The sequence below is a fragment of the Oncorhynchus gorbuscha genome, linkage group LG16, assembly GCF_021184085.1.
Source record: "Oncorhynchus gorbuscha isolate QuinsamMale2020 ecotype Even-year linkage group LG16, OgorEven_v1.0, whole genome shotgun sequence".
NCBI classification, from domain to species: domain Eukaryota; kingdom Metazoa; phylum Chordata; class Actinopteri; order Salmoniformes; family Salmonidae; genus Oncorhynchus; species Oncorhynchus gorbuscha.
Window position 1 is genome coordinate 38,085,871 of NC_060188.1, and position 72,089 is coordinate 38,157,959.

Below are 72,089 nucleotides of genomic sequence, written 5' to 3' on the forward strand. Positions count from 1 at the left end.
ATTGTTACATGTCTATGATTGCAAGGAGCCAGGGAGAGTAGTAGAAACTCATTAATGTTGCAAAATGCAGGAATGATTGAACGCAGCTAATATTTCTGCTCTTACCATTATCATGTAAATCCTCTCCCCACTATGACAGACGATGCAGCTATTATTCTCAGACGATAAACTTGCAGTATGGAAAAGTGGGCAATGCTTTGTAACTTACTTGCACGCTAGGTGTACAAGCCTCTGTGACAACAAACTGCACAAAACATGCACACTTTGTGAGCTGTGGAGAGGGAAAATAAACAAGCTGATGTATATTCCAACGACACCATGAGCAGAGAGAGCGAGAAGGGCCCAGGGGAGAGTACTCATAAAGTGCAGTGGGTCTGGAGGACAGCTTGACTGCCAGAGGTGACAGAAGAGAGGTCACTGTTACTGATGACTGGAGTATACAGGCCAAGGGTGGAGTAATGCTTTTAGAATAAACCCTATCTGCTTATATATCCTACGACCCCCCCCCCCCCCCCCCCACTGCCACCCTCACCCCTTCATATCTCCAAACATGGTTTCTGTTCTGGTCAGGCGGAGGCTCCTCTTTGGAGGGGATAGCAGAGGGGCAATGTGCGATGTGGCGTGTCCTGTTCGTTAGGCGTTTCGGCTGCAGCACTTGACTGATGTGAGGAGACAGAGGAGTGGCGAGCGGGGCTCCAGTATGACAGCGGCCACCAGAGGTCCTTTGTGCTAGCCGTTCCTCGTCTCTTCCTCTCTGGAACCATTCAGATACCCTAATTCGATTACGACCCAGACCTAGGCTACAGAATAGAGGTCCTGTGATCTGAGCTCTGCTGTGTCTAACACAAGGTCAGAGGGTCACTGCTGGCAGAAAGCTGGGAGCAGCAAGGCCATGGAAGAATCCTGCAACCGTACACATATTAAGGCCTCAGGAGTCTAAGGTCCCCATTGCACATTTGAATCCATCTAATTATGTCTGAAAGTGTTATCTGGTCCTGTGGCGTGTTCAGCCGCCTCTGAACCAATGCACGGTCACCTCATACAAAGCGCAAGTCACGCTCATGTGTACTGTCACTGGAGGGAATAATAATAGTACTAATATTATTATAATCCACTTTGTGTCCGTCAGTGATAGCTGGCGGACACCAAGTGGATTATAATGATATTAGTACTATGAACGGGAAGGAACGGGAGGGTGTGCTTGTAAGTGTTTGTGTGACTCAGGGACGATGACAGCCGTTGTGAAAAGAAGGAAACAAGACAGACCAGTTGGAAGGGTTAAGGTGGAACCAATAGGATGGAAGGATCAGATGAATCATGACAGCCCCGCTGATGACTCATCCCCCATCTCCACAAACACACACTGTGTTTAAAGATTCCCTGCTTCTTTCGGGTGATCACATTTGAACGGTGAGAGCAGCTGTGTTATTGTCTAATTATTATTGTCTAATGTGTCGTTCACGCTAATGTTACCTCGAACAGATCTATATTTGGTTTCCAATAGGAATACCTTGAAACTGAGCATATTGCAATGCGTCTGTGAGGCTGTCCTGACCTATTTGCTTGGGTTCTTGACTGTTGTTGTGTCATGTGGCCGTGGTCTCATGTGACAGGTACAGTATACCTATTAATATCATCATCTCTTCTTAACATTAATTATTGTTTCTAAGGAGTCTCCATTACCTTCATTTTTGTGACTAGTGAACGTACATTGAAGGGTAGGTCCAAAATGTGTCCATAATCCACAGAGTCTCTTCTCAGAAACTACAACAGCCTTTGGGATTACGTGTAACTATTCCTCCAAGTAACCAAGAGCAGTATATATTATGGCACCAGATATACTCTCACAATGCACACAATGTCTTATGCTTAAAAGGAGACCATTAAAATAGTGAAAATGAATAAAAAGGGAATTGATCACGCAGAGAAGATATTTAGAAAATTTAACGATTAATTAAATTGGTAATGCTGCTAAAGTGCCCAGAGCCTGTGGAGAAAGGCATTTTAGCTCCCTCTAAATGTGATATGGTGTTACATGATCCTTTGACTATAACGTAATATAATGTCTTATTTGTTCCACAACTGCTGGTTCCTCATTTTATGAGTAAAGCATAGGAATCCATCCATCACTCACTTTCTTGATAGTGGAACACAGGTAACTGAAAGTTGTACCATAACAGCATGATTGCAGCGCAATTTTGGGCCTGAATAAGCCTGAAGAAAAACCTAGTTTCAAATTTCTAAGATTTATTCGCCACGTGCACAGGACATGACAGGTGTAAAACAGTACAGGGAAATTCTTACCTTGAGAGCTCTTTCCAACAATGCAGTGATAAGAATAATAATAATATAGATAATAATAGAACATAGAATACAAAATCAAAGTAAGACTAAAATACACAATCACTATGATGAGAACCTAATGTTACTGCTAATAATAGCAGATTTCAAAAGCATCAATTATCACAAATTCCCCATAGATAACTGCTGCAATTACAGGTTTTCATGGCTCAGTAGGGGGAGATCAGAATTGAGAGCAAGGGAAAAGGCAAAACAGAACAGAACAGTGTTATGTTATATGTTCAGTCAAATAATCATTTTATATGCGCCCAATCCTGAAATATCAGTCATTTTAATTGTATGTTTAAATAATCACTGTATGTCTAATAAATCACTGTGTGGGTTTATTTAATGAAAATGACTCCAAAATATATTTTTTATTATTTGTTTCCCAGAGCATTCTTTTGCCATTGAAATGCTCAGTCTGATTGTGTGGGCTTGTTGATACAAATGTAAATATATTTACACACAGTGCCCTGATTGGCGGATAGGATTATCTCGACCAGGGTTTGAGTATATATATATATATATATATATATATATATATATATATATATATATATATATATATATATATATATATATATATATATATATATATATATACATACATAAGAATAATAGCATACAGTGCATTCGGAAAGTATTCAGACCCCTTGACTTTTTCCACATTTTGTTATGTTACAACTTTATTCTAAAATTGATTAAATTGTTTTTTCCTCTTCAATCTACACACAATACCCCATAATAACATAGCAAAAATTGTTTGTTTTTTTAAAGCTGCATACATGTTTAGATACCCTTCCCCAGATCTGTGCCTCGACACAATCCTGTCTCACAGCTCTACATAAAAATTCCTTCGACCTCATGGCTTGCTTTTTGCTCTGACACGCACTGTCAACTATGGGACCTTATATAGACAGGTGTGTGCCTTTCCAAATAATGTCCAATCAATTGAATTTACCACAATTGGACTCCAACCAAGTTGTAGAAACATCTCAAGGATGATCAATGGAAACCGGATGCACCTGAGCTCAATTTAGAGTCTGAATACTTCTGTTTGAATTTTGTATAAATTAGCAATAATGTCTAAAAACCTGTTTTTGCTTTGTCATTATGGGGCATTGTGTGTTGATTAACGAGGGTAAAAAAATGATTTCATCCTTTTAAAGAATAAGGCTGTAACGTAACAAAATGTGGGGAAAAAGAAGGGGTCTGAATACTTTCTGAATGCACTGTATATACATTACTGTTCAAAAGTTTGGGGTCACTTAGAAATGTCCTTGTTTTTGAAAGAAAAGCTATTTATTTGTCCATTAAAATAACATCAAATTGATCAGAAGTACAGTGTAGACATCATTAATGTTGTAAATGACTATTGTAGCTGGAAACGGCATATTTTTTAAATGGAATGTCTACATAGGCGTACAGAGGCCCATGATCAGCAATCATCACTCCTGTGTTCCAATGGCACGCTGTGTTAGCTAATCCAAGTGTATCATTTAAAAATACAAATAAATCATTAGAAAAAACTTTTGCAATTATGTTTGCACAGCTGAAAACTGTTGTCTGATTAAAGAAGCAATAAAACTGGCCTTCTTTAGACTAGTTGAGTATCTGGAGCATCAGCATTTGTGGGTTTGATTACAGGCTCAACATGGCCAGAAACAAAGACCTTTCTTCTGAAACGCTTAAGTCTATTCTTGTTCTGAGAAAGGAAGGCTATTCCAGGCGAGAAATTGCCAAGAAACTGAAGATCTCGTACAACACTACTCCCTTCACAGAACAGCACAAACTGGCCCTAACCAGATTAGAAAGAGGAGTGGGAGGCCCCGGTGCACAACGGAGCAAGAGGATAAGTACATTAAAATGTCTAGTTTGAGAAACAGACGCCCCGCCCCACAAGTCCTCAACTGGCAGCTTCATTAAATATTACCCGCAAAACACCAGTCTCAACGTCAACAGTGAAGAGGCGACTCTGGGATGCTGGATCTCGTTGAAGACTGAATGAGGCCCCCAGGGCAAAATTAGTTTGACACCCATTTTCAAAGTAGGAGGACACATTTAAGTGATAATACCAGAGAAGCCGGTGTTTAGAGGATATGTTGACATGGGTGTTGTTAATTGTCGGGGGCCTAACGACAGTAGCTGCATTTGCATATGTTTAAGCTGTTTCTAGTGACATTTATTTGGATACATCCATAACAATGAGCTAATGAGGCACGATTTTTGCTTTGCATATAAAATGTGCTTTCTCGTTAGGACACTATTGTTCAGAGGAGCTCGCCAACAACACAGATAACACAATAACTTCAAACTGAAGCTGGGAAGACTGCAAACTAGCTGCATTTTGTTTCGTTTGACCTTTTTATTCAATTGACATTTCTTTGTTTATATCCATAAAAATTATGCTGATTCATGATTTCGACTGGCTGAGAAAGGCTGCCTCATTGTCTGTCTCATCCCGACTCCCAACATGTTCATTACTATGCGACAACTGGAGATCGAATTTAAATATTGAAACAATTTTGCAAATGTCAGAGAGACAGACAGCAAGGTTAATACAAATCTCTGCAGTTGAAAACTAAATCTTAATCTGAAAGAAGTGTTAGATAATCTCTAGATGCTTTTTATAGTGGATATCAAGTTTATAAATTGCCTGGTTGGGCTGATGAGACAGTGGATTTGCACAGTCAGATGGAACAGAGTAAATAGGCATTTTTACATCATAGATTTAACATGTGGTAACTTGTGGAATAGACACCGTCTGGAATGCGGTTTTAACCAATCAGCATTCAGGATTAGACCCCACCCATTGTATAAATGCAAATAAAAGATGGCTGGTTATTGTTCAGAATCATCAGATCTGATTATGATGTCATGCCGTGGGCCAAAAACTCCAGGCATTTTTTTCTAAAAGCTCTATCATAATTTATCATGATTTTCATCATTTCAAGTGTTATTTTGACATAGTGTGGGAGAATTCTTTTTTTTACAGGAAATGAAGTTTTTGACTGCACAGCCCCTTTAAAATAATACACCAAAGTAAAGATCTCCAACTATACCTTAGAATCAATTGGTTTTAAAAGAATCAGGAGATGAAGAGTGACTGCAGGTGATTCAGACGTGATAATGGTCTGTGTCTCTACCATTAAAACATCCACTGAAGTAATGTTCCCGCTAAACATAAGGGCCAAATGTCCTAAACCCTTTATTTTACGCACAGCAGCATAGCCTTGTGTTGCAAATCGTATCTGTCTATTAGACAATGTAAAATGACTTGATAAAATGTACATGTTCTATCAGCATCACTTCTAAAGTTGTAATAGTCTGTGGCGAGTGCTTGTTACGTGACATTATAAACGTAGGCAATCATTCCCAATGAATTGATGTTTCAGGATGAGACACGGCAACCATGTGTCAGTCTATAAATTGACGCAATGAAGTATTAAAAAAACGTCAGCCTGTTAACCTTTAAAGGCAGTCCTGGGCTTCAGCATGGCTATTAGCTGCTCAATACATTTGATGCAGAATCTGAATTAAACTGACCCCCAAAGTTGTAGCTTTAATATAGCTCAGTTTACTGTAGTCATGTTTGGTGATTGTCTAAAAATGACAGGGCATGACAGGGCCTGCAGGGCCAATTATCATCACAACAATCTACAGTGAATGGGAACGCCATACCCGGTTGGGCTCTCACAACATGGATCTGAAAGGTCAGGGTGGGGGACTGATGGATAAAAGGTGGAGGAATCGGGTGGGATAGGATAAACTGATCAGCAGCACTACCATCTATTTCTGAGCGTTACAGCGGCAAACAAAATGTAAAACTCCTTGGCCCTCTTTACCCATTTGTGTAGTAACCATTTGCAGCTCTAATATGTAGCCTATCAACTGCAACGAATGATCCTATTCTGCTCTATGGGCGACTGAGATGAACCCCAACTCAGTAACAGAGAGATTCATTCAGAGTGCAATACATCATTGGGAAAGGGAAAGTAACTGAACGGAATGACTACCGACCTGTAATACTCATTTCCATTTTCGTCATCATGAAGTGCTTCGAGTGGCTATAAAGTACTTAAGTAAAAATACTTGAAAGTACTACTTAATTAAGTCATTTTTGGGGGTATCTGTACTTTACTATTTACATTCTTGACTACTTTAACTTTTACTTCATTACATTCCCAAAGAAAATAATGAACTATTTACTCATACATTTGTCTTGACACCCAAACGTTGCCTAATTCACACACTTATCAAGAGAACATCCCTGGTCATCCCTACTGCCTCTGATCTGGCAGACTCACTGTCACGTTCTGACCATAGTTATTTTGTATTTTCTTTGTTTTAGTGTGGTCAGGGCGTGAGTTGGGTGGGCAGTCTGTTTTCTGTTTCTATGTGGGGTTTCTTGTTTGGCCTGATATGGTTCTCAATCAGAGGCAGGTGTTAGTCATTGTCTCTGATTGGGAACCATATTTAGGTAGCCTGTTTTCTGTTGGGGTGGTTTGTGGGTGGTTGTTTCTGTGTCTGTCACCACACGGTACTGTTTTGGGTTTCGTTCATGGTCGCATTTATTGTTTTGTCTTTCTTAGTGTTCAGTTTTACTTAGTATTCAGTTTATGTTTTATAATAAACGAGATTGACACTTACCACGCTGCGCATTGGTTCTCCGATCCTTCCAACTACTCCTCAGACAAAGAGGAGGAAAACCCTTACACTCACTAAACACATACTTAATTTGTAAATTATTTCTGAGTGTTGGAGCATGCCCCTGGCTATCCGTAAAACCATTTAAATACAAGAAAATGATGCCGTCTGGTTTGTTTTATATAAGGAAATATAAATTATTTGTACTTTTACTTTTGATACTTAAGTATATTTCAAATCAAATACTTTTAGACTTTTCCTCAAATAGTATTTTACTCAGTGACTCACTTTTCCTTGAGTCACCTTAATAGAAAATATCTTTACTTTTACTCAAGTATGGCAATTGGGTACTTTTTCCACCACTGCTCTCACCCACCTGGACAAAAATAATGCATATGTGAGGATGCTGTTCATTCTGTAGCTCAGTTGGTAGAGCATGGTGCTTGTAACGCCAGGGTAGTGGGTTCGATCCCCGGGACCACCCATACGTAGAATGTATGCACACATGACTGTAAGTCGCTTTGGATAAAAGCGTCTGCTAAATGGCATATATTATTATTATTATTACACCTTCAATAGCACAGTACCCTCCAAGCTTACGGCCTTAGGACTGAACTCCTCCCTATGCAACTGTGTCCTGGACTTCCTGATGGGCCGTCTCCAGGTGGTGAAGGTAGGCAACATTACCTCCTCCACACTGATCATGGTCCTTCTGTAGCTCAGTTGGTAGAGCATGGCGCTTGTAACGACAGGGTAGTGGGTTCGATCCCCGGGACCACCCATACATAGAATGTATGCACACATGACTGTAAGTCGTTTTGGATAAAAGCGTCTGCTAAATGGCATATATTATCATCAACACGGGGCCTCACAAGGGTGAGTCCTCAGTTCCCTTCTGTACTCCCTGTATACCCACAACTGTGTGGCCTCACACAGATCCAACTCCATCATCAAGTTTGCTGACGACATGACAGTAGTAGGCCTGATTACCAACAACAACGAGACAGCCTACAGAGAGGAGCTGAAATGGTCCAACCACACAGACATCATGGTGAAGAAGGCACAACAGGAGGGTGAAGAAATTCTTCCACCCAGCAAGCATCTTTCTTTGAAATCAAATCTTTTACCAGTCATGATCATTATGAAATATGAAGACTTTGGGACCTAGCCTCAGTAATGTTAAGAAAACATCAATTTAAGAAGATATCCAGTTGATATTTATGTTTGTGGACTGTCCAGTTGTGATTAAGTACAATATACTTGACGATACCTAACACTGATAAACAAATTATAACTGTACAGAAGGAATATGCACGTATTTCATTACAAATGTCCATACTTAATCCAGAAATAAAAAATTCCTGCTGAAATACCTTAATAATAATTCACTCAAATGTTATGTTAAATGGTATGGGGTTATTGACAAGAAATGTTACTATTAAAACTCATGACAAAGTAGATAATCTAGGTGCTGGGTACAACATTATAAGTCTAAAAGAAGAATATTGAAATTACTGTCTACAAACAAAAAGGCGTTCTGTGTGTTAGTGTGTTCTGTCCTTGTATCACCCAAGTAACTTTTATGATTCAATTGAGCCCTCTGCTGTTCAAGAAGAGAACTACAAATGCTCCCATCACCAAATCTTTTCTAAGGGCTGAGTGTTTGCAACTGTAATTTCAAGAAGCAAATAAAGGGTAAAAATTAAAAACACTTAATTCATTTTTTATTAATTAACTTCAATCAATATATACTTAAGCAAACAAGATAAACAAAAAGTATACTTCATTCACATTGGGCTATGCATTTAAAACGGTTGGGATACATTTATTTTGTCAATTATTTCTACGCATGTAGATTTTTTACTTAACTTATATGAAGTACCAGTCCAAAGTTTAGACACACATGATGCCTTGATGACAGCTTTGTCTCTTGGCATTGTCTCAACAAGCTTCATGAGGTAGTCACCTGGAATGCATTTCAATTAACAGTTAATTTGGGAAATGTATTTCCTTCTTAATGCATTTTAGCCAATCAGTTGTGTTGTGACAAGGTAGGTTTGGTAAACAGAAGATAGCCATACTTGGTCAAATACCAAGTCCATATTGTGGCAAGAACAGCTCAAATAAGCAAAGAGAAACTACAGTCCATCATGACTTTAAGACATGAAGGCCAGTCCATTCGGAAAATGTTAAGGACTTTGAAAGTTTCTTCAAGTGCAATCGCAAAAACCATCAAGCGCTATGATGAAACTGTCTCTCATGAGGACCGCCACAGGAAAGGAAGACCCAGAGTTACCTCTGCTGCAGAGGATAAGTTCATTAGTTACCATCCTCAGAAATTGCAGTCCAAATAAATGCTTCGCAGAGGTCAAGTAACAGACACATCTCAACATCAACTGTTCAGAGGAGACTGCGTGAATCAGGCCTTCATGGTTGAATTGCTGCAAAGAAACCACTACTAAAGGACACCAATAATAAGAAGAGACTTGCTTGGTATCATGGAGACCATGTGTTTGATGAGTTCGACACCATTCCTTTCATTCCATTGCAGCCATTACTATGAGCCCGCTCTCCACAACTAAGGTGCCACCAACCTCCTGTGATCGCTAAATCTCATAATGATTTTATGGGAATTTTAGACATAGCCACATTGTTTTTAAACAATTTCTTATGTATTTTGGTGACCACCTTATTGACATTTAGTGAAAATGTATTTTTTTCTACTGTTTTATTGTAGAATCTCACATTCAACCAAGATGGCGTAGCAGTGCAGACGTGATTTGTCGTTCTCGTGTACTTTTTGTATTCTTTGTATTTTTTTGTATATATTTCAATTTATTTTCAATCTCTTTTCCATTTGTAAATTAAATATACCTTCCAGGAACCCGCCACACCCAATGTGATACGGATCTACAATTTTTTTTAGATCTTATAGCCAGAACCTCCATCAGAAGCTAGCCATCAGAAGCTAACCAGCGAATTAGCTACTAGCTATTTAGTCATTGTTAGCCACTGCTAGCAGCCTTTACCTTCTGCAAAGACACCAGACGTTTTTAGCCTAGATAATACTTGCCAGCCTGCCAGTATCGGACTGTTTTCCACTACAACGCCGGATTCCTACCATAAGCCCTGGACCATTACTCCTGATCATCACAGCCAACTAGCTGCCACCGAGTGATCCAGCCCCGAAGCTAGCTCTGAGCCAGGCCCACCTCCTGGCCTAATAGTGTTCACTCGGCTACACAGCTGATGCCTCCCGGACTCTACCCCAACACGGCTAGAATCCATTACTCCACCGGAACCTTGCCGTAAGCTCTGGACCTTTGCATCGGATCATTGCTGCTAGCTAGCTGCTACCGAGTGTCTATAGTGGCTAACGCCCCTGCCCCAAAGCTAGCACCATTTAGCCGCGAGCCAGGCACATCTCCCGGCTAGCAAACAAAATTACTACAACTACAATACCTCTTCGCCATCTGGCTTGGCTTGGCTTGTCAACACTGCGTCCCACCCGACCGCCACGACTGGTCTGCTGATGGAACTCCATCCTCTGTGCCCTCAACCGGCCGTTGCCGGACATCGGAGTAGACGCTTCTACTTATCCCGGCCTGCTAACTTTAAATGCCATGTCGCCCGCGTGCTAGCGTAGTAACGACTACCCCACGGCTTCCCTGTTCCATCTATTGCTGTTCACTGGACCGTATGATCACTTGGCTACGTAGCTGATGCCTAATGGACTGTTCATTAATCACGGTACTCCATTATGTTTATTTTTTTGTTTATCTGTCAGGCCCAGCCTCAAACTCAGGCCCTGTGTGTAGTTAACCGACCCTCTCTGCCCATTCATTGTCATTTAACTTGTTGTTGTTATCTTAGCTGATTAGCTGTTGTTGTCTTAAACAGTCTTAGCTAGCTCTCCCCATCAACCCCTGTGATTGCTTATGTCTCACTTTTTGCCTCTCTTGAATATCAATTGCCTTGTATACTGTTGTTTAGGATGGTTACCATTGTTTTAGTTTACTGTGGAGCCCCTAGTTCCACTCAACATGCCTGAGATACCTCCCACACAGGCACTCTCATTTGTTGACTTCCGTAACCAAAAAAAGCCTTGATTTCATGCATGTTAACAGCAGAAGCCTCCATCCTAAGTTTGTTTTACTCACTGATTTAGCACACACTGGGGTGGCAGGTTAGCCTAGTGGTTAGAGCGTTGGACTAGTAACTGAAAGGTTGCAAGTTCATATCCCTGAGCTGACAAGGTACAAATCTGTCATTCTGCCCCTGAACAGGCAGTTCCTGTTCCTAGGCCTTCATTGAAAATAAGAATTTGTTGTTAACTGACTAGCCTAGTTAAATGAAAAATAAAACTCTGCCAACCCTGACACTGTCTGAATCCTGGCTTAGGAGGCCACCAAATATTCTGAGATTCCATACCCAACTACAACATTTTCCATCAAGATAGAACTGGAGGGAAGAGTTGCAATCTACTCCAGAGATACCCTGCAAAGATCTGTCATACTTTCCAGGTCTAGGCCCAAACAGTTAGAGCTTCTAATTTTAAAAATGAATCTCTCCAGAAATAAGTCTCTCACTGTTGCTGCCTGCTATTGACCCCCTCAACTTCCAGCTGTGCCCTGGACACCATTTGTGACTTGTTGCCCCCATCTATCTTCAGAGTTCGTTCTGTTAGGTGACCTAAACTGGGATATGCTTAACACCCCGGTAGTCCTACAATCTAAGCTAGATGCCCTCAATCTCACACAATTTATCAAGGAACCCACCAGGTACAACCCTAAATCCGTAAACATGGAAACCCTCATAGATATTATCCTGACCAACTGGCCATCCAAATACACCTCTGCTGTTTTTAATCAGGATCTCAGCAATCACTGCCTCATTGCCTGCATCCGCTATAGGTCCGCGGTCAAACGACCACCCCTCATCACTGTCAAGCACTCCCTGAAACACTTCAGCGAGCAGGCCTTTCTAATCGTCCTGGCCCGAGTATCCTGGAAGGATATTGACCTCATCCTGTCAGTCGAGGATGCCTGGTCGTTCTTTAAAAGTAATTTCCTCACCATATTAAATAAGTATGCCCCTTTCAAAAAATGTAGAACTAAGAACAGATATAGCCCTTGGTCACTCCAGACCTGACTGCCCTCGACCAGCACAAAAACATCTTGTGGCGGACTGCACTAGCATCGAATAGTCCCAGCGATATGCAACGTTTCAGAGAAGTCAGAAACCAATACACGCAGTCAGTCAAGAAAGCAAAGACTAGCTTTTTCAATCAGTAATTTGCATCCTGTAGCTCTAAATCCCCAAAATTATGGGACACTAAAGTCCATGGAGAATAAGAGCACCTCCTCCCAGCTGCCCACTGCTCTGAGGCGAGGAAACACTGTCACCACCGATAAATCTACAATAATCGAGAATTTCAATAAGCATTTCTCTATGGCTGGCCATCCTTTCCTCCTGGCTACCCCAACTCTGGCCAACCGCTCCGCACCCCCCACAGCTACTTGCCCAAGCCTCCCCAGCTTCTCCTTCACCCAAATCCAGATAGCAGATGTTCTGAAAGAGCTGCAAAACCTGGACCCCTACAAATCAGCTGGGCTAAACAATCTGTGCCCTCTTTTCCTAAAATTATTAACGTATCGTCCGAGATCCCTAAAGATTGGAATTCTGCCACGGTCATCCCCCTCTTCAAAGGGGGTGACAGTCTAGACCCAAACTGTTATAGGTCTATGTCCATCCTGCCCTGCCTTTCTAAAGTTTTCGAAAGCCAAGTTAATAAACAGATCACTGACCATTTCGAATCCCACCGTACCTTCTCCGCTGTGCAATCTGGTTTCCGAGCTGGTCACGGGTGCACCTCAGCCGCGCTCAAGGTACTAAATGATATCATAACCGCCATCGATAAAATACAGTACTGTGCAGCCGTCTTAATCGACCTGGCCAAGGCTTTCGACTTGTCAATCACCACATTCTTATCGGCAGACTCAACAGCCTTGGTTTCTCAAATGACTGTCTCACCTGGTTCACCAACTACTTCTCAGATAGAGTTCAGTGTGTCAAATTGGAGGGCCTGTTGTCCGGACCTCTGGCAGTCTCTAAGGGGGTACCACAGGGTTCAATTCTCGGGCCGACTTTTCTCTGAAAAATCAACGAAGTCGCTCTTGCTGCGGGTGATTCCCTGATCCATCTCTACGCAGACGACACCATTCTGTATACATCTGGCCCCTCTTTGGACACTTAACTAACCTCCAAACGAGCTTCAATGCCATACAACACTCCTTCCGTGGCCTCCAACTGCTCTTAAATGCTAGTAAACTAAATGCATGCTTTTCAACCGTTCGCTGCCTGCACGACTAGCATTACTACTCTGGCTCTGGACGGTTCTGACTTAGAATATGTGGACAACTACAAGTACCTAGGTATCTGGCGAGACTGTAAACTCTCCTTCCAGACTCATATTAAACATCTCCAATCCAAAATTAAATCTAGAATATCGGCTTCCTATTTCACAACAAAGCCTTCTTCACTCACGCTGCCAAACATACCCTCGTGAAACTAACTATCCTACCGATCCTCGACTCATCTCACACGTTTTTACATAAAGTTTTCAAAATGTACAATTTCAATAGCTCCTTGGTCATGTGACTTACTGACCTCAGACTTACTGACTTCAGAATGTCCACTGACTACCCTTCTATATTGCACACCATTTAGTTTGTCCATTTTCATCTCATGATTTTACGTGAATTTTAGGGGGTTCAATTAGGGGGTTTAGTCCAGTGTTGTGTTTACCCCGTTTCTTTAATATTTATCTATAATAATTGGTAGTTCTATGTACTTAGTTTCTCTTTTTATTTTTCCACAGTATTTAACAGCGGTACACAATAGGAGAGAGACCGATAATTTCTCTTTCCGTCGTTAAAATCAACCATAAAGGAAAAGGGCAAAGTACGAGAGTCATGCTATTAATTGTCCAAAGCAGAAATGGCGAGTAAGCCAGTGAGGTAGACTGCAGTGGGTTTGCTGGTCTATACATATACTGAACATGTAACCACAGTAATGGTGGCCAGTAAATCAATGAATAAAATATGAATACATATATTGACAAGTTAAACAGAAATTGTAAACCTTTAATCTTTTAACTTCAAATAAGTATGAAACATTTCAGTGTTAACTTTCTCTTTATCCCTGGTTGATGTACATTTCAGAGCCTCTTCAGTGTGGATGGGGTATAGCATACATTTTCAACAACAAATACTGCACTTCCAGTTTGTGTTCTTTACTCTGTTGAACTCTGTTGTCTTCATTCCTAGGCACAGCACACGGAACCATCATTGGCATGCAAAACATTCAATCTGAAACAAAACACGTTATAAATAATATCAAATATCAATGCAGTATGACGAATGACGAATCAGCCATCCATTTTGTTATGTCATAAATTGTCTGCCATCACTGTTGTGAAAAGATTATAAACATGTTAAATAAAGTTACTAACCCAGTCAGTCTTTGGGCCACATCCATGTTCTTTATCAGTGGCACACATGAAGCAGTTGTTGAACTCTGAAATCATAGGCATGAACTGAACATATGGCTGTCCCACACATAAAGAATTTACATTTACTTTGAATTAAATGTCATTACACACCATAGATTTTTAGTATATCCTCAGTCATTTCTTTTCGAAATTGCTAAATGTGTTTTTGAAGTTTCCGTATCAATTTAGGAGGGGATGTTGGGGAAGTTCTGTGCAACTTCCTTGGCCATCTTCACCAAAAAATAAAATAGAGTTTTTGACCTAATTGTCACATAACAGCTAACCATTCATTATTGAAAATATAACTATCAAACCTGCATTACAAAGACCCCACAGCTGAAGGTGTCCTGCTGCATGGTGGGAGTTATTTCCCCTCCTTTCCACTTTATGTCCTCCCAGTCGTCTTTTCCATGGCAGGATCTTCTCATTTTGAAGTATTCTCTTTTTTAAATAAACATAATGGAATTCTGATGAGTTATAGGCAAATGAATACACAAGGCAAATTTGTATGCGGTTATCCTTATCACTATAATATAGCAGTACTTCAGTAGTAGAGGGAATTTCATGTATGCCCCATTCTACACACAACCTAAATTATAGGCACTGAACCATTTACAGGACAATAATAAAAGTAACATATAGGATCCAACTCGATCACAGAGTGAATGAATGTAGAGCATTGACTTTAAGAAAAAAATATTAAGTGCCAGTTTCATCATACGTGCTTAAAAGAAAGTCATATTACAATGATCAAAGATGACAGTGCCCACCAAATCTATGACAAAAGACAATGAATTGTAAGCACCAGTGTGTTTGTCAAAATAATTTCTGAAAATGTCAGTTGTTGAACATAATTATATTTGCAATAGCAATTTATGATATATGCAGTTCAGGAATATTCCATGTACCAACACTACATGTAGGACAGACATATGACATTCCCACATACAGTATGTTTTTATTTCACCTTTATTCAACCAGGTAAGCCAGTTGAGAACAAGTTCTCATTTACAACTGCGACCTGGCCAAGATAAAGCAAAGCAGTGTGACACAAACAACAACACAGAGTTACATATGGAATAAACAAACGTACAGTCAATAACACAATAGAAAAGTCTATATACAGTGTGTGCAAATGAAGTAAGATTAGGGAGGTAAGGCATTAAATAGGCCGTAGTGGCAAAATAATTACAATTTCGCAAATAAACACTGGAGTGATAGACGAGCAGAAGATGAATGTGTAAGTAGAGATACTGGGGTGCAAAGGAGCAAAAAAAAAAGAAAAAAAAAAGAACAAAATGGGGATGAGGTTGTCGAATGGGCTATTTGCAGATAGGCTATGCTACGATGAGTCTGGAAGGAGAGTTTACAGTCTAGCCAGACACCTAGGTATTTGTAGATGTCCACTTATTCTAAGTCAGAACCGTCCAGAATAGTGATGCTAGGCAGGCAGGCAGGTTCGGGCAGCGATCAGTTGAAGAGCATGCATTTAGCTTTACTAGCATTTAAGAGCAGTTGGAGGCCACAGAAGTAGAGTTGTATGGCATTGAAGCTCGTTTGGAGGTTAGTTAACACAGTGTCCAAAGAGGGGCCAGATATGTACAGAATGGTGTCGTCTTTGTAAAGGTGGATCAGAGAATCACTAGCCGCAAGAGCGACATCACTGATATATACAGAGAAAATAGTCGGCCCGAGAATTAAACCCTGTGGCACCCTCATAGAGACTGCCAGTGGTCCGGACAACAGGACCTCCGATTTGACACACTGAACTCTATCAGAGAAGTATTTGGTGAACCAGAGGAGGCAGTCATTTGAGAAACCAAGGTTGTTGAGTCTGCCGATAAGAATGCAGTGATTTACTGAGTCAAAAGCCTTGGCCAGGTCGATGAAGACTGCTGCACAGTATTGTCTTTTGTCAATGGCGTTTATGATATTGTTTTGGACCTTGAGCGTGGCTGAGGTGCACCCATGACCAGCTCGGAAACCAGATTGCATAGCGGAGAAGGTACGGTGGGATTCGAAATGGTCAGTAATCTGTTAACTTGGCTTTCGAAGACTTTAGAAAGGCAGGGTATGATAGATATAGGTCTAATGTAACAGAACAACTTTACGTCCGTCCCCCTCGCCCATACCCGGGCGCGAACCAGGGACCCTCTGCACACATCGACAACAGTCACACACGAAGCATCGTTACCCATCGCTCCACAAAAGCCGCGGCCCTTGCAGAGCAAGGGGAACTACTACTTCAAGGTCTCAGAGCAAGTGACGTCACCGATTGAAACGCTATTTAGCGCACACCGCTAACTAAGCTAGCCGTTTCACATCCGTTACACTAACAGTTTGGGTCTAGAGTTTCGCCCCCTTTGAAGAGGGGGATGACCTCGGCAGCTTTCCAATCTTTGGGGATCTCAGACAATACGAAAGAGAGGTTGAACAGGCTAGTAATAGGAGTTGCAACAATTGCAGCGGATAATTTTAGAAAGAGAGGGTCCAGATTGTCTAGGCCAGCTGATTTGTAATGGTCCATTCTGGGCTATTCGATGCTAATGCAGTACTCCACAGGATGTTTTTGTGCTGGTCAAGGGCAGTCAGGTCTGGAGTGAACCAAGGGCTATATCTGTTCCTGGTTCTACATTTTTTGAATGGGGCATGCTTATTTAATATGGTGAGGAAAGCACTTTTAAAAAGAGCAACTAGGCATCCTTTACTGACAGAATAGGGTCAATATCTTTCCAGGATACCCGGGCCAGGTCGATTAGAAAGGCCTGCTCGCAGAAGTGTTTTAGGGAGTGTTTGATTGTGATGAGGGGTGGTCGTTCAACCACGGACCCATTACGGTCGCAGGCAATGAGGCAGTGATCCCTGAGATCCTGGTTGAAGAGAGCAGAGTTGTATTTAGAGGGCAGGTTGGTCAGGATGATATCTATGAGGGTCCCGAGTTTATGGATTTGGGGTTGTACCTGGTAGGTTCCATGATAATTTAGGTGAGATTGAGTGCATCTAGTTTAGATTGTAGGACGGCTCGGGTGTTAAGCATATCCTAGTTTAGGTCACCTAACAGTACAAACTATGAAGATAAATGGGGGGAAATTAATTCACATATGGTGTCCAGGGCACAGCTGGGGGCTGAGAAGGGTCTGTAACAAGCGGCAACAGTGAGAGATTTATTTCTGGAAAGGTGGATTCTTAAAAGTAGAAGCTCAAACTGTTTGGGCACAGACCTGGATATCATGACAGAACTCTGCAGGCAAACTCCATCCCCTTTGGTAGTTCTGTCTTGGTGGAAAATGTATACACATACATAGAGGCATTTTTCAGCTATGATTTTACCACTCAGAATCCAGAATTGATATGACAATGGGGCCAGCATAGGATGTAATACACCCTTACAACAATCTATTTTTTGATCTTCTTGACTTCTTATCTGGTAAACTGCTACTGTGTATCAAGAAAATAGCCCCAATTAGGGGTTAAGTGTACTCCTGTAAAAAAGTGCTGGTTTAGATTAAAACCTATTGCCCTGTGTCCCCTGTTCGCCATTAACATTATTGCATGTCTAATCAAACGGTTAAATTAAATCATTCACTAACTGTATTTTTTTACATAACCTGTGTGTTTACTTCTCTGCCTTCTACACTGCTCCTGTTCTCCAGGATCTAGGGGTTCTACCCAGATGTGGATCCCCATGATGTCCTCCATTACCAACCACCCTCAACTTTTCATTACATCATCTACAGCTACTGTTGTTGTCATGTTGTCAAGATCTGCTAAGAAATGTTCTTGCTCTATCATACTGGGCACATAATGTGAGATACACAGATTAACTAAAAATACTAGCATGGCAAACACTCAAAACAAACAAGAGCAGCAGTGCCTGGACTTCGATGTCTAACTCTTTTTGAGTCCCCCTCCTGAGACTGATTGCCTGTTGAGAACAAGTGACCGGCAGAACCTCCCACTCACACAGCACCCACCCCCTCTCTATTCCACTCACCAGAACTCAGTATTTCAGGCTCTGAATGCCATGTGAGTGAAAATCTGTGAAAGTAAATTGACACTAAGCAAGACCTTGATATGCTAGAAAAAACTATGCATTGTGGAGTTAATCGTTGTTATAGCCTAGATCACTTTATATATTCTGGACCGTTGTTTTTTTCAAAGGCTATGCAAACAACGGGTAGCATATGCTTTTTATCTGTCTCTATAACAAGGCTTAGGCCTTAATATCCTCACAAACAGTCTCAATTCGAGCCCTGCTTTTAACCATAAAAGACATCTCCCCAGAAATGTTTTGCCTACGGATTGCATGGTGACAAGGATTGTGTCTGTTAAACCAGTAAACTGGGAAGTCTGGTGAAAAAAACAGGGTCAAATCATGACATCTGTGATTTTCAGGTCAGAGAAAGATGCCAGTTTCTGAATTGGAATCCCAAGTTGAATGACCGTTCAACACTATTTTTCCCAGTCTGAGCTTGTTTTTCCCGGAGTTCCCAGTTGTCATGAATACAGTACTAAATTTGAAAGTCAAGAGAATGCCGAGTTCCCAGTTGCTTTGAATGCTAGCTAGTTAGCACACGGTCTCCCCAGCCTCCCGGCCTGCAGGAGCGACAGGTAGTGTCCTTCGCCACCGCCTGTCGGGCAGTTCTGTTTTCCTGCAGATGGAGGGATGCCCACATCCAATTTAGCCCTAAATTGCGGGTTGCAATCACACACTATTTGAGCGCGCAAGTTTGGCTTTTTGAAATCCGCAGGTACACTGTGCAGGATGGCTCTGTCTGACAGGTTTACTGGAAATTATAAATGTGACAGGAGCTTTTCAAATGCTAAAATGCACACACACCACTTTTAATTATTGCATGGGAAGCAAAAAGAATACAATCTAACTGACAAAAATGCCTTACTACAACTGAAACATTTCAGAGGAACATGACTTTGTATTAAAATACTTTATTGTAGAAGCTTACATCACAATGATTGTTCCTATTTAAAAAGTTCAGAATAAATCCTAATTACAAATGTACTGGGTTGTTCTCATTTTGCAGTCTGATTGAGAAATCTAAACATGAAATAGAATAGCCCAATGCACATTACATTTCTGTATGTTGTAATGTAAATTATCCAGGCATCAATCACAGATTTGAACCACATGGATTCCATTTCTAAAGATTTGATCTCTCTCCCATACATCACACCCCCCTCAGCTAATTTCAATCTGCTCTGTTTTCCAGATAAATGATCAGTTTACGTAAAACAGGATCAGATGCTTGAACGAACCCAGAGAGACACGAACGCTCTAATCATGCTGTTTTACTAGGGCTGTCAAGATGAAGTCTTCAGAATACAGATCTAAGCTATATTTAACTTAACTCTAATAAAAAAGGAAAAAAAACACGGGAGGGGAGGTCCAAGATAAGGCATTCATCACAGCTGTGTAGCTCAACTACCTCTGCATATAAAAATATTAAAAAACAAAGATATGGGTGTCAGCAAGAAGTCCACTTTAGCAACAATGCTTGATTCCCCTTGTCTGTTCATATTCTCTGTTGCAATGTCAATAAAACAAGTCATCTCAATAATGATAACTTGATTGATGAAATAGGCAAGGACTATTCAGTCTGTTGTAGTTCCATTGTTACTTGCTTTAATCTAATTTCTTTAAAAAAAAAAATTTGGGGGGTTCTAATGACAATTTCATTAATACCCATAAAGAGAAACATACAAGACAACTTCAAAACTACAAGCATGGAGGTCAAGACTCATCCGGGAGGATTTCTTTTCTTTGAGTTCAGAGAAATCTGCTGAAACGGAGTAAATCATGCTTCTTACTAACAGATGGGCCAACAGTGATTTCACATATTTTAAATTGGTGATAGATCTCAGCAGTATCTGTTAAGAGGAATAACAGAGCGTTAAGCTACATTCAATATCTGTTAATGAGGTATAACAGGCATTTCCCTATACTTGGCCAGTGTGTAATTACGAGTAGGGGTTGACATGAAATTCTATAGATCATGATGGCCAAAGACGCAGAATTCCGTTCCACTGCTTTCCCATTTGTAAATTACCCCTGATTACAAGTAGGCATTATGGGAGGCTGTCCATCTTTGGTTGAAGGTCCCCTTCTCCAGTAACACACTTACACAAATCTGAAGCTGTGCCAGTGTGATACCATGTATAAACTCCCTTGATTTTCTATGACTGTTGACCTGCGAGGGTAGCCTAGGTATGACAAAAAGTAGTCTGGGTACCAGTCTGATTAGCTATAATTCCACTTCATGACATATGCCAAAGATTATTCAGTTTAGCATAACAAGGAGTGGAATGATAGCTAAACAGACTGGTACCCAGACTACTTTTGTGTGTGTGTGTGTGTGTGTGTGTGTGTGTGTGTGGGGGGGTGTTATGGCTTTGCCACTAGCATATCAGAATTGCTGATAAGTATAAGGGACTTCATTACCCACGTCGGACTGCAATGCTAAGTACACACCCAAACTTATACGCTCAATTTTCCACTTCATCTGTTCTTATACTGGCCTTGATAGTCAGTAAACAGATTGGATATCCCTGCCACAGATTCCCTGGTCTATGTCCACAGGTACACAATGCCTGCTCAACCCAGAAGCCAGCCAAAGTACCAAGCATTAATTCAGATTAAGACGATTATGAAATTAAGCAATCTAATCACTTCTCGAATTCATGTAGTAGTAATGAACCGCTGTCCCCCGATCGTCAAATGTTCTGAATATGGTTGTGAACAACCCTGTGACCAAGCCACAGATGCATGCCTGGCGCACACACAAACACAGCAGTGAGCCCTAGGTACACCCAGAGCAGAAAACAAACAGAAGTGTTCCTGATGTGGTCAGGACATTGAACTGAACCAATATCAACTGGGCTCCTGCCCCCTTACAAACACTACTAATGTCTTGAAGCCTCATTACACCATTCCATTTGAGATTGACAGCCACTATGGAATCCATACAGGTAAAATAAGTTTCAATGCCTGCAGTACACAAGATGAACACCCCAAATTATAGCATCAATGACAGCAGACACTGAGGGGCAATGTTGATATTGGAGTGCTGTGAAGGAGGATAGATCATTTGAGTACTTGGCAAATATATAGTTTTCATGTTGTATTCATATCCAAAGGTAACATATAAAGGAAATAGAAAGGTAAGAAGAACACCGTCCCTATAGTCTTGGCAACCACAAGGATGTGCAGAAGATCTATACATTTAATCATGAAAATATTCCAAGACCAACAGAGAAAATAAGTGTAGGTGGTGGTCTTGACAAACATCGTATGCTGTGTGTATTTTCCTTATCAGCAGAGGCATATCTTTCGATATTATTCAATTCACATCAAAAAGCTCACAAAAAGTCAGAGCCACACTTTTATCGTGATAACTAGAAACGTATTGAGCCCAATAATATAAAATCCTTTGTAAGGTTTGTGAACAAATAGTAGTGGAAAAAATGTTATTCATCTTCTATACCATTGCAGACTCATGCTTCACTTTATATGTCAAACAGCAATTGATATAAAAAACAAACAAAAAATACAGGAAAAACAGGTTTCTCTCCGTAAAGGAGTCATTTACAAAAACACTGAGCCACAGGAAAGTCAGAGGGGTTTAAAAGCCAACTGGAAAAAATCCTTGAGTAATCCACTTATTGCTTTCTGGATGAGAGAAAATAGGACGAGTGTAGGGAGTCTATGCAGACTGGTCTCTCGTGAAGGATTCTGTTCTGTTGGATGGGACCAAAGCTGGGTCAGAATGGACCTCAATACTAGTGTATCTGCTTGCATGAACATGAAGAGTGATGACGGAATGTTGTGGACCAGAGGGGAAATGGTAGCTGGCTACTGGTCCGTTGGCATGTCTCTGTCTGTTTCTGCTTTAGAGGGTTGCCCCGGCGACGGTGTGTGGGGAGGTCGGGACACAGGGGCAATCCCATGTGCCATAGCCAGGTTCCCTGCAACAATTCCCTCCACTGTAGCGCCTGCCCCCGTCAGGCCTCCTGCTGCCACTCCCACTAGACCAGTAGAGAACCTGTTGACAAATTAAGAGTTGAGACAGAAGAATTAAAATAGCATTATATGGAATTATCTTTCTAGGGTCATATAACACAAGCCAGATGTCATCAATACCTGGAGTTGTCTTTACTGTCACTCGTTTATTACCTACGGGTGCTTCCTGTCCCTCTTAACAGTCTCCGCAAAGCATGGTCGTACCTGTAATCAGTAACACCATTGTGTTCGGAGTGCACAGCCCCAGGGTCCATGCCAGGCCACTGGGGCGTTGCCATCAGATACTCCTTATTCACACAGTTCTTCAGACTGTCAGGGATGCGGCCTGTTGGGAGAAAAAACACCACAAAAGTCAAACGGATCAAAGTCTACTTAGTGACAACTCTCGGTAAGGTTTTTTTGGGATGGATTACAAAACAACTTGTGGGCTGTAATACATAAACTATATCACTGTGCCAAGTCTCATGTGGACCGACTGTTGTTCACTCTGCACAGAAATGCAATTGTATCATTGTACCCTAGTGTATGTGCCTAATGCCTATAAATATGCTGTTATACACTGAGGCTTGCATAACTGAATACCTGTGATGGCCCGGCGCACTTCCCTAGCTGCCTCCTCCCGCGCCTCGAGTGACGCCTGCTCACTGTACCAGGATGCGTGGGGAGTGCAAACCAGATTGGGGGCATCCTTCAATGGGCCCTGAGAGAAGCTGGAGGAGTATAGATGAACAGACTGGTGAGACATATTAAAGAGTGTGTGCAAAGGGGTGATCATAAAAAAGAAATGTTAAAATGGTGAATCACAACGGTGAATCACAACTGGGCTATAAGCAGGATGAGGAGGCTATAAGTGCCTGTGGGCTGGGAGGAAGCTGACCTGAAGGGCTCTGTCTCGTGTACGTCCAAGGCAGCACCCCGTATCCTGCCCTCTTTCAGTGCCTGGGCCAGGGCCCTCTCATCCACCAGGCCCCCGCGAGCCGTGTTAACCAAAAATGCTCCCTGACGCATCTGCACACACGACAGATCAGTCAGCAAGCCATGCAGACAAAAATAACACATTGGTAATGAGGGTGTTGTGGGTGGCAGAAAGGGTGTACACATGTGTTGGGGTTGTCATAATACCAGAATTTTTACTTTGATTTCAATACCAGGTTTAGTATCACAATACTTGATACCACGGTAGACAGCCAATTATGCATAAATCAATTAGACTTTGTTTCTACAAATACATAATGGTAATAATTTATTTGAATGGTGAATCTCTATTGATAAACTGGGTAAATCAAGATGTAGCCTAGGCCTAGCCACAATACAGGTAAATGCATTCTCAATAGGTGCGCGCATGCATTGATTAGAGTTTGTTTTGCCTGACTTCATGGGGCTACAGATGACAATCTGTTTCCCTTCCATTTGAGACTTTTTTTTATTGTACTGATCAACATTTGCATAGAAGTAGCTCATTTTCAAAAAATGTGTGCCGTCTCTTTAACCAGTTCTGACGTCATTCACGAGGGAGTCTGTTCGCTGATCATCTTTGGGAGAAACGAGAGACCGCATGAGGGGGAGATAACATGATGCAGCCCAGACTCCCAGTGCAGGCTAGCAATGACTAACGCCTCAATCACACCGACAGCGTCATTGCATTTTGGTACACCAGAAGTACATTCATTTCCAACGGAAATCTGCGTTTGCTTCGCAGCATTGCAGAGACAGTTGCAGTGCGTTCTGTGTGGTGCATATGTTGGATTTATCGAACGTATGCGTCAAACTGTATGCGTAGGCGGCTTGACAGAAATGGTAGCAGAAGGTGAATGTTGAACTTTTGTTGCACACATATCCAGATGATCACACCGATAGCGTCGATCACACCGATAGGCGAAAGTGGAGCAGGCACGGTGCGCGCTATAATAAGGGGTCGACTGGACTGATACATCAGCAATTGACAGATCTAGCGAAAGTAACAAAACCTACTACTGGGCCATTTTTCCATGTTAAGAGTATCAAAAAAGTACAGAAGCGTCAGTATACCTTGCAACAGTAGTGGGCGTGTGTCTTATACCTGTTTAATGGTGAAGTCGTTGATGAGGTGATGGTTGTGCTCGTTGAGGCTGCAGTGCAGTGACACACAGTCAGAGTGGATGAGCAGGTCCTGCAGGGTGGCCATTCTCTGCAGGCCCAGAGAGCGCTCCACTCCGTCTGGCAGGTAGGGGTCGTAGAACATCACACTGAAGCCAAAGGCCTTGGCCCGCAGCGCTACAGCTTGGCCCACTCGCCCTGCGCCACAAGATACACTCAGACTGGAGGATGGCGTAGCGGTCAGAGTAACCTCTCACTACTTCTCAGAAAACTAAAAATGATTTACTTTAAATATACATTAAAATGATCTGAGAAGACACCAACAATAATAATAATGATTTAAAAAAATATTTTAAAAAATACACTGCAACTTCGAAACAGATCACATCAGAAAACTTGAATCAACATGTGTGTCCTATGATGACTGCACTTGCAGAGAGCCCTTGCTAAGACGAGATCAATTTCCCTCCTCACCCAGGCCGATGATGCCCAGCGTCTCTCCCCGGATGCGGGCAGCTCCGCTGGCCACCTCCCTGATCTGCTCCACGCTGGAAGCCCTGGTGCCCTCTCTCATAGCCTGGTGCATCCAGGTGACACGGCGGTACAGGTTCAGGATCAGACACATGGACGTGTCCGCCGTCTCTTCCACTGATGTCGCAGGCACATTACACACAGCTATACCTGAGGGAGACAGAGCACAAAGGAGACAGCGATTAGTTATGATACATATTGAGGTGGATGGATGGATGGGTGTAGTAGGTAGGAGAAAAACAGATGGGAGGTGAAGCAAAGTATTGATCCAGTAGCCAACCTAGTTCAGCCGCAGCCTTGATGTCCACGTTGTCAAAGCCACTGCCAATTCGCACAATTATCCGCAGGCCCTTGAACTTGTCCAGGTCGTCCCGCGAAAGGCTGATGGTGTGGTACATCAGGGCGCCCACTGCCTCATTCAGCACCTAAAGCACCAGGGAGAGAATGTACGAGTTCTACTATTGCACTAAAAGAGCAAATACATTCCCTAGCTCCATTGAGTTGGAAATAGCCCCCACCACAAAAACAACAGACAGGTTCATGAAGCATCCATTTCCCAACTTTAAACTAAATGCAGATAGATACGTAGAGGTGTATAGGAGAGTAGTGGTGCTGGGAGAGATAGGTGGTTACCTTCTCGTGGATCTCCTGGGTGGACTGGGCATCACAGAAGGCCACTGTGGCCACGTCCTTCAGGACAGGCATCTCCACGGTGCAGTCACGCCCATCCAACAAAGCCACCAGGGGCCGCGGGTGCATCGGTCCATTCAGAATCGGGGGGCGAATGCCTAGATAAATACAACAAATCAATTTCAGCAATGTCAAATGGGACCACCCCCCCCCAAGTCTCCTTTCTATAGCGTCAATCATGGTGTGGGGTGGCATTTCTTTGGGGGGCCGCACAGCTCATGTGCTCGCCAGAGGTAGCCTGACTGCCATTAGGTACCGAGATGAGATCCTCAGAGCCCTTTCCACCATATGCTGGTGTGGTTGGCCCTGGGTTCCTCCTACTGCAAGACAATGCTAGACCTCATGTGGCTGTCAGCAGTTCCTGCAAGAGGAAGGCATTGATGCTATGGACTGGCCCGCCCGTTCCCCAGACCTGAATCCAATTGAGCACATCTGGGACATCATGTCTCACTCCATCCACCAACGCTACATTGCACCACAGACTGTCCAGGAGATGGCGGATGCTTTAGTCCAGGTCTGGGAGGAGATCCCTCAGGAGACCATCCGCCACCTCATCAGGAGCATGCCCAGGCATTGTAGGGAGGTCATACAGGCACGTGGAGGCCACACACACTACTGAGCCTCATTTTGACTTGTTTTAAGGACATTACATCAAAATTAGATCAGCCTGTAGTGTGGTTTTCCACTTTGATTTTGAGTGTGACTCCAAATCCAGACCTCCATGGGTTGATAAATTTGATTTCCATTGATAATTTGTGTGTGATTTTGTTGTCAGCGCATTCAACTATGTAAAGAAAAACATAGTTAAGAATATTTTATTCATTCAGATCTAGGATGTGTTATTTTAGTGTTCCCTTTACTTTTTTGAGCAGTGTGTATATATATATATTTTTTTTATGTTTCAATTTGTTTTACATTTAAAATCACTTAGCGTTAAGGAGAGAGTCGCTGCTCAGCTATTTTCAGGTCTCACTCTGACAAAGAGTTTCAGAGTTCCTTTGTGGAGACTGGAGAAACTTCCAGAAAGACAACCATCTCTGCAGCACTCCACCAATCAGACCTTTATGGTAGAGTGGCCAGACAGAAGCCACTCTTCAGTAAAAGGCACATGACAGCCCGCTTAGAGTTTGCCAAAAGGCACCTAAAGGACTCCCAGACCTTGAGAAACAAGATTATCTTTTCAGGCCAAGATAGAACTCTTTGGCCTGAATGCCAATCATCACATCTGGAGGAAACCTGGCACCATCTCTATGGTGAAGCATGGTGGTGGCAGCACCATGCTGTGGGGAAATTTTTCAGCGTCAGGGACTGGGAGACTAGTCAGGGTCGAGGGAAAGATTAAGAGAGCAAAGTACAGAGAGATCCCTGATGAAAACCTGCTCCAGAGTGCTCAGGACCTCAGACTGGGGCGTTGGTTCACCTTCCAACAGGACAACGAGTCAACGCAGGTGTGGCTTAGGGACAAGTCTCAATGTCCTGGAGCTGCCCAGTCAGAGCCCGGATTTGAACCCGATCGAACATATGTTGAGACCTGAAAATAGCTGTGCAGCGACACTCCCCCTCCAACCTGACAGAGCTTGAGGGGATCTGTAGAGGAGAATGGGAGAAACTCCCCAAATACAGATGTGCCAAGCTTGTTGCATCATACCCAAGAAGACTCAAGGCTGTAATCACAGACAAATGTGCTTCAATCAAAGTACTGAGTAAAGGGTCTGAATACTTATGTAAATGTGATATTCCAGTTTATTTTATTTCTAAAAACCTGTTTGTGCTTTTTCATTATGGGGTATTGTGTGTGTGTGTGTGTGTGTGTGTGTGGGGGCAGGGGGCAAATATAATCAATTTTAGAACAAGGCCGCAACGTAAAATGTGGAAAAAGTCAAGGGGTCTGAATTCTTTCCGGATGCACTATATATAAAATTGCCATTTCAGAGTACACAGTACACAAAGTTGTCTGCTTCATTCTCAAATACAGACAAGGCAGTCCTCCAACCCCCACCAGACCCCTCCTGGCAGGGGAGACTCCTCCAGCAGATTAGCAGAAGGGTGCGGTTGGGGGCACAGGCTTGTTGAGTTATCATGACCTAAATGTCTATGTCTGGAGGCAGAAACCCCTGCCCTTCTGCAACAATACACAGCCTGCCTGCGAGCCCTATCGCCACAAACATCTCATTACATTACATTTACATTTAAGTCATTTAGCAGACGCTCTTATCCAGAGCGACTTACAAATTGGTGCATTCACCTCATAAATAAATGTACAAACTATGTACACCTAAATTAGCAAAGATAAATAGGGATGGGCATTTGAAATGATTTCACCATTTCGAATAATAATCAGATTTATTAAAACCCTTTTTACATTAGCAGATGTCATGATATTTAAGATATCTGGATAGTCAAAACATGTAATAAAGCATGTATTTTTTTTGTACTTCAATGGAGACTTGCTAGCCTGACTAGAGTAGGAGGGGCCGGTGAGTGTGTATGGCAGAGAGTGTGTAAGCGAGTAGCCAAACTGACTTGCGCTAGTCAAACTTGTTGTTGCCATAGGTTATTTATACCATCATCTGGTAGTGCTCGTCTTAACTTCACCAAATATTTGTAAAGACGCTAGCTAGCTACATTAGAGGCTGTTGCTGTGCTGCCTGTACTCGACTCCAACAACTCCATTCATATGAAACAACAGGCTGTTTGTTAAATCAGTCATTTAGCCATAAAATAATTCTGTAATTGTATTTCCATTTAGAAATACCCAATTTCACTTTCTTATATGGCACCTTTCACTGCAGCACTGCTTTGATTGACCGACAACAACAAGCTACACGTGTGAAATGTGTGGAGGCTACCTGTGCGTCTTTTGTATGGGGCGCACTCAAACTGTTGTACATTTTTTTTATGTCATCCTTGTAGGCTATATAGTAACATCACAGATAATTGTATTTAATTTTAAACTAAGCATTTATTGTTAAAATAGGCCTTATTTATATTAATTGTCTTCAAAAATGACTAGTCTCCCGAGTAAGCAAATACTAATTTCAGTTTAGATATTCGAATAACCATGCCCATCCCTAAGAGATAGCAGGAAGATAATTCATTAACAGTTGAGAAATCCCCTAAAGTGATGCAGCAATTTAACTCTGCTAATCCTTGAAGGGCAGTAGAATGCCAACCCACTCCAATAGCGCAATTCTAAAACATTAAGGCCAGAGTGCCAAGTAGAGACAGCAGAAAACTCTGAATGACAAGCAAAAACAAAAAGCAATTACAAGTGTCTTTCTAAATCATGACACTAAACACAAGTGATAATGGAATTCACAGGCACACAAGGGGCCTTTCGTGGAGCTACAATGTTTTGCAGAGCTAAGGAAAATCAAAGAGTAGCCTAGACATTGACGCTTTAGAGACGAGAATGCAATACTCAAAGCAACAGCACTGCCTGCACACAGACCACAGCACTTGTGACTGTCAATTGCTTCCTTTGCTTAATATGAAGGCTCCAAGTACAGATTACTGTTCTGTTTGCCAACAAATTCCATCATTCCTCCTCAAGGACAACGCATGGAAAAATAAATTGCTTTTTTGGCTCATTCTAATCTGATCCAGAAAATGAAACATAGCAGTAATAAGGCGCTAGTCTGACAAATCTTCACAGGCGATTGGAGCAGAATATAAACACACAACAAAAGCAGAGCGCTCACCAAACATACAAAAATAACCCATTTCTATCTAGACAAAAAAAGGCATTGATTACAAATTAACCTAAAGACGACAACAAAAAGGTGCACAACAGAAAGAGAGCGGAGCTGGCAACACACATGCACCATATGGTCTTGGAGACAGACGCCTGGCAGTGTGTGTGCATGACCATGTGTGCGTGTGTGGAGAGCCTGGTCTGACCGGCAGCAGGGCCATGCACACAATGCCATTCATTCAACGTTCATTCCTTCTCCCCCTCCGCCTGCCACTGTGGGTGTAAGTGAGCTCGCAGGGAGGGGTGGCTGATAATGCTGCAGGACCCCACCCAGCCCCCTGCCACACAAGCTCCAAAGCTCGCTCTCTCTCTCACACACACACACAATACCAGGAGAGACCCCAAGGACAAAAATGCTAAACCAAATAGCAGATTTGTACTCTGTCCTATCCATCTACCCCTCTCTCGTCCCAGAAAAACAAGACATTCATCCTCCTAACCTTGCATGCTGCAGTTGACCAGCCTTTCTTCCTCTCCTTCTCCACTTACAGCTACTGTCAGAATGCTTTCGCTTGGCACAATCCCAGGCAAACACCCTCCTCCTTCTGCCTGCCCCCTGCTCCAATCAGAGGGAGGAACAATTCAGCCTTAACCAACCAAAACAAAGCTTATTAGCATTGAGGCGCTAGGTTAGGTAGTCCTGCATGTGCTCCATTTGTGGACAAAAAAGGAATAACTTGTGGACTTATTTTGACACTGAGGTAAGCAGAGGGGAAGTGGGTCTACAACAGATCCACGTTTGGAAAGTCTGTTTAATAATACAATCCTTTAGATATTTTGTCTCAAATTCCCATAATGACCAGCCTTCCTGCCCACTGGCACAGTAAGTTGCAATGGAATTGGCTTCCCGCAGATTGTTTTTGTGCAACCCAATACAATGGAAAGCAACGCTAGTGTATGTAAATAAACCCATGTTGCTAAGAGCAGCTAGGCTGCTACTTGATATGCAGTAAACTAGATTAATAATAAAGTGCATAATATGCCAAAAGCTATTGAAGAAAAAATTACAATGAAACATAGCCTAACCACATGTAAACCCTTGAGTAAGGCACAGTGCTTTCAAAACTGAATTTTCTGTAGTAGATAGTGTGGATATAGGTAAATAGATCTATGAGGTTGGAATAATACTGTAGAATTGTGAAAATTATGATAATCCCCTTTAAGTGTAAGAGCAGTTTGAAAAGACCACCTGAAATTTCAGCCTGGGGATGGAGTTTTAGTTAACAGACCAATAAGAAAGAGTTCCAAACCTCTGTAAATAACAGCAAACCCAGCAGCTGATTGATGGAGCCCACTGTGCACTTGGGGACCTTCAATGCTGCAGAAATGTTTTAGTACTCTTCCCCAAATCTGTGCCTCGACACAATCCTGTCTCGGAGCTCTTACGGACAATTACTTCAACCTCATGGCTTGTTTTTTTTTTATCTGACAAGCATCCTCAACTGTGGGACCATATAAAAGACAGGTGTGCCTTTCCAAATCATGTCAATTGGATATACCACAGGTGGACTTCAAGGATGATCAATGGAAACAGGACCCCTGAGTTAATTTCCAGTCTCATAGCAAAGGGTCTGAATAATTATGTAAGTAAGGTGTTTAAAAAAATAATACATTTGCTAAAATTTCAAACAAAATGTTTTTTATTTTGTCATTATGGGGTATTGTGTGTGTGTGTAGATTGTTTTTTCTCAAACTATTTATTTAAAACTTTTTAGAATAACAGCCTTATTCTATAATGTAACAAAATGTGGAAGAAGAGAAGGGGTCTGAATACTTTCCAAATGCACTCCTGTTTTATCAATGTATGTAACCTAAACAGCCAGTGATGACTTGACAAAGGCAACATGAAGGACCACAGGCAGCCACCCTCACTCTTTTGCTGATTATGGAATTAGAGCTGTTATTCAATCAATCATTGGAGAACCCTTCACACATTGAACAGCTTATAAGACTGGTCCCATTCCCCTGCTCAGATGCTGCATGCATTAACCAATGGTTGCGTGCCACTTCATCAACTGTTTCATCAACTGACAGATTGCTATAACATATGTGGTTTGCTGATACGTAAAATAGCTATCCAGGCGTTGTAAGATCTGGCATGTCAGTAACGCCTGGGCAGAGGAAAGCTCCCATTGTCTGCCATAATGAAGTCAAGCGCAACTTCATGCTGTCCACCTATCATCTATGGTCCATCATCAGGCCATTCTACATTGGATTTTTAAAAATAACATTTAGCTATGTTAGTTAGCTACAGAAGCGTGTACACGTGGATTGTCAGTCCCTAACATAATATGGGGATAATATGGGGCAAAAGTATGTACTGACCTTCACAAATGCGGTCCAGCCTCTGGCGCTTGACTTTGTGCTTATCCATGAGAGCCATCAGCGTTTTTCCCCCCAGCCAAAGCACAAACAGACCAAAGGCTTAGCTGTGAAGCACACAAGACAAATAGTCAAAACACTTCCCGGGGAACAATGTGTACCGATGAAAACCTGTAAGCTAAATAAAATGAACAGCGTTTCAATATTTAGATATAAATTAGTTACGTGACAGGGTTCGCTACTAATTCCTAAAGTTGCTAGCCACACTAGTCGTAGCTATGGCTAATAAAGTTGTTTACTTATCTCTGCTTAGATTTTTTTTGCTAACTAATTATTTTAGTTAACCTCTCTAGCTAACATGACTGCTGACAAGAGCCAACACAGACAATTAGGGGCTAACTTCCCAACCATTTCCATATTAAAACTTTCACACTATTCTGGCTTCTTAGCTAACGTTAGCTAGCTAGCTAAGCAGTAAGCAATAAAACGAACTTTAACATCAACTATGTACTGTAATTGGCAAAAATGTTGTTAGTTAATGTTAGCAGCCTAACTAGCCATCGTCAGCAAACTAAAAAGTAGTTAGCTAGACTAACAATTCAAAGTCAGCCAAGAAAGTCGTGTGGCTCACATGGCTAAATAGCGTACCGAACACCAGGCAAACGTGAGTGTTCGCGAAAACAGGCCTGTTTTACAAAGCTATCAGCTAGCTAGTAAGCTAATGATAACTAGCTAGCGCTGATAAATTACAGGCATACATCAACACACAAGTTCAAGCGGCGAAAAACATTTAGTTTCAAGAGAATAATACTACGACTAACGTTACGGAGCAGTAACATTATTGTAGCTGTTGGATCAGACCACTAATTGGTAGCTAGCAAAGGTTCGTTCATTCATTACCAAATAGTGCAGATTATATTCTTAGTGCTGTGGGGTCAAAATTAGTTGTCTTCCCACTGATCTCTCGTCATGAATCCAAACAGTTTGTTTAGAGGAGTCAGGTGACGGACGAGTCACAGAATGAAGAAAATCCTATATAAACCACTATTAGTTGAGTGTGGCGCCTTCACGTAACACATGAGGTATTGCATCTGGCAGGCCGCACACTGACCATCCGCCCGATTGCTCAGGGACCACATTTGAGGTCGATTCATTTTTTTCAAGATGGCAAAGATCATAATGTATTCTCAACCACAGGCAGGCTGCTACTTCCCTTTTCAATGTATTGCCCAATGCAATTGCTACAGTTCCAGTGAATATAGTGGAGGGCAGTCACAGACAGGATAAGAGTGGACTCTTACTGTGCTACTTGAGGATATTGATATCATGTCATGGCATGATGTGCCATCACTCACTGCCACTAATTGTGGTCAGTGATGGTTGGGGGCTACCCATTCTTGGTGGATATGGACAGATACCTGACATGCATGCTTGAGATCAAGCATGTATGCACTACACACACATTATTTTTAAAAAGCTCACTGGACACTTGCCTTTCCTTGTAAAATAATTTCCAATAAACTTTATTTATTCACAAACTGAGTTTGAAATTGCCATCTTTTTTTTAAACACATACAATAAAAAAAAACATGTCTAAAAGACAGCCATGGCCTGCCCCAGGTCTCCCAGCTACCATCTTTACACAACTTGTTTTCAACAAATGATCGCTGTATAATACAATATTACAATGTGCCCTCAGAATACAGTGGTTGCTTCCATTTTTAGGTTAACTTGTCAAACAGTGCATTCATTATCAATACATCTCTATTTTCAGAAGATGAGTCATAGATATAAAAGAAACAATGAAAGGACTAATAGCAACAGCTACACAATTCATTACCTTTTCATAGTTGTATTTTTTTGTTTCCAGAAAAAAAGGTGTCTTAAGGCTTATGCTGAATCATATGGATTGTTTAACAGAAAATAACAGGACTGCAGAAAGAAAACTGCAATGACATACTGCTCTTTTGCATCAAACTGAACAAAACACAGATATTCAATTCACCACCATCATTCAAGTCTATTCTTACTACTGCACCAACAAAAATACAATTAAAAGAAAAGTAATGTAACAGAAAGCAAGTGACCAGAAGCTTGTTAGTCTTCCAAAATTCCATCAGTCTGAGGGTGCATTATATGAAGACATCCAACAGACACTATGGGAATAGCTGGCATCTCCAGCATTCAAATTATTCACAATGTTTCAGCAACTGGTTCTGGAATGTACTCTGATGGAAGGACAGCATCCATGGCTACCTGAATTGTTATTATTGGTAGTAGTCAAATCATGACCATTGTCAATGAGATTATATATACCCCAGCGCTTCCCATGAGAGAGAAGTCATGTTCCTGAGAGCCCTGCCGATGAAGTACAGCAGGGCTGGGAGTGGAGTGTTGAATGCTGGCGGTAAAGGGGAAAACAGTCTCCAATTAACAACATTTTAATTTTCTTCAATTAGGCTCAAATCTAATTCTGTACAATCCCTCTCAAAGATACTTGGCTGACACTCTTCTCGATCAGGATCTTCCTCCCCCTCTTCCCCCTCCTCGTCACTCTCGCTTAGAGGACCAATGCTTGTCCTTCCCAGCCCCTCTGGTGAACACGACCCTCTGAAGTCCCCCAAAAAAGGTTCAAAGCCCATGCAAACGTCCTCTCCACAAGCCAGCCTCCCACGCGCCATACCACTCAAGGGGTCTGTACTGCGAGTCTGAAAAGACACAAATAGGAGAAACATTTGAGAGCGAACAAGGCCTTGTTTACACATGTATCATCCCTCTCTAGAAAAAGACAAGAGCGGTCTACATTCAAACCACATGTTCTCTATTCATGATACAGAAATAGGTAAAGTGTTGTTCCATATGATTTCAAATCATTCTGACTGCACCCCTTTCTGATTAGAATGAAACCTTCCATACATGTTTGCCCATGGTAGAAGTGGTCAGAAAGTGACTTTTTGGACCTGAACACCAAAACATTCAGGAGATAGAGGTGCCAAAAGTTGACCCATTTTGCATACCTCACCCTACCATGACACATCCATGTCTTCATGACTGAAAGACAAATGTTTGAGTTTGTTATCATTTGAAAGCATACAAACAGGGTTGTCAAACTATTTGATAATTTCTTTACATAAATTACCTAAAAACCCATCTCACTCAATGAGAAAAAAACTTGAAATATACAAGATGGCGGCATACACATTGTTGGATTTTTCTTCATGGAGCAAAAAATATATTTTAAGTTTGCTAAATTCAATTTTCTACGGACACCCTGCAACTAGACAAGGACATTTTATGAAACTCATGTTTCCACAAATGGAGGATGAAGACACTATTGCCAAGGTTGGTCCATTATACACCAAAGAGTATAATGGATACCCATTTTGGGGGGTTCAAACACAATATCTGGTGTTACAATCTGTAGCTAATGTTTTGGCTGATAAATAAAATAAAACATGAATAAAATTGTAATTACAACTTTCAAACGGTACCACAAAGATGGTTGAAGGTCCACACATCAGATAACGTTGACTTGAGTGGGAATATTCATTGACAATTTCATTTAAAACAATCTTCCATAGGAAACCTATTGAAATCATAGAAATATAATAGAATATAGATTTAAATTCATGTTGACATTCAACAGTGGGTGGACTGGTGGCCATCTTTCTGGTAGTAATTGAAACTTTGAATAAAAAACATGAGCTGGCGCACACCCAGAGAAAATTATTTTATGTAGAAGTGCTGACTAAAACAGCAAATAAACTATAAGCTATAAACAGAAAGAGAGTTGCACACTATATATAAACTCCCAGTAATTTATTGGGTAAATCACCAACATTTCGGCATCGCTGTGCCTTCAGGGTAATGTGATAAATGCTTGAACCAGGTTATGTAGAAAAACAGTGCAACCAATGACAATTGTGTCATAATTATTAAGTTCATTAGAATGAACTGAGGGAAACTTAAACTTTTTAAAAATTTTAAAAATAGTTTAACATATTGAATATATTAGCCTATTGTTATCATATGAAAACAGTTAAATATTGTACATAATATGAGCATCAACATAGATTGTTTTATTAAATTTCACCAATTCAGTATATTTAATTGTTTCCTATTTCATTACATTTTTTGTTACATGTCATCTTTTGGTTAAACTATAATTCATAATAAGCATTATCAACAGCGGGAACATAGTAGGTGTACGCTGATAAGCTGTAGAAAGAATATATCAATTTATAAGACTTGTTCACAAGAGATAATTGTTCCCAAGGGCCTGAGATCAAAGTCAATATTCAGACCACTAGGGGTCAATGTTCTTACACCTGATTGAGCTGTGGTGTTCAGCGAAGTGTTGTTTAAATTGACCTTTCATTTGTCCTACGTAGGCTTTCCCACATGAACAGGTGATGAGATAGATACTCCCTTGGTCTTGCATGAGATGATACCCCTAACAGGGATTTTTCAACCTGGATGTTTTTATAGTGCTATTGCACGCACTGTGCGCATTAGCCACATTTGTAGTTCCCATTTGGAATGGGTGTCAATAGTGTCTGGTGGGCTCAGAATACAGGTCAGATCTCAGCAAGCTATCTCCAATATTGCGATCACACTTATAGACCACAGAGTGGGGATTCCTTGAACAGGTGTGCGATATTTTTGTCTGATTGCAGAATATGCCAGTGCTTTTCCACTTGGTGCAAAACACTGTTGCGCTGTTATTCTTCTTTGGTTGAGTTAAGCAAATCCTATCTTGGTTTGAGATATTTTCATCATTGCAGTGTTAAGAGTTTTGTTGTTGTAGCCTCTCATTGAATTTTTCTTTTTTTTTATAGCATTGCTGTCAAATCTGTCTGGTGGGTACAAATTAATTTAACCCTACATAACTGGCTATATGGTAGACCATTCATGAGGGGACCCTGCATAATTATATGCACATAGCAGGGTATTGCGGCCTGTGGGCTTTGTGTATAAGTCTGTGTGTAATGCATCACTCTCTTTGATGACCCATAAATACCGGTAGTATACTTTTCTCTCATCAGTCTGCATGGTGAATTTGAGGTATTCAGAGCTCTCGTTTAGTAGTTTATAAATCATTTAGATCCTGCTTACTTCCTCCCCATAGCACAAAGACATCTATGCATTTCTTCCATAGGATGCCTTTAGAAAGTAGGGTGTGTATGTTTTGTAAAGGAGTGCTTCCTCAAATTGTCCCACATACATGTTTGCAAGGTAATTGAAACGTAAAAATTAAATGTCAATAGTGTACCAGCTAAAGTGGTTAGAGCGTTGGACTAGTAACCGGAAGGTTGCAAGTTCAAACCCCCGAGCTGACAAGGTACAGATCTGTTGTTCTGCCCCTGAACAGGCAGTTAACCTACTGTTCCTAGACTGTCATTGTAAATAAGAATTTGTTCTTAACTGACTTGCCTAGTAAAATAAAGGTTAACAAAATAATAATAATAATAAATAAATAAAAAATACCCTTGTAAAATTGAACATCCTACCGATCCTCGACTTCAGCGATGTCATTTACAAAATAGCCTCCAATACCCTACTCAATAAATTGGATGCAGTATATCACAGTGCCATCTGTTTTGTCACCAAAGCCCCATATACTACCCACCACTGCGACCTGTACGCTCTCGTTGGCTGGCCCTCGCTTCATACTCGTCGCCAAACCAACTGGCTCCAGGTCATCTACAAGACCCTGCTAGGTAAAGTCCCCCCTTATCTCAGCTCGCTGGTCACCATAGCAGCACCCACAAGTAGCACGCGCTCCAGCAGGTATATCTCTCTGGCCACCCCCAAAACCAATTCTTCCTTTGGCCACCTCTCCTTCCAGTTCTCTGCTGCCAATGACTGGAACGAACTACGAAAATCTCTGAACATGGAAAAACTTACCTCCCTCACTAGCTTTAAGCACCAGCTGTCAGAGCAGCTCACAGATCACTGCACCTGTACATAGCCCATCTATAATTTACCCCGAACAACTACCTCTTCCCCTACTGTATTTATTTATTTAGCTCCTTTGCACCCTATTATTTTTATTTCTACTTTGCACATTCATCCACTGCAAATCTACAATTCCAGTGTTTTACTTGCTATATTGTATTTACTTTGCCACCATGTCCTTTTTTTGCCTTTACCTCCCTTATCTCACCGCATTTGCTCACATCGTATATAGACTTATTTTTCTACTGTATTATTGACTGTATGTTTGTTTTACTCCATGTGTAACTCTGTGTATTTGTCAAACTGCTTTGCTTTATCTTGGCCAGGTCACAATTGTAAATGAGAACTTGTTCTCAACTTGCCTACTTGGTTAAATAAAAGGTGAAATAAATAAAATAAAAAATGTAAATATTTTTCAGTAATGAAAACATGGATGACATCTCATGGTAGGGATCGGTATGCAAAACAGGTCAACTTTGAGCACTTCTATCTCCTAAATGTTTTGGCATTCTGGTCCAAAAAGTAACTTTCACCACTTCTACCATCAGCAAACTTGGATGGAAGGTTTCATTCAAATCTAAAGGGGTGCTATCAGAAAGTAATTGAACTCTTATGGAACGACCCTAAATCAAATGAAATCAAGTTGATATAACTGTTTAGGAAGTGGAAAAATGTAGCATCATATAAAATCTTTGTGATTCTTACAACATGGACGCAGTAGTTTAGCTAGTTCAGGATTTTCTTTTTAAAAAATGTGACAAACAATTAGAAACAAGGGTAATATGATGCCACATCTCCCTGAAAATTAACTGGGATAGTATTGTCAACTTGAATATAGCGGGCTGGACTACCGAATACTGTAGGTGTAAGCCTAGTCTCGTATGCTCTTCCAATGACTGTGGCTGTTGAAAGAGTATTCTAAACCTAAACAGAACACAACGGTTGTACATACACCACATGTAAATGAGTCTGGAAAAATGAACCTGCAACTTTTAAAATGTAGTGTACCATGTTTTTTTTTAATGTGAAGGAGTGACTGGGTGAGTGCACTGAAAAGGGACGCCAGACTTTCTTGCAGCTGCATGCAAATGATATGCAAATCCAGTCAAGAGTGAGTCTTGGTGTACAGTATAACGTTTGCCTAGCATTGCCTACAGGGAGAGCCATTGGCACCCTGCCAATTAACCACACTCAGAGTTTGCGCCTGGGGCATGGGAACAGAAGAAGAGACATCTGTGGCCTGGGACGATTGGTAACAGGAGGACAATAATACACAGGTATGGTCTGTATTCTAAGAATGGAGTTATGGGTGAAAGTTGCCTCTGCATGTCTATTGGATGTTATAAAAGGCAGACTCAGCGATATGACGTCGATGCTTGGGGTGTGGCGAGCAGTTGGACAAAACGAGTATCAAATCAAATTTTATTGGTCACATACACATGGTTAGCAGATGTTATTGCGAGTGTAGCGAAATGCCTGTATCGTAACGGATATGGGACATTTTCTAGATACGATTTTGAGCAGAGTATTTTTTGTAATTATCCATGATCAGAAAAAATGACATTGTCGGGTGCCAGCACGCATCGTTATCATGTCAGTCAGTCAAGGTTTAACGTGATCTAAATAACTCAACTGGCTAGTTTGCAAAGAGAAGGGTGGGCCGTATGCTCTGATTGGATAGTGAAGTTGTAGCTGTCTACTCGCTTCATAATTTCACCTGATCATTCCTTTGGTCTGACAATTTAGATTGCTGCTGCCTGCTACTACGATAAATTGCATGGTGAAGACGTTTGCTATCAAGCTATCAATGTGTATAATATCTAACAAGCGAGGCAAGGGTATGGGAAGAAAAATTTGGGATGCACGATATATCGGTGAACATATCGGAATCGACCGATATTAGCTAAAAATGACAACATCGGTATCGGCCCAATGTCTAGTTTAATGCTGATGTTAAAAACCGATGTCAAAGCTACATTGCATACCTATATAAACGTAGGTAGATGAAGTAATAATACCACGTAAAATTTTGCGCTACATGTGCAACACAGCATTCCTAACCTAGCCCACATAATGTCTGCTGTGTGGATCGAGCAGCCATTTGAAAGAGTAGGAACATTTCAGTGAGACAACTCAAAGGCGAAATCCATTAAAGCCAAGATAATGGAATTCATTGCCCTTGACAATCCACCGGTGGTCTCTGTCGTGGGTGATGCTAACTTTCACCAACTGGTCGAGCACCGGTACACACTACCAAATGCGCTATTTTTAGATGTTGCCCTACCGGAGTTACAGAGTAATAGCGTCACCAAATACATGCTATTAGCGTCACCACATACATACTATGGAACGCCGTTTGGATCTTTGTTTGTCAAAAATATAGCAGTAGCACTGTCAAAAGCTGTACAAAAAAGTCTGCAAACAAGCAAACACTGGCCACGAATGATGCGTTTACAATACCGCGTTGGTAATAAAGCATCATTTGTTCGACCGCAACTTCTGGGGTCACTAGCTTTAGCTTGGTAGCTAGCTACCACCAATACAACCAGCCTGAAAACAATGACCAGTAGAAACTGCAGTCATTTTCATTATTCTTAGCAATGATTTAGGAATCGTTGTGAGTAAGTATTAGCTAGGTTGCCACTAGTTCACCTATTGAAATTGAACTTCATTTCATAAAAATAAATAGTTAGCCAGCTACTTAACCCTGTTGCCCAAAGCTAAAGTTATGAGCAACCAGCTAGCTTCATCTGGCTAGTGAGGCTCGACCGGACCGGGTTATGTGTTGTAAAGCTAGCCACAATAAGGATTAGGCACAAGAGTGGAATTTGCGGTTTGCCTTCAAAAATCAAAGTTTGTCATTGATAGTGATGCAAATGAACACAAATAGTAGAATTATGCCATACTTTTATTTAAGGCTAACCGCAAAGTCCACTAATGTGGCTAATCCTTATTGTGGCTAGCTTCACATAGAAGGGTCTGACAACCATTAATCAAATAAGAACTGTCTTATAAATTAGGGTTATTTTAGATGACACCTAGCTATATAGTTAGCTAGCTAACTATAGAAACTGAAACAGATTATGTCGTGTTATTTGACCTGTCATAGTGTTATTTGATGTGTATGTTTTTTGACACGCAAAGACCCAAACAGCGTTCCATAGAAATCCTGGTTGAGAATGAAACGACTGAACAAATGAACAACGAAACAGCATAGCAAGTAAGTGAAAGAAATAGGTTTTGGTTAGATTTTACTGGTAATGGGGACATACGTAAATGCCAACAAAATAACCTTTTGGTCAGTGTGGTGTGTGTGTAACCTTTAACTTCTTTGGGATCGGGGGCAGTAGTTATGTCCGGATGAAAAGCGTGCCCAATGTAAACTGCCTGTTTCTCAGGCCCAGAAGCTAGGATATTCATATAATTGGTAGATCTGGATAGAAAAAAAACACTGAAGTTTCTAAAACGGTTTGAATGATATCTGAGTATAACAGAACTTATTTGGCAGGCGAAACCCTGAGGACAAACCAACCAGAATTTTTTTCAATGGGTTTTCATTGGGAATCTAGAATTCTAAGGCAGTTCCTTGCCGTTCCTTTTGCCTCCACTGGATGTCAACAGTCTTTAGAAATCGGTTGATGTTTTTCCTTTGTGTAATGAAGGAGTAGGGCTGTCCAGAACAAGGGTCGAGTGAAGTGTACTGTTTGATAGAGGCGCGTGACCTGAAAAGCACGCGCCACTTTGTTTTCCTCCGGTATTAAACGCAGTTTATCCCGTCTTAAATTGTGTCGATTTACGTAAAAAATACCTAAAGTTGTATTAGGAAAGTTGTTTGAAATGTTTGGAGAAAGATTACAGGTAACTTATGAGATATTTTGTAGTCATGTTGAGCGAGTTGGAACCGGTGTATTTTCCAAATCTGACACGCCAAATAAATTGACATTTTGGACATATATAATGACAGAATTAATTGAACAAAAGGACCATTTGTGATGTTAAAAATGAACATATTGGAGTGCCAACAGAAGATCTTCAAAGGTAAGGCATGCATTATATGTTATTTCTGACTTTTGTGTTGAGCCTGGTGGGTTGAATTATGATTTTCATGTGTATGTTTGCTGGGGTGCTGTCCTGTAATAGCATGGTTTGCTTTCGCCGTAAAGCCTTTTTGAAATCGGACACTGTGGTTGGATTAACAAGAAGTTAAACACTGATGCGCATTCTGACTGAGTGACAGCAAACTTGGCTGCCTGCTGCAAATTGAGGACATACACATTTTTGCAGTGAGAACGTGCAGGAAGGTATTTTGCCAACATATACTTAGCATATTAAAACACTTTTGTTTTTCCGATCACAAGTATCATCCAATCCGACTATCAACTGTCAATTTACGGATACAACTAGGAGAACATTAATGTTGTCACACCTCTAGTAGATGCAGAAAGTAAACAGCAGTAGGTCAATTTCTGCAACAGTAGGGAAGTGGATATTCGACCAGCAGAACAAACATTTAAGATTAAGGGTCTAATTTAATGAAAGTTAAAGGTCAACTCAGCAATATGATGTAGGTGCACAAAGTAAACAGCATAGTGGGTCAATTTCCACAACAACTGAGGGGGTTTTAGTGCAAGGCTCAACTTCTCTGCTGTTTTGGTGCCCTGGCTACCCATGTCCATGCGCAGATACTGTGTGACTGTATGTCATGTATCTTGCTTATCTCAATATCTGCGGTGGTGCTCATGGCAACGTCATCTTTATGAGTCTACCTTTAAAGGGATAGTTCAACCAAATGCTATATTGGTTTCCTTAACCGGTATGCAGTCTACGGACAATGTATGACAGGAATCCATGCTTTGGTTTTGTTTCCGAATGCTAACGTTCTAGGCTGTGTGACACAAATACCATGCATTGCTGTCATACCTTGTCCATAGACTGCTTACAGGGTAAGGAAACAAAATGCAATTTTGTAATTTGGGTGAAATATCACTTTAACAACTTTCCTCTGGCTAGCAGATGGCATGTTCCACCACCAATCTACATACGGCTAACATTTCTATTCATTTCTGACCCTTAAAGATTTTTTGTTTACCTGAGTCATCTTGGTGAAATCCAGTACTGGCCGGGCAAATGGTCTGTCTGGGTCACGGCGTCGCTTCAGTCCTGGTTTGAGAAGGAGCAGGTCACAGGGCTGTGAGTGGCAGCGAGGGAGCTGAGGGGGGATGGCCCGGCGAAGAGAGGACGGGGTGCTGCAGGCAGAGGAGGGCAAAGCAGGCACAGCCGGAGGGGGTGCTGCACAGTGGGGTGGAACTGGAGGCGGGGGCAGGAACTTGGCGGCAGCCTCTCTGATAAGGACAGGTGACAGAGAGAAGCGTCGCTGTGGAGGAAGGGGAGGGTGGAGCGGGGACGGAGAGGAGCATGATGATGGGGAGTGGAAGAAACAGCAGCAGGCGCCTCTTCCAGCAGTGTCACTGGGGTCCCATGGGAAATTCCAAGGCAGTGGGGAGTCAGGTGAGAGAGCAATGCTAAAGAATGTGGGGCTTGAAGAAGAGTGTAGTGAAGAATTTAGAGATGAGCTAGGAGCACGAAGCGGACAAGGCCCCCCGGCTACCCCTCCACTGTGGCATTGACGATTCACAGGTGTCCAGACCCTCGAAGCGCTAGGCCGCCAGGTGTAACGGCAGCGTGAAAGGTCCTCTGGCACGGACAGTGAACGACAGTGGCGTTTGGGGGGTGGCGGGGGGGGAGGGGGTGCACCTGGAAAAGACAGGTCTGTCACTGAGGTGCTTGGGACCAGGGGCCGGTGCAGGGCTTCCCCCTCTGCCAGGTGAGTTTCGGGGGAAACCAGAGGGACAGGGCAGGGGGGGAAGCTGGAGCTCAGCACACCCTGCAGGCCAGGCTTGGAGGGAGGGCAGAGCTGCCAATAACCACTCTCTATTAGGGAGAAGGAAAGATGATACCATACATTAGAGCTGGAATAATTAACCAAAAATGACGACGTCAACCAAACCGACCACTTATCAAATACATTTTACAACACTAGAGAAATGTGAAGTTTGAAAAGAGTCTGCTAATTTGGGCAATTCCTAATGGGACATTTGATAACTACTACAATCAAAGTAGTACTAGTAACAAGTATACAAACATAACTATGGTGCATATTAATGTCAGACTTATCGTTCTATTTGTGATAAATCTATATCATAATAAATATACTGAATTTTGTCCATATCGCCCCCTTCTAACATTAATAGAAACCACTTTTGAGATGTATTTATTTTATTAAATAATATGTGAGAAAATCAAAAAGCAATTCATTCCTGATACAATGTAATTGCAGCTTGCTCTTGACAATGACAGCGGTCCTGAAGCTAACTTCCTGCAATTCTATCCATTTTACCATGGGGATTTGAACTGTGTATTTAAATAATGTATTCTCGACCTAAACGTTGTTGCTCATTCTAATATTTCTACGACGTGACTATAAATGAGAACTTGTTCTCAACTGGCCTACCTGGTTAAATAAAAGTGAAACAAATACAAAACAATACACACAAAAAAAATTTTTTTATTTATATACTGGATTCTTGACATAGCTTACTTAGGACTGGGCAATAGAGCCAAAATATTATATCATTTAAAAAAAAATGTATTACAGTACGACAGCATTTTGTTTTTTAATAATAGAAGTTCTACATTTGCTTTGAGTAGTGCGTGACCCTAGGTTGGCAACACACACATTCTCAGTGATTTCAATGGGTCTTTCTCCATTCTGATTGAACAGTATAAAACAATTCAACACCAAAAGTCGTAATTTTCCATTTGAGATCATTTCCACACTGCCACGTAGGGCTGCACGATATAGGCAAGTAATCTGGGCCTTATTTTAACAAAATGTTGCAATTTGACTTGCGATTTAGAGCAAATCACTTGGGTTAACTGTTGGAATCATGGGAATAGAATTTATATTCTAAGTATATAGTTAGAATATAATAGTGGTCACTTTTAATACATCGTTGTTTGACATGAAGTACGAATGAAAATGCCAGGGAGGAGTTATTGTGACAGGGTAAAAACTAATGTGTTGATAGGTGTTTCCTAGGGGACCCAATAATCTTTGGCTACATTGAATGTTTTCTCTTAGATGCTTCATGTAGATAACATTCTTGCTTTGCGTTTACCTCTTTAATTTAGAAGACACTGTTGCACAAACATACCGATTACGTCTACGCAATCACTGGTATTATCAGGCTGCATAGCTAATTATGCTTGCTCTTACTCAGTTAGCGATTAGCATTAGCAGCTAACAAGATTTAGGAACAAAATGCTAAGAAAAGACAAACTAGCTGTTTGCAGATGTAAGAAACAAGCTAATAGTGTAATTATAGAATGCTAGTAGATTTATATTAAGAAGCAAAGTGACAACTGCATCGATATTATAAATTGTGTTGCATATGCTGCATTGACCATGCAGACTGAAGGCAAGTTTATCCTGATTGAAAAACATCAAATGCGCTCCTTGAGTGACAGGGAGTGTGCCTAGGTCTGTGTGGAAAGCGGCATAGAAAGAGATGACTCAAGTAGCAGAGTAAACTATAAAAATGGACGCTACACATAGCGTATCACATTTAAGAAACCAAACATTCAAATACCGGTACAGAAGGTAAAGTAAAAACCCAAACCAGTCCGTGCATCAATACCTGTTTATAGCAACAACAAAAAAAGAAGGGTATTACCGCCCAGCCCTAAGCTTACTCTAATTCAGCAAAAAAATAAACATCGCTTTTTCAGGACCCTGTCTTTCAAATACAATTTGTAAAAATCCAAATAACTTCACAGATCTTCATTGTAAAGGGTTTAAAACTGTTTCCCATGCTTGAACCATAATTAATGAACATGCACCTGTAGAACGGTCGTTAAAACACTAACAGCTTACAGATGTCGGCAATTAAGGTCACAGTTATGAAAACTTATGCCCACGGTCCCTGCTCATCTGAGTGAATGCACCTTAGGCATGCTGCAAGGAGGCATGAGGACTGCAGATGTGGCCAGGGCAATATATTGCAATGTCCGTAATGTGAGATGCCGCTACAGGGAGACAGGGTGGACAGCTGATCGTCCTCGCAGTGGCAGACCACGTGTAACAACACCTGCACAAGATCGGTACATCCGAACATCACAACTGCGGGACAGGTACAGGATGGCAACAACTGCCCGAGTTACACCAGGAACGCACAATCCCTCCATCAGTGCTTAGACTGTCCGCAATAGGCTGAGAGAGGCTGGACTGAGGGCTTGTAGGCCTGTTGAAAGGTAGGTCCCAGCTAGACATCACCAGCAACATTGCCTATGGGCACAAACCCACCGTCGCTGGACCAGACAGGACTGGCAAAAAGTGCTCTTCAAGTGACGAGTCGCGGTTTTGTCTCCCCAGGGGGGTGACGGTCGGATTCATGTTTATAGTCGAAGGAATGAGCATTACACCGAGGCCTGTACTCTGGAGCGGGTTCGATTTGGAGGTGGAGAGTCCGTCATGGTCTGGGGCGGTGTGCCACAGCATCATCGGACTGAGCTTGTTGTCATTGCAGGCAATCTCAACGCTGTGTGTTACAGGCAAGACATCCTTCTCCCTCATGTGGTACCCTTCCTGCAGGCTCATCCTGACATGACCCTCCAGCATGACAACGTCACCAGCCATACTGCTCGTTCTGTGCGTGATTTCCTGCAAGACAGGAATGTCAGTGTTCTGCCATGGCCAGCGAAGAGCCAGGATCTCAAACCCATTGAGCATGTCTGGGACCTGTTGGATCGGAAGGTGAGGGCTAGGGCCATTCCCCCCAGAAATGTCTGGGAAATTACAGGTGCCTTGGTGGAAGAGTGGGGTAACATCTCACAGCAAGAACTGGCAAATCTGGTGCAGTCCATGAGGAGGAGATGCACTGCAGTACTTAATGCAGCTGGTGGCCACACCAGATACTGACTGTTACTTTTGACCCCCACATTATTCCATTTCTGTTAGTCACACGTCTGTGGAACTTGTTCAGTTTATATCTCAGTTGTTCAACCTGTGGTAAATTACATTGATTGGACAGGATTTGGAAAGGCACACACCAGTCTATATAAGGTCTAAGCACGTCAAAGCAAAAACCAAGCCACGAGGTCGAAGGAATTGTCTGTACAGCTCCGAGACAGGATTGTGTCAAGGCACAGATCTGAGGAAGGGTACAAAAACATTTCTGCAGCATTGAAGGTTCCTAAGAACACAGTGGCCTCCAGCATTATTAAATGAAAAAAGTCCGTAACCACCAAGACTCTTCCTAGAGCTGGTCGACCGGCCTAACTGAGCAATCGAAGAAGGGCCTTGGTCAGGAAGGTGACCAAGAACCCAATAGTCAGTGACAGAGCTCCTCTGTGGAGATGGGAGAACCTTCTAGAAGGACAACCATCTCTAAAGCACTCCACCAATCAGGCCTTTATGTTAGGGAGGCCAGACAGAAGCCACTCCTCAGTAAAAAGCACGACAGCCCACATGGAGTTTGCCAAAAGGCATCAAAAGGACTCTCAGCCCATGATAAACAAGATTCTCTGATCTGATGAAACCAAGATAGAACTCTTTGGCCTGAATGCCAAGCGTCACATCTGGAGGGACGAGGTCAGAGACCTGGCCGTGTGGTGCGTCACATCTGGAGGAAACCTGGCACCAGCTGTGGGGATGTTTTTCAGCGTTAGGTACAACTCAGGATCTACGCAAAGATGAACGGAGCAAAGTACAGAGAGATCCTTGATGAGAAAAATCAGGACCTCAGGACCTCAGACTGCGGCGAAGGTTCACCTTCCAACAGGACAACGACGCTAAGCACACAACAAGACAATGCAGGAGTGTCTTCGGGACAAGTTTCTGAATGTCCTTGAGTGGCCCAGCCAGAGCCCAGACTTGAACATAATCCACCATCTCTGGAGAGATCTGAAAATAGCTGTGCAGCGACAGTCCCGATCCACCCTGACAAAGCTGCAGAGAAGAATGGGAGAAACTCCCCAAATATAGGTGTGCCAAGCTTGTAGCGTCATACCCAAGAAGACTCAAGGATGTAATCGCTGCCAAAGGTTCTTCAACAAAGTACAGAGTAAAGTGTCTGAATACTTAAGAAAATGTGATTTCAGTTTAAATACATTTGGGGAAAAAAATGTAAAACAGTTTTTGCTTTGTCATTATGGGGTATTGTATGTATCTGATTGAGGGTAAAAGAACAATTTAAGAATAAGGCTGTAACATAACAAAATGGGGAAAAAGTCAAGGGGTCGGAATAGTTTCCGAACGCACTGTATTGCTGAGTCTACCTTTAAGATCATCCCTTTGCATGATCAGCCTGAGAAGATACATGCGTGGAATAAATCACGTAATGTGTTTTCCTGTTTAACAACCTATACAAACATTTCCTTTCTGTCATTTGGAATTCACCTCCATTTATCTGTGCTCTTATCAACAGTGCAAAGCCAACGTTACAATGCCTAATGCAAGACATTGCTGAATAACAGGCTATGTGGTTTCACTTGTACATACTCACCAGGCATCAATCCATCTGTAGGCCAGCAAATTCCTAGGTTGTTGGGGTCCAGCAGAAACTGGAAGACAGACATGTTTATTGAGGAGCAAAAGCACAGGGAAATTTTTTTCAGAACGGCTCAATTAACAGCAAGAGAAATAAATGGTCATGAAGCTGAGCACTGTTACAATCAAGACAAGGACATGCAAGCAGAGTCATAGGCTGACACATAAGGGGGCCCCCGAGTGGTGCATCGGTCTAAGGCACTGCATCTCAGTGCTAGAGGCATCACTACAGACCCTGGTTTCAATCCAGGGCTGTAATCACAACCGGCTGTGATCGGGAGTCCCATAGGGCGCCACACAATTTGCCTAGCGTCGTGCAGGTTAGGGGCGGGTTTGGCCATTATTGTAAAATAAGAATTTATTCTCGACTTCAAAACAAATTTTATTAGTCATATGCGCTGAATACAAAAAGTGTAGACCTTACAGTGAAATGCTTACTTAGGAGTCTCTAACCAACAATGCAGTTTAAAAATACATACAAATAAACAAAAAAACATAAGAAATAAAAAAAACAAGTAATTAAAGAGCAGCAGTAAAATAACAATGTGAGACTATATTACAGGGGGGTACTGGTACAGAGTCAAGGTGCGGGAGCACTGGTTAGTCGAGGTAATATGTACATGTAGGTAGAGCTATTAAAGTGACGGCATAGATGATAACAGAGAGTAGCAGCTGTGTAAAGGGGAGGAATGCAAATAGTCTGGGTGGCCATTTGATTAGATCTTCAGGTGTCTTATGGCTTGGGGGTAAGAGATGTTTAGCAGCTTCTTGGACCTAGACTTGGCGTACCGGTACCGCTTGCCGTGCGGTAGTAGAGAGAACAGTCTATGACGAGGGTGGCTGGAGTCTGGCAATTTTTAAGGCCTTCCTCTGACACCGCCTGCCAGGATGGCAAGAAGCTTGGCGCCAGTGATGTATTGGGCCGTGCGCAGTACCTTCTGTAGTGCCTTGCGGTTGGAGGCCGAGCAGTTGCCATACCAGGCAATGACGCAACCAGTCAGGATGCTCTCGATGGTGCAGCTATAGAACCTTTTGAGGATCTGAGGACCCATGCCAAACCTTTTCAGTCTCCTGAGGGGGAATAGGTTTTGTCGTGCCCTCTTCACAACTGTCTTGGTGTGCTTGGACCATGTTAGTTTGTTGGTGATGTGGACACCAATGAACTTGAAGCTCTCAACCAGCTCCGTCGATGAGAATGGGGGCGTGCTCGGTCCTCTTTTTCATGTAGTCCACAATCATCGCCTTTGTCTTGATCACGTTGAGGGATAGGTTGTTGTCCTGGCACCACACGGCCAGGTCTCTGACCTCGTCCCTATAGGCTGTCTCATCGTTGTCTGTGATCAGGCCTACCACTGTTGTGTCATTGGCAAACTTAATGACGGCGTTGGAGTTGTGCCTGGCCATGCAGTCATGAGTGAACAGGGAGTACAGGAAAGGACTGAGCATGCACCACTGAAGGGCCCCTGTTTTGAGGATTAGCGTGGCGGATGTGTTGTTACCTACCCTTAACACCTTGGGGCACACCGTCAGGAACTCCAGGATCCAGTTGCAGAGGGAGGTGTTTCGTCCCAGGGTCCTTAGCTTATTGATGAGATTTGAGGGCACTATGGTGTTGAACACTGAGCTCTAGTCAATGAATAGCATTCTCACATAGGTGTTCCTTTTGTCCAGGTGGGAAAGGGCAGTGTGGAGTGCAATAAAGATTGCATCTGTGGATCTGTTAGGGCGGAATGCAAATTGGAGTGGGTCTAGGGTTTCTGGGATAATGGTGTTGATATTAGATGTTGACCGATTAATCGGAATGGCCGATTAACTAGGGCCGATTTCAAGTTTTCATAACAATCGTAAATCGGTATTTTTGGACACCGATTTGGCCAATTTAATTTTTTTTTTTTTTTTTTTTTCATCTTCATTTAACTAGGCAAGCCAGTTAAGAACACATTCTGGGCCTTACGGGTGGAGCAGTGGTTAAGGGTGCTGTACTGCAGCGCCAGCTCCGACACATTGGTGCGGCTGGCTTCCGGGTTGGATGCGCGTTGTGTTAAGCAGTGCGGCTTGGTTGGGTTGTGTATCGGAGGACGCATGACTTTCAACCTTCGTCTCTCCCGAGCCCGTACGAGAGTTGTAGCGATGAGACAAGATAGTAGCTACAAACAATTGGATAACATGAAATTGGGGAGAAAAAAGGGGGGTAAAAAATCCCAAAAAAGAAGAAAAAAGAAAGCATTCTTATTTTCAATAACTGCCTTGTTCAGGGGCAGAACGAGAGATTTTTACCTTGTCAGCTCAGGGATTCAATCTTGCAAACTTACAAACTAACTAGTCCAACGCTCTAACCACCTGATTACATTGCACTCCACGAGGAGACTGCCTGTTACGCGAATGCAGTAAGCCATGGTAAGTTGCTAGCTAGCATTAAACTTATCTTATAAAAAAATCAATCAATCAAAATCACTAGTTAAACTAGTAATATCATCAACCATGTGTAGTTATCTAGCGTGTCCTGCGTTGCTTATAATCAATGCGGTGCGTAATCATTGCTCTAATGTGTACCTAACCATAAACATCAATGCCTTTCTTAAAATCAATACACAGAAGTATATATTTTTAAACCTGCATATTTAGCTAAAAGAAATCCAGGTTAGCAGGCAATATTAACCAGGTGAAATTTGGGTCATCTAATTTGCTAGAATGTTACATAATTATGACATAACATTGAAGGTTGTGCAATGTAACAGGAATATTTAGACTTATGGATGCCACCCGTTCTGTATTTCACTGAAAGAATAAACGTCTTGTTTTCGAGATGATAGTTTCCGGATTCAGCCATATTAATGACCTAAGGCTCGTATTTCTGTGTGTTATCATGTTATAACTAAGTCTATGATTTGATAGAGCAGTCTGACTGAGCGATGGTAGGCAGCAGCAGGCTCGTAAGCTTTCATTCAAACAGCACTTTTGTGCATTTGCCAGCAGCTGTTTATGACTTCAAGCCTATCAACTCCTGAGATTAGGCTGGTGTAACCGATGTGAAATGGCTAGCTAGTTAGCGGGGTGCGTGCTAATAGCGTTTCAAACGTCACTCGCTCTGAGACTTGGAGTGGTTGTTCCCCTTGCTCTGCATGGGTAATGCTGCTTCGAGGGTGGCTGTTGTTGTTGTGTTCCTGGTTCGAGCCCAGGTAGGAGCGAGGAGAGGGATGGAAGCTATACTGTTACACTGGCAATACTAAAGTGCCTATAAGAACATCCAATAGTCAAAGGTTAATGAAATAGAAATGGTATAGAGAGAAATAGTCCGATAATAACTACAACCTAAAACTTCTTACCTGGGAATATTTAACTCATGGTAAAAGGAACCACCAGCTTTCATATGTTCTCATGTTCTGAGCAAGGAACTGAAACATTAGCTGTCTTACATAGCACATATTGCACTTTTACTTTCTTCTCCAACACTTTGTTTTTGCATTATTTAAACCAAATTGAACATGTTTCATTATTTATTTGAGGCTAAATTGATTTTGATGTATTAAGTTAAAATAAGTGTTCATTCAGTACTGTTGTAATTGTCATTATTACAAATAAATAAATCAAATTAAACTCGTACGATTAATCGGTATCTGATTTTTTTTTGGTCCTCCAATAATCGGTATCGGTGTTGAAAAATCATAATCGGTCGACCTCTAGTCGATATGACCAGCCTTTCAAAGCACTTCATGGCTACAGACGTAGTGCTATGGGTCGGTAGTCATTTAGGCAGGTTACCTTAGTGTTCTTGGGCACAGGGACTACAGTGGTCTGCTTAAAACATGTTGGTATTACAGACTCGGACAGAGAGAGGTTGAAAATGTCACTGAAGACAGGTGGACAGCGCATACTCCCAGTACACGTCCTGGTATTCCATCTGGCCCTGCGGCCTTGTGAATGTTAACCTGTTTAAAAGGTCTTACTCACATCGGCTGCGGAGAGAGTGATCACACGGTCCTCCGGAAACGCTGGTGCTCTTATTTATGTTTCAGACTTGCCCAGTTAAATAAAGGTTCAATTTGAAAAACTTACCACGTTTAGGGCCCTTTGGTGAGCGTTGCTGTCCAGACTATGTTTCTGCAGATGCTCGATCAGTGAAACCATGCATGGTTGCGAGGTGGTGGGCAGTGTTGAGGGGAAGGGGCGTGTCCCTCTATCTGTTCTTCAATCTAATTGTGACTGGCAGAGCTTCTCTGGCACCTCCACTCCTCCTCTGGGCCAGGTTGCCCTGCCCAGTCTCACTGGGACATGGTCATCACTGTAGTCAGCTCACCTGAAGGGTAAAGTCCGATAGCAGGACGGACCAGTGTTACCAAAAGTAAATGACAGTGCAGGGGTTTTCAAATACAGGTGATACCGCTCAAATGGGGAAGCTGTTAATGTTTTAGGACATTTGTAATCACATTTTCATGTTCTATACAGTTTGCCATATTGACTTTTGGTAACCCATCACTTTCTCTGTATCTTATGGAGTAGACAAATTAAGCCTAGATGTCGAAATGGGGTCTTTTCCAGACCTGACATAACACGTCTTTAGATGCTCAACCACTGACCAAACGTGCTCACAGGTGTTCAGACACACCATCTCTGAGTGCAGAAGTAATGGTGACAGGTGCCTGGGATGTGATGGCCTTCCTGATGCCACTCGGGGGTTTATTGAATACCTACTCAAGATCACGAGGCACATGTCCGACAACCAGAAAATGTAACCAAAAACGAACACCTCAACCAGTAACCTTAATGATGGATACGTGAATTTGAAAAGGGTGCATACTGAGGTCCAATCTGGCAAAGTACCAAGCATGTCATGATCTATCAAGAACTGGCATGCTCTTCTTCACTCAATAACAAGATTGAGAAAAAGCTTCTTGGCTAGCTAACGTTTGGTAGCTACCATTTTGATAAGAACATTTGGAAAGCCAGAATGATGGCTACATAACTAGTTTATATCAAATGATGGTATCCTTGCTGTCCATTACAAACCTTTCAAATGAGCAATGTGTGGTAGCGAGCTATTCATTCACAATTAGTATATCATATGTTTGAAGATCGTTGTAAACCCCTTCACAGAATATGAAGCCTTCACTTAGCTAGCTCAGTCAAGATGACTAACGTTAGCAATAGCAAGCCGCACTGACAATATGATGCTAACTAGCTCGATTAGCTAACGCAAATCGTAATTTGTATGGTTAGCAAGCTAGCTAGCTTAGCGTACATCCATTTAACCGATTATGCAGACACATCCACACAAAACACCGCTTGTTAATCTGTAATAAACAAATGAATTATTACCCCCTACCCGATTAGATCACTAGCTGTCGAGGCTCGCTAGCTATTCTGCATGCATTTATCGCTAGAGCCTTGGACCGCTGTGCCATATCTAGGACGCGTGCTTACAAAAACACGGCCATGCATTTTATAACGCAGTGAGACGTTTCAGATAAATAAAACTGCTAATCAATAACTTTTCTTTGTAACGGCTACTTGATTCAAATTTCGTTCTTACCTCGACCAACACCACCGTACATCAGGCCTTACAGGGGTTAAATGCTGCTGGTGAAGGATAAACCAATTTGGAGCCTGTGCAGAACGCGACTGGCAACCACGTTAGTATCTGTGTCTCCGATATTATTGACCTATTAAAAAGCATAACCTTGTACCAGAACCGTTGTTGATTACAATATCTGGAACATAACATTAACGTCATAATCAAGGTGTCATTGAAATATACAAGACATATCCGTATTAGACAAAAATAGCACAGCATACAATTCAGTCGTCCGTTTAAAATAAATTAAATACGTTCAAACCTGTGAGCGATTTGAATGTATAAATAGGGGGCGCCCAAGCAGTGGGCCATTCGATGATAATTCGAACAACAGATTGAAGTATCTGACGTGCAATAGCGTAGCATTTTAAAAGAGCGGACAAAAACTTATTTTTTTTTAAGATGTCAAATCGCAAGATTTCATTCATTGTTGAAAATGGCACAACTTTGACTGAACTGACGTAAGGTTATTAGATGGCTATAAAGTATTCGGATCAGTTGTTTACTTGACACATTGATAGGCCCTGGGACCATTTTAAAGTCACGCCTTAACACTGGAATATGTCACTTTTCATATTACTTATATATCATCCCACCGTAAGATTTATTGGTGAGGCAAGTACAAGAAATAGCGTATACCGTTATCTTGTGGATGCTTTGAATACTGCAGTTAGCGTTGCATGTTGGACGGGCCGAATGAAAGCTCAAAACGTTATGACCTCAGCGCTATCCCCCCAATCCCGGAGACCCATTAAACCAGGAAAGCCAACTTCAACATCTCCTGAGAATTGTGTGTGGAAAAATAAAATCTTTATTAATTTCGCTTTGCATCAGTACTCCGGTTGTAACAAATGACAATTGAGAAAAACAAAATAAGAAACCAACCAAACAAAGTGATCAACATTCTGTTTTTAGAAAAACAGTGAGGTAGGTAGGATAGATGAGACAGCATTAGAGAGTAGAGCCTGAGAGTCAGCTGAGTCGCAGACTGGTGAACATGGTGAAGTGGCTAGTGGGTCAAAAGCAACAAAACCAAATATGACATCTTTACTACTAAAACAGAATTGGGAGGGTGAGAAAGAGTGTTAGAGGGCTGGTCCATGAAGAAAACCTAACACAAATAAATGTAATTGGGACAAGAAAGTAAAGTTTAAACAAGTTAAGAATAATACTGGGTCCAAATAAACAGCTAGGTAAAACATTAGTGAAGCAGATGCTGCTTAAACATGTGTTGATACAAAACAATGTGTAAAAAGTGTCCCAAAACTGACAAGTGTGTGGTCAATATTTGACAGAAATCATATCTTTCAGTCAGCACCCAGTGAACCCCTGCAAGTCGATACCGCTGTGACTGACAGCCATGATCAGGATGGTTTCCACGGTAGTCAGTCTCCCTGCATGGGCCCTTGTTGATCATGATCAGTTTCCAGGAGAAATCTGAGCAAAATATAACTTGAAATATTACATTTACATAAGTATTCAGACCCTTTACTCAGTATTTTGTTGAAGCACCTTCACAGCGACTACATCCTAGAGTATTCTTGGGTATGATGCTACAAGCTTGGCACATCTGTATTTGGTGAGTTTCTCCCATTCTTCTCTGCAGATCCTCTCAATCTCTGTCAGGTTGGATGAGGAGCTTCACTGCACAGCTATTTTCAGGTCTCTCAAGAAATGATCGATCGGGTTCAAGTCCGGGCTCTGGCTGGGCCACTCAAGACATTCAGAGACTTGTCCTGAAGCCATTCCTGCGTTGTCTTGACTGTATGCTTAGAGTTGTTGTCCTGTTGGAATGTGAACTTCGCCCCAGTCTGAGGTCCTGAGCAGGATATAGTCAAGGATCTCTGTACTTTGCGCCATTCGTCTTTGACTCGATCCTGACTAGTCTCCCAGTCCCTGCTGCTAAAAAACATCCTCACAGCATGATGCTGCAACCACCATAGGGATGGTGCAGGCCAAATAGTTTAATCTTGGTTTCATCAGACCAGAGAACCTTGTTTCTCATGGTCTGAGAGTCTTTAGGTGCCTTTTGGAAAACTCCAAGCGGGCCATCATGTGCCTTATGCTGTGGAGTGGCTTCCATCTGACCACTAAAATAAAGGCCTGATTGGGAGAACCTTCCTGCAGCACTCCACCATCGCCACAGAGGCACTCTGGATCTCTGTCAGAGTGACCATCGGATTCTTGGTCACCTCCCTGACCAAGGCCCTTCTCCCCCGATTGATTAGTTTGGCATGGCAGTCAGCACTAGGAAAAGTTCAAAGCTTCTATTTAAGAATGATGAAGGCCACTGTTCTTGGGGGCCGTTAATGCAGCAGAATTTTGTTAGTACCCTTCCTGTGCCTTGACCTGCACAGGAAGGTCTGTGCCTCGACACAATCCTATCTCAGAGCTCTACAGACAATTCCTTCTACCTCATGGCTTGGTTTTTGCTCTGACATGCACGGTCAATAGACATGTGTGTGCTTTTCCAAATCATGTCCAATCAATTGAATTTACCACAGGTCGACTCCATTCAAGTTGTAGAAATATCTCAATGATGATCAATGGAAATAGGATGCACCTGAGCTCAAATTTGAGTCTCATAGCAAAAGGTCTGAATACTTATGTTTAACAAATTTGTAAAAATGTCTAAAAACCTGTTTTTGCATTGTCATTATTGGGTATTGTGTGTAGATGAGGAGGAACAAAATAATTGAAAAGACTTTAGAATAAGGCTGTAAGGTAACAAATTTAAAAAATAAATAAATTTTAAAAAACAAGGAGTCTGAATACACTGTAGGTCTCATCCAATAAACAGTTCAATAAAGGTGTTTTTGTGGGCTCTTCACAGGCCATCAGTTACCTTTCAAGAACCTAGTTACAATAAAATTGTAGTATAATCAGTTCTCATACTTGGGAACTTGCTCCAGGTAATTCTGGTAGCCAGACGTGTTCTTGCGTGAGCTGGATCCAGGTTTCGTAGGGCCCACTGCATCCCTGCCTGGGACCTAGGAAAAACAAGCCCTGATAATATTTCCCCCTATAATATTGCTTGAAATAATATTGGGCATGGAAATAAAGAACATGCACTACATTTCAAAAGAGGAAAGGTAATGTAGAATGGTAAATGGTTCAATTCCACCAATTGAGGTACTGAGGCCCTTCAGATGAGTGTGCTTAATTGTGTTCTTTAGGTTAACAATTTTTTATTATCTACATTTTAGTCATTAAGCAGATGTGTTTTCCAGAGCGACTTGCAGTAGTGAGTGCATATATTTTAACATACTGACCTCCTGATACCATCCATGTCCTCTGTTCCAACAGCAACACTGGCAGGAGACATGCTGAGGATATGTCGTTGAAGGATGGATGACCTGATGGGAAAAACAAACCAGAGACGCCGCAAACTTATCCAATAAGAACCGGATATTTTCATTTGCAAAACATTTTGCTACGTGTGCACTAAGTCCAAGGCAGGTGCTAGAATACCATAGTCATGAACAGTACCTGCAATGCTTTTGCATAGCAGGGGCAGGTCCCCTTTCACCATTCATTGGTGAGGTAAGCATGGCTGGGGCTGAATTACTAAAAAAGGGACATTAAATGTTGATTAAAAACGTGATAAAGATAAGTAGGGAAATGGATATTTGACCGGCTGAACAAATATTTAAGATTCGGCATAGGGGTCAAAATTAATTAAGGTTAGGGTTAAGGGTAAACTCCGCAATATGACATAGGTGCAAAAAGTAAACGGCATAGTGGGTCAATTTCCAAAACAACTAAGAGCGTTGAAGCGTGAGGCTAAACTCCTCCAGTGTTTTGTAACTACCACACTCAGAGTGAAGCAAACCCATGCACAGATACTGTGTGTCTTGCATCTCAATATCTCCGGTGCTGCTCATGGCAATGTAATTTAGCTGAGTCAACCTTTAACATTCGGTTAAGGAAAACAAATCAAATGTATTTATATAGCCCTTCGTACATCAGCTGATATCTCAAAGTGCTGTACAGAAACCCAGCCTAAAACCCCAAACAGCAAGCAATGCAGGTGTTGAAGCACATTGGCTAGGAAAAACCCCCTAGAAAGGCCAAAACCTAGGAAGAAACCTAGAGAGGAACCAGGCTATGAGGGGTGGCCAGTCCCCTTCTGGCTGTGCCGGGTGGAGATTATAACAGAACATGGCCAAGATGTTCAAATGTTCATAAATGACCAGCATGGTCAAATAATAGGTCTGGGACAGGTAGAACGTCCGGTGAACAGGTCGGGATTCCATAGCCGCAGGCAGAACAGTTGAAACTGGAGCAGCAGCACGGCCAGGTGGACCGGGGACAGTAAGGAGTCATCATGCCAGGTAGTCCTGAGGCATGGTCCTAGGGCTCAGGTCCTCCGAGAGAGAGAAAGAAAGAGGGAATTAGAGAGAGAATACTTAAATTTATACAGGACACCGGATAAGACAGGAGAAGTACTCCAGATATAACAAACTGACCCTAGCCCCCTGACACATAAACTACTGCAGCATAAATACTGGAGGCTGATGCAGGGCCAAACAGGAAGGATATAACCCCACTCACTTTACCAAAGCACAGCCTCCACACCACTAGAGGGATATCTTCAACCACCAACTTACCATCCTGAGACAAGGCCGAGTATAGCCCACAAAGATCTCCACCACGGCACAACCCAAGGGGGGGGGCGCCAACCCAGACAGGAAGATCACATCAGTGACTCAAACCACTCAAGTGACGCACCCCTCCTGGGGACGGCATAAAAGAGCACCGGTAAGCCAGTGACTCAGCCCCTGTAATAGGGTTAGAGACAGAGAATCCCAGTGGAAAGAGGGGAACCGGCCAGGCAGAGACAGCAAGACTACACTCAATCATATGACCCACTGAAGAGATGAGTCTTCAGTAAAGACTTAAAGGTTGAGACCGAGTTTGTCACGTCCTGACCTTAGTTCCTTTTTTTTATGTCTCTGTTTTAGTTTGTTCAGGGCGTGAGTTTGTGTAGGCATTCTATGTTTTTGTTCTAGGTTTTGTATTTCTGTGTTTGGCCTGGTATGGTTCCCAATCAGAGGCAGCTGTCGATCGTTGTCTCTGATTGAGAACCATACTTAGGTAGCTTGTTTTCCCACTATGAGGTGTGGGTAGTTATTTTCTGGTTAGTGTTTGTTGCACCTGTCAGAACTGTTCGTTTATCGTTTTGTTGTTTTTGTTAGTGTATTCATTCTTAATTAAAAGTATTAAGATAACATTATGTTTTCGAATGACACCCCCAAGAGGTAAAATATATAGTGAAAACAATAGTGGTCCTACAACAGAACCTTGAGGAACACCGAAATTTACAGTTGATTTGTCAGAGGACAAACCATTCACAGAGACAAACTGATATCTTTCTGACAGATAAGATCTAAACTAGGCCAGAACTTGTCTGTGTAGACCAATTTGGTTTTCCAATCTCTCCAAAAGAATGTGGTGATTGATGGTATCAAAAGCAGCACTAAGGTCTTGGAGCACGAGGACAGATGCAGAGCCTCGGTCTGATGCCATTAAAAGGTCATTTACCACTTTCACAAATGCAGTCTCAGTGCTATGATGGGGTCTAAAACCAGACTGAAGCATTTCGTATACATTTTTCTTCAGGAAGGCAGTGAATTGCTGCGCAACAGCCTTTTCAAAAAAAAATTGAGAGGAATGGAAGATTCGATATCGGCCGATAGTTTTTTATATTTTCTGGGTTAAGGTTTGGCTTTTTCAAGAGAGGCTTTATTACTGCCACTTTTAGTGAGTTTGGTACACATCCGGTGGATAGAGAGTCGTTTATTATGTTCAACATAGGAGGGCCAAGCACAGGCAGCAGCTCTTTCAGTATTTTAGTTGGAATAGGGTCCAGTATGCAGCTTGAAGGATTAGAGGCCATGATTATTTTCATCATTGTGTCAAGAGATATAGTACTAAAACACTTGAGTGTCTCTCTTGATCCTAGGCCCTGGCAGAGTTGTGCAGACTCAGGACAACTGAGCTTTGAAGAAATACCCAGATTTAAAGAGGAGTCCCTAATTTGCTTTCTAATAATCATGATCTTTTCCTCAAAGAAGTTCATGAATTTATTACAGCTGAAGTGAAAGCCATCCTCACTTGGGGAATACTGCTTTGTAGTTAGCTTTGCGACAGTATCAAAAATACATTTCAGATTGTTGTTATTTTCCTCAATTAAGTTGGAAAAATAGGACGATCGAGCAGCAGTAAGGGCTCTTCGATACTGCACGGTACTGTCTTTCCAAGCTAGTCGGAAGACTTCCAGTTTGGTGTGGCGCCATTTCCGTTCCAATTTTCTGGAAGCTTGCTTCAGAGCTCTTGTATTTTCCTTCTGTATACCAGGGAGCTAGTTTCTTATGAGAAATGTTTTACATTTTCAGGGGTGCAACTGCATCTAGGGTATTGCGCAAGGTTAAATTGAGTTCCTCAGTTAGGTGGTTAACTGATTTTTGTCCTCTGACGTCCTTGGGTAGGCAGAGGGAGTCTGGAAGGGCATCAAGGAATCTTTGTGTTGTCTGTCAATTTATAGCACAACTTTTGATGCTCGTTAGTTGGGGTCTGAGCAGATTATTTGTTGCAATTCCGTAATAAAACGTAATAAAACATTTATTCCATGGGACAAAACTAGATCCAGAGTATGACTGTGTTAGTGAGTAGATCCAGAGACATGTTGGACAAAACCCACGGAGTCGATGATGGCTCCGAAAGCCTTTTGGAGTGGGTCTGTGGACTTTTCCATGTGAATATTAAAATCACCAAAAATTTGAATATTATCTGCTATGACTACAAGGTCCGATAGGAATTCAGGAAACTCAATGAGGAACGCTGTATATGGCCCAGGAGGCCTGTAAACAGTAGCTATAAAAAGTGATTGAGTAGGCTGCATAGATTTCATGACTAGAAGCTCAAAAGACAAAAACATATATTTTTTTTGTAAATTGAAATTTGCTATCATAAATATTAGGAACACCTCCGCCTTTGCGGGATGCACGGGGGATATGGTCACTAGTGTAACCAGGAGGTGAGGCCTCATTTAAACACAGAAAATTCATAAGGCTTAAGCCATGTGTCAGTCATGGCAATCACATCAAGATTATGATCAGTGATTAGTTCATTGACTATAATTGCCTTTGAAGTAAGGGATCTAACATTAAGTAGCCCTATTTTGAGATGTGATGTATCACGATCTCTTTCAATAATGACAGGAATGGAGGAGGTTAGGTATAGTTTCAGTAAGTTGAAGGTAAGGTTTAGGGAAAGGCATAACAGTTGTTAACAGCACCGCTGTTCATTTTCTGCCTGTGTAAAAGTAGCCAGCAGAAAATGTAGCCAGCTGCACTAGGGTCAGACAGCATTCCTATGTAGATTAAGACACTGCAGAGCCAATGTGAGATATACCTCGGAAAATGTACCTCAATCCAGGGATGAGAAATGCTTTGTCAAAGATTTGAATAACTTACCTAAGATTGACCAGAGCCTATCGTTTCCAATGGGAGCACATTAATCAGTGGGCAGAACAAGCAAAGAGGTGGGCAGAGCCAAACTAGGTAGATCCTATTGGCGTGTTCTAGCATTTATTTGCATATTGCCATTAGGGAACTCCTATGCCGAAATTCCTGTGTGCAATAACTAAATTCGCCCTTGCACTCCTAAACAACCATTTTTAATCAACTTTGGCAAACGTCTAAAAAAAATAACAAGGCTTTGTTACATCTTTGTTTCATTGATAAGAACATTTGCAGAATGTTTGGCCAAAATCCATCTCACTCCATCTTCTCCCACCGGGCTTCCTCTTATCAGTGAGTTGAAATGCCAACCAGATGCTTCACATACAGTATATACACCAGTGAAATATCTGCCTCTTTGTTTATCTGTGGTGTTGTCCCATTATCAAATTGAAAATACATAGAAGATTATGACTGATTGTTTATAGCAGTCTTTCACAATCTTCTCTGTGGAACAGTTAGGCCAATAGGACAATTCAGAGTACAACACATTTTTACATTCCTAAACTACACAGGAATGCTGTCAGACCCTAGTGCAGCTGTAAGCAAGCGAGTCAGATCTGCTGGCTAGTCTAAAAGTAATCCAGACATTTGGACATCTTTTTTTGGCCTAAACCTGCTTCTCTGGATATGTTTTGATGTTTGGCTGTTGTGCTGAATCAACAAAGAAAATCTGGTATCTCAATTAGAGGGCTCTTCCTCCTCCTTACCTGACCAGACAGTCATACACAGCACTACAGCCTGGAAGAAGCCAGGGTTCAGGGCTGTATGAATGAGTTGTTGCTCTGGACCTGAAGCCAGGGGGCAGCTCTGGGATGCCAGACCAAAGAGGCATTGACCAACGCCTAAAACAGCAGCACACAGGGAGCAAAATGTTACTCTATCAATATACAGTAGGAATGGGCAACTCCAGTCCTCGAAGGCCTGATCGGTGTCCCTTTTCCCTCAGCCCTATAGCTAAAACACTTGATTCAACTAATAGCATTCCAAACTAAAGACCACGGCTAGTTGATTATTGGAGTCAGTATGTTAGGTATGTTAGTAGGGGCAAATGTCACCAATCAGGCCCTCCAGGGCTGGAGTTGCCTGTCCTTGATATACAGTCATGGCCAAAAGATGAGAATGAAAATGAATATTTGTGTCAAAGTCTGCTGCCTCAGTTTGTATGATGGCAATTTGCATATACTCCAGAATGTTATGAAGAGTGATCAGATGAATTCAATTAATTGTAAAGTCCCTCTTTGCCATGCAAATGAACTGAATCCCCCAACAAACATTTCCACTGCATTTCAGCCCTGCCACAAAAGGACCAGCTGACATCATGTCAGTGATTCTCTCGTTAACACAGGTGTGAGTGTTGACGAGGACAAGGCTGGAGATCATTCTGTCATGCTGATTGAGTGTGAATAACAGACTGAAAGCTTCAAAAGGAGGGTGGTGCTTGGAATCATTGTTTTTCCTCTGTCAACCATGGTTACCTGCAAGGAAACACATGCCGTCATCATTGCTTTGCACAAAAAGGGCTTCACAGGCAAGGATATGCTGCCAGTAAGATTGCACCTAAATCAACCATTTATCGGATTGTCAAGAACTTCAAGGAGAGCGGTTCAATTGTTGTGAAGAAGGCGTCAGGGCGCCCAAGAAAGTTCAGCAAGCGCCAGGACCGTCTCCTAAAGTTGATTCAGCTGTGGGATCGGGGCACCAACAGTGCAGAGCTTGCTCAGGAATGGCAGCAGGCAGGTATGAGTGCATCTGTACTCACAGTGAGGCGAAGACCTTTGGAGCATGGCCTGGTGTCAAGAAGGGCAGCAAAGAAGCCAGTTCTCTCCAGGAAAACATTCGGGACAGACTGACATTCTGTAAAAGGTACAGGGATTGGACTGCTGAGGACTGGGGTAAAGTAATTTTCTCTGATGAATCCCCTTTCCGATTGTTTGGGGCATCCGGAAAAAAGCTTGTCAGGAGAAGACAAGGTGAGCGCTACCATCAGTCCTGTGTCATGCCAACAGTAAAGCATCCTGAGACCATTCATGTGTGGGGTTGCTTCTCAGCCAAGGGAGTGGGCTCACTCAATTTTGTGCCTGTTTTTATTTTTTCACCTTTATTTAACCAGGTAGGCCAGTTGAGAACAATTTCTCATTTACTGCGACATGACCAAGATAAAGCAAAGCAGTGCGACAACAACAAAAACACATGGATAAACAAACGTACAGTCAATAACACAATAGAAAAGTCTATATACAGTTTGTGAAACTGTAGTAAGATTAGGGAGGTAAGGCAATAAATAGGCCATAGTGGCGAAATAATGACAATTTAGCAATTAAACACTGGAGTGATAGAGGTGCAGAAGATGAATGTGCAAGTAGAGATACTGGGGTGCAAAAGAGCAAGAGGATAAATAACAATATGGGAATGAGGTAGTTGGGTGGGCTATCTACAGATGGGCTTTGTACAGGTGGAATGATCGATAAGCTGCTCTGACCGCTGATGCTTAAAGTTAGTGAGGGAGATATAAGACTTTGTAGTATTTGTAGTTGTCCACATATTCTAAGTCAAAACCGTCCAGAGTAGTGATGCTAGACGGGCGGGCGGGTGTGTGCAGCGATCGGTTGAAGAGTATGCATTTAGTTTTACTAGCATTTAAGAGCAGTTGAAGGCCAGTCAAACTGGCGTCTGACTCACTCTGTTTGAACATGACACCGATCTTCCTCGAACATACCCTCTCCCTTGTTATTGCTAGCTTCATCCTCTGCCTCCCTCAGTCTTTTCAACCTCCTCTCTCTTTCCCTCCAACCCTCCTCCCTTAACCAATTACGAGACTCCTTCTGAAAATGTAAACATTTTTCAAGCCAAAATCACATTTTATAGCCTCCTTGAGAGACTAAGCTGAGCTTTGTACTCCCTCCACTTCAAACTCATTCAGCCCATCAGCTAGCATGGCAGACTACACCTATTGGTGTATTGCTGCCACCCACTGTAGGGGGTCTTCCTCTTTGATATCATGACGGTCCGCAAACAAACGCTATAGGCGCTCCGGAACTGCTTGCCGTGTGGTAGCAGAGAGAACCGTCTATGACTAGGTTGGCAGGAAGCAGGAAACTTGTGCCCAGTGATGTACTTGGCCATTCGTGCCTCTCTAGTGCCTTGCGGTCGGAGGGCGTGAGTAGTTGCCATACCATGCAGTGATGCAAACAGTCAGGATGCTCTCGATGGTGCATCTGTAGAACCTTTTGAGGATCTGAGGACCCATGCCAAATCTTTTCAGTCTCCTGAGAGGAAATAGGTCTTGTCGTGCCCTCCTCACGACTGTCTTGGTGTGCTTGGACCATGTTAGTTTGTTGGTGATGTGGACACCAAGGAATTTAAAGCTCTCAATCCGCTCCACTGCAGTCCCGTCAATGAGAATGGGGGCGTGCTCGGTCCTCTTTTTCCTCTAATCCACAACCATCTCCCTTGTCTTGATCACAATGAGGGAGCGGTTGTCCTGGCACCACACGGCTAGGGCTCTGACCTCCTCCCTATAGGCTGTCTCATCGTTGTCTGTGATCAGGCCTACCACTGTTGTGTCATTGGCAAACTTAATGATGGTGTTGGAGTCGTGCCTGGCCGTGCAGTCATGAGTGAACAGGGAGTACAGGAAGGGACTGAGCATGCACCCCTGAGGGGCCCTGTGTTGAGGATCAGCGTGGCGGATGTGTTGTTACCTACCCTTACCACCTGGGGGCACACTGTCAGGAACTCCAGGATCCAGTTGCAGAGTGAGGTGTTTAGTCCCAGGGTCCTTAGCTTATTGATGAGATTTGAGGGCACTAATGGTGTTGAACGATGAGCTGTAGTCAATGAATACCATTCTCACATAGGTGTTCCTTTTGTCCAGGTGGGAAAGGCTAGTGTGGAGTGCAATAGAGATTGCATCATATGTGGATCTGTTGGTGCGATATGCAAATTGGAGTGAGTCTGGAGTTTCTGGGATAATGGTGTTGATGTGAGCCATGACCAGCCTTTCAAAGCACTTCATGGCTACAGACTTCAGTGCTACAGATCGGTAGTCCTTTAGGCGGGTTATCTGCTTAAAACATGTTGGTATTACAGACTCGGACAGGGAGAGGTTGAAAATGTCAGTGAAGAGACATGCAGTTGGTCAGTGCATGCTCTCAGTACACGTCCTGGTATTCCGTCTGGGCCTGCGGCCTTGTGAATGTTGACCTGGTTAAAATTCTTACTCACATCGGCTGCGGAGAGTGTGTGGTCCTACGGAACAGCTGGTGTTCTCATGCATGTTTCAGTGTTATTTGTCTTGAAGCGAGCATAGAAGTAGTTTAGCTCGTCTGGTAGGCTCGTGTCACTGGGCAGCTCTCGACTCTGCTTCCCTTTGTAGTCTGTAATGGTTTGCAAGCCCTGCCACATCCGATGAGGGTCGGAGCCGGTGTAGTATGATTCGATCCTAGTCCTGTATTGACGCTTTGCCTGTTTGATGGTTCATCGGAGGGCATAGCGGAATTTCTTATAAGCTTCCGGGTTAGAGTCCCACTCCTTGAAAGTGGCAGCTATAGCCTTTAGCTCAGTACGGATGTTGCCTGGGTTCTGGTTGGTATGTACTTACGGTCACTGTGGGGTACGACGTCATCGATGCACTAATTGATGAAGCCAATGACTGATGTGGTGTACTCCTCAATGCCATCGGAGGAACATATTCCAGTCTGTGCTAGCAAAACAGTCCTGTAGTTTAGCATCTGCTTCATCTGACCATTTTTTATTGATATAGTCACTTGTGATTTCTGCTCTAATCTTTGCTTGTAAGCAGGAACCATGAGGATATAATTATGGTCATATTTGCCAAATGGAGGGCAAGGGAGAGCTTTGTATTTGTCTTTGTGTGTGGCGTAAAGGGGGTCCAGAGTTTTTTAAATCCTTCTGGTTGCACACTTAACATGCTAATAGAAATTCCCTGCATTAAAGTCCCGTCTACTAGGAGCGTTTTCTTGTTTGCTGATGGCTGAATACAGCTCATTCAATACTATCTTATTGCCAGCCTCAGTCTGTGGTGATATTTAAACAGCTTCGTAAAATACAGATAAAGTCTCTAGGTAGATAGTGTGGTCTACAGCTTATCATGAGATACTCTTTTGAATGTGGGATTATCCAGTGTTGATGAGTGTGGAGGATATGGCAGTAACAAGAGAAGAAGGCAGAGATAATGGAAAAAGCATTTGTCCAAGTGCATAGCTTGGCTAATCTGCTTAAGGATGGGCAGAGGGGGAGAGAGAGAACGAAAGGGGAGCAACCTGATGTGCTGGACAGGAAATAATGCATTGAGTGCACCTTTTACTAGGTGAACTGGAGGTGAAGAGGGCAATTGTTATGCAGGTGAATGAGGACCCAAAAGCGACTTGGCGAAAACAGAGTCTTTATTCCAGTAAAGGATATAAGCAATACTCCTGGACAATCAGAGCAGAAAACAAAACATAAAAAACTTAATTCCACTCGTAGTGACGAGGACAGACTGGAGACTCGACCATAAACTGTAGGTTGCCTCGGGAAGGCACCGACCGTAGCAGACTCAGACACCTGCTCACACGCAGCATCTGAAGGAGACAAGACACGACAGGGCGAGACAAAGACACAGCACAGCGAACATCATACAAGGATCCGACAGGACAGAAACGGAAAACAAGGGGAGAAATAGGGACTCTAATCAGAGGACAAGATAGGGAACAGGTGTGAAAAGACTAGATGATTGAGTAGGAGAATAGGAACAGCTGGGAGCAGGAACGGAACGATAGAGAGAGGAGAGAGAGGAAGGGAGAGAGAAAAAGGGAACGAACCTAATAAGACCAGCAGGGGGAAACGAACAGAAGGGAAAGCATAATGACAAGACAAAATAAGACAAAACATGACAGTACCCCCCCCACTCACCGAGCGCCTCCTGGCGCACTCGAGGAGAAACACTGGCGGCAACGGAGGAAATCATAGATCACAAACGGTCCAGCACGTCCCGAGAAAGAACCCAACTCCTCTCCTCAGGACCGTAACGGAAAACGATAAAAAGGGAAACTAGGGTACTACTCTAAAAAAAAAAAAAAAAATGAGACACGGGTAGAGAACTGAAAGCTTTAGAGCAAACAGGACCAAACAAGCCAGGAGAGTAACAACTAGGGACAGACTGAGACCCAGCAAGACCAGGAGCAGAAGCAGAAAAAAAATTACCAGACTTATTCTGCGCGCAGTCCGAACAAGCAGCCACGAAACGGCGCGTGTCACGCTCCAGAGTAGGCCACCAAAACCGCTGGCGAATAGAAGCAAGCATACCCCGAACGCCGGGGTGGCCAGCTAATTTGGCAGAGTGCGCCCACTAAAGAACAGCCAGACGAGTAGAAACAGGAACGAAAAGACGGTTACTAGGACAAGCGTGCGGCGACGGAGTGTGAGTGAGTGCTTGCTTAACCTGTCTCTCAATTCCCCAGACAGTTAACCCGACAACACGCCCAACAGGAAGGATCCCCTCGGGATCGGTAGAAGCCACAGAAGAACTAAAGAGACGGGATAAAGCATGAGGCTTGGTGTTCTTAGTACCCGAGCAATAAGAAATAACGAACTCGAAACGAGCGAAAAACAACGCCCAACGAGCATGACGCGCATTCAGTCGTTTGGCAGAACGGATGTACTCAAGGTTCCTTTGGTCAGTCCAAACGACAAAGGAACGGTCGCCCCTCCAACCACTGTCGCCATTTGCCTAGGGCTAAACGGATGGCGAGCAGTTCGCGGTTAGCCACATCATAGTTACGTTCCGACGGTGACAGGCGATGAGAAAAATACGCGCAAGGGTGGACCCCATCGTCAGTATCGGAGCGCTGGGACAGAATGGCTCCCACGCCAACCCCGACGCGTCAACCTCGACAATAAACTGTTTAGTGACGTCAGGTGCAACAAGGATAGGAGCGGATGCAAAACGCTTCTTGAGGAGATCAGAACAACAATCATACGACCGGTGAGGAGGAAGGGAGTTGGTTCTGGACCGACTGAAGACCGTGCGCAGACCATGATATTCCTCCGGCACTCCTGTCAAATCACCAGGTTCCTCCTGTGAAGAGGGAGCAGAAGAAACAGGAGGAATATCAGACATTAAACACTTCACATGACAAGAAACGTTCCAGGAAAGGATAGAATTACTAGACCAATCAAAAGAAGGATTATGACACACTAGCCAGGGATGACCCAAAACAACAGGTGTAAAAGGTGAACAAAAAATCAAAAAAGAAATGGTCTCACTATGGTTACCAGATACAGTGAGGGTTAAAGGTAGTGTTTCATATAATATACTGGGGAGAGGACTACCATCCAAGGCGAACATGACCGTGGGCTCCCCTAACTGTCTGAGAGGAATGTCATGTTCCCGAGCCCAGGCTTCGTCCATAAAACAGCCCTCAGCCCCAGAGTCTATTAATGCACTGCAGGAAGCTGCCGATCCGGTCCAGCGTAGATGGACCGGTAAGGTAGTACAGGTACTTGACGGAGAGGACCGTCTAGTAGCGCTTATCAGTCGCCCTCCGCTTACTGATGAGCTCTGGCCTTTAACTGGACATGAAATGACAAAATGACCAGCGGAACCGCAATAGAGACAGAGGCGGTTGGTGATTCTCCGTTCCCTCTCCTTAGTCGAAATGCGAATACCCCCCAGCTGCATGGGCTCAACACCTGAGTCAGTGGGGAAAGATGGTAGTGTCGGAGAGAGGGGGGACACAGTTAACGCGAGCTCTCTTCTATGAGCTCGGTGACGAAGATCTACCCGTCGTTCAATGCGAATAGCGAGTTCAATCAGAGAATCCACGCTGGATGGAACCTCCCGAGAGAGAATCTCATTCTTAACCTTAGCGTGGAGTCCCTCCAGAAAACGAGCGAGCAACGCCTGCTCGTTCCAGTTACTGGAGGCAGCAAGAGTGCGAAATTCTATAGAGTAATCCGTTATGGATCGATTACCTTGACATAGGGAAGACAGGGACCAGGAAGCTTCTTTCCCAAAAACAGAACGATCAAAAACCCTTATCATCTCCTCTTTAAAGTTCAGATAATCGTTAGTACACTCAGCGCTTGCCTCCCAGATAGCTGTGCCCCACTGCCGAGCCCGACCAGTAAGGAGTGATATGACGTAGGCAATCCGAGCTCTCTCTTGAGTATGTGTTGGGTTGGAGAGAGAACACTATATCACACTGGGTGAGAAAGGAGCGGCACTCAGTGGGCTGCCCAGAATAACATGGTGGGTTATTAACCCTAGGTTCCGGAGACTCGGAAGAACCGGAAGTAGCTGGTGGCACGAGACGAAGACTCTGATACTGTCCTGAGAGGTCGGAGACCTGAGCGGCCAGGGTCTCAACGGCATGCCGAGCAGCAGACAATTCCTGCTCGTGTCTGCCGAGCATCGCTCCCTGGAACTCGAGAGTAGAGTAGAGAGAATCCATAGTCGCTGGGTCCATTCTTGGTCGGATCCTTCTGTTATGCAGGTGAATGAGGACCCAAAAGCGACTTGGCGAAAACAGAGTCTTTATTCCAGTAAAGGATATAAGCAATACTCCTGGACAATCAGAGCAGAAAACAAAACATAAAAAACTTAATTCCACTCGTAGTGACGAGGACAGACTGGAGACTCGACCATAAACTGTAGGTTGCCTCGGGAAGGCACCGACCGTAGCAGACTCAGACACCTGCTCACACGCAGCATCTGAAGGAGACAAGACACGACAGGGTGAGACAAAGACACAGCACAGCGAACATCATACAAGGATCCGACAGGACAGAAACGGAAAACAAGGGGAGAAATAGGGACTCTAATCAGAGGACAAGATAGGGAACAGGTGTGAAAAGACTAGATGATTGAGTAGGAGAATAGGAACAGCTGGGAGCAGGAACGGAACGATAGAGAGAGGAGAGAGAGGAAGGGAGAGAGAAAAAGGGAACGAACCTAATAAGACCAGCAGGGGGAAACGAACAGAAGGGAAAGCATAATGACAAGACAAAATAAGACAAAACATGACAGCAATAGGCAAGGCTGGTTTAACCTCAGCTGGGAATGATGAGGTGTGCTATGCCATGCTGACCCATCTCAGTGAGGCACTGGATAAGGTATTGGGCCTGTACAACAGAGTGTGGCAGGAGGAGTAGTTACCGGGCAGCTGAAAGGAGGCAGTAGTGGTGCTAATCCGGAAGCCAGGGAAGGACCCAACGAGGCCAACAAGCTATCGGCCAATAGCCCTAACATAACATTTATGTAAGATTATGGTACGTATGATTACGGAGAGATTGACTTACTTCTTGGAAACCAGGGGGGCTAGTATCGTCACATCAGAGGGGCAACTATGGACACAGTGCTCTGTGCAGAAGCAGAGTTCAGGATGGCCCAAATGAACAAGGAGACATGTGGCTATCTTTTTTTTGATGTGGAAAAGGTGTACGATATGATGTGGAAGGAGGGATTGCTAATTGAGCTTGATCTTTTGGGGGTAGGAGGTAGAACGTTCAACAAGATAAAGGGCTTCCTGTTTGGAAGGTATATCCAGGTGAGGGTGGAGAAATCTCTATCAGACAGCTAATTGGTGGATAACGGTACAACGCAGGGGCGTGTGATTTGTCCTCTTTTGTTCTTAATCATGATCAATGATGTATTCTCTCAGCTGAACATTGGGAGGTGTTTATTTGCAGATGATTGGGCCTTATGGAATAGGGAAAGAAATGTACCATACATAGTCAGGAAGGTACAGGAAGCAATTGATGAGGTGGAGTGGTTGTCATTAAAGTGGGAAGTCAGGTTCTCTGTAGCGAAAACTCAGTGTTCTTTAACAGGAGGATTGGAAGGTAGGAGATGCGATAAGCCTGCGGTTGTATCAATTTAAATCAAATGTTATTGGTCACATACGCATGGTTAGACAATGTTATTGTGAGTGTGGCAGAATGCTTATGCTTATAGTTCCGACAGTGCAGCAATATCTAACATGTAATCTAACAATTCCACAACAACTACCAAATACACACAAATCTAAGTAAAGGAATGGAATAAGAATATATACATTTAAATATATGGATGAGCAATGACAGAGCAGCATATGCAAGATGCAATAGATTGTATAAAATACAGTATATACATATGAGATGAGTAATGCAAGATATGTAAACATGATTAAAGTGGCATTATTAAGTGACTAGTGTTCAATTTATTAAAGTGGCCAATGATTTCAAGTCTTTATGTAGGCAGCAGCCTCTCTGTGTTAGTGATGGCTGTTTAACAGTCTGATGGCCTTTGATGCACCTGTACTGATATCGCCTTCTGGATGGTAGCAGGTTGAACAGACAAAGGCTCGGGTGGTTGTTGTCCTTGATTATATTTTTGGCCTTCCTGTGACATCGGGTGCTGTAGGTGTCCTGGAATTCAGGTAGCTTTCGCCCAGTGATGTGCAGACCACACTACCCTCTGGAGAGCCTTGCGTTTGTA

General features: G+C 42.6%; 2 protein-coding genes across 7 annotated transcripts; both read right to left on the minus strand.

The window, feature by feature from the left end:
* Positions 1 to 21,762: 21,762 nt before the first annotated feature.
* On the minus strand, positions 21,763 to 33,005 carry LOC124000906 (C-terminal-binding protein 1-like). 4 transcript variants are annotated; one of them, XM_046307595.1, is made up of 11 exons: positions 32,851 to 32,865; positions 31,954 to 32,057; positions 30,069 to 30,184; positions 25,818 to 25,972; positions 25,465 to 25,609; positions 25,128 to 25,334; positions 24,637 to 24,851; positions 23,455 to 23,585; positions 23,160 to 23,287; positions 22,782 to 22,902; positions 21,763 to 22,599 (listed from the first exon to the last, which is right to left on the minus strand). In XM_046307595.1, exons 3-11 carry the CDS (start codon positions 30,073 to 30,075, stop codon positions 22,410 to 22,412), a joined length of 1,299 nt encoding a protein of 432 aa, XP_046163551.1. In that variant the 5' UTR covers positions 30,076 to 30,184; positions 31,954 to 32,057; positions 32,851 to 32,865; the 3' UTR covers positions 21,763 to 22,409. The 4 variants fall into 4 exon arrangements, with proteins under 4 accessions (XP_046163551.1, XP_046163546.1, XP_046163550.1 ...); XM_046307590.1 differs by lacking the exon at positions 30,069 to 30,184 and having other exon boundaries at positions 32,851 to 33,005; XM_046307594.1 differs by lacking the exons at positions 30,069 to 30,184; positions 32,851 to 32,865 and adding an exon at positions 32,772 to 32,790.
* A 439-nt stretch (positions 33,006 to 33,444) lies between these two features.
* On the minus strand, positions 33,445 to 54,394 carry LOC124000907 (protein FAM53C-like). 3 transcript variants are annotated; one of them, XM_046307598.1, is made up of 5 exons: positions 54,045 to 54,394; positions 52,571 to 52,811; positions 48,471 to 48,528; positions 42,998 to 43,662; positions 33,445 to 34,658 (listed from the first exon to the last, which is right to left on the minus strand). In XM_046307598.1, the coding sequence occupies exons 2-5, from the start codon at positions 52,640 to 52,642 to the stop codon at positions 34,392 to 34,394; spliced, it is 1,062 nt and encodes a 353-aa protein (XP_046163554.1). In that variant the 5' UTR covers positions 52,643 to 52,811; positions 54,045 to 54,394; the 3' UTR covers positions 33,445 to 34,391. The 3 variants fall into 3 exon arrangements, with proteins under 3 accessions (XP_046163554.1, XP_046163552.1, XP_046163553.1); XM_046307596.1 differs by having other exon boundaries at positions 42,998 to 43,839; positions 54,045 to 54,393; XM_046307597.1 differs by lacking the exons at positions 52,571 to 52,811; positions 54,045 to 54,394 and adding an exon at positions 50,018 to 50,174 and having other exon boundaries at positions 42,998 to 43,839.
* Positions 54,395 to 72,089: the final 17,695 nt, after the last annotated feature.

Bases quoted from the DNA above. Each gene is read 5' to 3' on its own strand.
- LOC124000906 (XM_046307590.1), bottom strand. From the start codon at position 32,011: ATGGCTCTCATGGATAAGCACAAAGTCAAGCGCCAGAGGCTGGACCGC. The intron at 24,852-25,127 runs GTGAGGAGGGAA...CTTGTGGCGCAG, and splicing joins GCTGGGCATCATCGGCCTGG to GGCGAGTGGGCCAAGCTGTA. The intron at 22,903-23,159 runs GTATTCAGTTAT...TTCTCCCAACAG, and splicing joins AGTGCGCCGGGCCATCACAG to GCCGCATCCCTGACAGTCTG.
- LOC124000907 (XM_046307596.1), bottom strand. From the start codon at position 52,642: ATGGTTTCACTGATCGAGCATCTGCAGAAACATAGTCTGGACAGCAAC. The intron at 43,840-48,470 runs GTGAGTATGTAC...TCTCCCTAATAG, and splicing joins TACAGATGGATTGATGCCTG to AGAGTGGTTATTGGCAGCTC. The intron at 34,659-42,997 runs GTAAACAAAAAA...GTGTCTTTTCAG, and splicing joins ATTTCACCAAGATGACTCAG to ACTCGCAGTACAGACCCCTT.